Source organism: Vombatus ursinus, unplaced genomic scaffold, assembly GCF_900497805.2.
Source record: "Vombatus ursinus unplaced genomic scaffold, bare-nosed wombat genome assembly UNPS02014818.1, whole genome shotgun sequence".
NCBI lineage: Eukaryota > Metazoa > Chordata > Mammalia > Diprotodontia > Vombatidae > Vombatus > Vombatus ursinus.
In genome coordinates, this window is record NW_020954596.1 from 47,490,779 (window position 1) to 47,562,087 (window position 71,309).

Below are 71,309 nucleotides of genomic sequence, written 5' to 3' on the forward strand. Positions count from 1 at the left end.
GTAATGAAATGAAAAAATACAGTTTACATTTGCATGTGGTCTTTGGTTTCTCCTCTTAACTCACTATAATGATTTCTGGGCATCATTACGGAGTCCTCCCATCCTCCCTTTAATCCTGGTTGCTCAAGTCCTTTACAGCTTCTTGTGACGTGACACAGCCCCACCTAAATGCAGAAGTTAAGTGATGGAGTTGGATTTAGTGATGAGGCTCATTGACTTAATCTTTAATTGGCAAAGTAACCACAGCCACAGTGAAATTGAACAAAAAAACAAGAAGTCAAGAGAGGGAAGCTGGGCATGGGATAATGGGACTTTATCCTCTACTCAACCCAGGAAATCTGTTTATGAGGTATGAGGGGTTAACAGATATTTCTTAAGAGCCCATCTAATATCAGCATAACAGCAGGCTGAAGGCTGAAAGATCTTTTTCTACTATATTCATACATGCCCCTCTACTGGAATTCTTATGTGAGTTTAAAAAGGGTGGAAAAAAAAATCACTAGATTTCTTTTTCTAAACAGTTGAGTTTCCCCTATTGAACACACAAATATTTTTGTAATATTTTGTATTATCCATTCATTGCAGGCCATAAAATTCACTTTGTGCCAGGATTTTGAAAACTGTGTAGATAATACCATCTTTGTTTATATGATGCTTGGGGATTAAGAAAAGGCTCATGATTTATGTGGGATCACAGAGACTGTGATACTACTTAACAGGAAGTTCCCCCCACCCCCACTCTCAATCCCCAACCTCTAGGAGCTTAGGAGGCAGCGGGGAGGAAGAAGAGGAACAAGTCTTTAAGGATCCTAAAGTGTCTGCTCTGGCATTTTCTGAGAAGCCACAGATACTCTGCAAAGGGATCTTCATTGTCACTGCTATTAAAACCAAGGTAAAAATGGATTGCAATTGTCGTTTCAGGGCTCTGTTCACAAATGTCTAGTATTATCTGGCTGCTTATCATATTACATAGAACCCCTCACTTTGGGGCTCCAGTGAACCTGTCTTCACTGAATAATATAACCTTTCCCCTCTCCAAGCTACCAATCCTAAAAAATGTAATGCAAGTATCATTATCCCCATTTTAAGGGTGAGTAAACTGAGACTGAAAAATTTAAGCAACTTGCTCATGGTCTCACAGCCAGTAAAAGTGGGTACAGAATATGAACCCAGGTCTTTTGACTCTAAATCATTACTCTCTGTGTACATCCTAACCTGGGTGTGGCACCCTGCTGTCTAATAAACTAATTCTGATTAGTGTACCTATTTAAATCAATATGATAAATATATTTTTTCAATGTTTACTTTTGCTACTTTTTTGTCTTTCCATTTGCATCATTTTTTTCTTAATAATATTTTATTTTTTCCAATTACAAGTAAAGATAGCTTTCAACATTTGTTTTTTGTAAGATTTTGAGTTCCAAATTTTTCTCCCTCCCTCCCTTTATTCCTTTCTTCCCCACCCCTCCCCAAGAGAGTAAGCAATCTGATATTGGTTATACACATACAATATGATAAATATTTATTAAGCTGCAATTATGTGCATGGCATTGAGCCAGGTGAAGCAGGAGATGCTAAGATGAATAAGACAGGTGGCAGTGAAAGGCACACTGGATAAAAAGTAAGCAGATGGGTTGCAGTCTAGGATCTAACATGTACAAGCAGGAAATGATGCTGAGCTTCATTTGTAAAATGAGGGGATTGGACTAGATGATCTTTAAGATTCCTAAAAGTTTTAACATCCTATGTTCCTATCCCTTCCATAGATTAATTTTCACAAGAACATTTAATCCAGGTTTATTTATGAAACTATGTACAGGTATTAATTTAATGGGAATTTCTTAAGCTTCTACTCTATGCCAGCCATTATGCTAAGTGCTGAGGATAAAAAGATAGCCTACACAGTGGCTAGAGAGCTGGCCTCCGAGCCAGGAAGATTTGGGTTCAAGTCCCACCTTTGAGACATACTGGTCATATGACTCTGGCCTTGGGACTATGGGCAGGTTATTTAATGTCTCAGCATACGGGGCAATTCTCTAAGACTTAGAGTTGCAAAACAGTTGCAAATCATCTTTGGTAGGGGAACTTTCTTCACCAGTAGTTCTATATACTAATAAAATTGCAGGTCTGGTCCCAAAAAATATGTGCCGTTCATTATGCTAGTCACTGAGATTACAAAGACAAGTCCAATTCAACAAGCACTTAGTAAGCACTTACTGCATGCCAAGTTTGTTGTTCAGTTGTTTTCAGTTGTGTCTAACTTTTTATGACACCATTTGGAGTTTTCTTGGCAAAGATACTGAAGTGGTTTGCCCTTTCTTTCCTCAACTCATTTTACAAATGAGGAAACTGAGGCAAACAGGGTGAAATGACTTGCCCAGGGTCACATGGCTAGTGTCTGAGGCCAGATTTAAACTCAGGAAGATGAGTCTTCCTGATTTCAGGTCTGGCACTCTATACATTGCATCACCTAGCTGCCCTGTATGCCAGGTACTGTGTTAAGTATCAGGGATACAAAAAAAGGTGAAAAACATTCCCTGCCCCCAAGGAGATTACAGTCTACTGGAGGAAACATGTATAAACACAAGTACATATAAATGATATATGCAGCAAATCCATAACATTCCATTTCCTCTTTCCAAGCTTTTGCACAGGCTTTCCCCTCCCAATCCCTCCACCATGCCTGTAATGCTCTCCCCTCTCACCTTTATCTCTTGAATACCCAGATCCCTTCAAGACTCAGCTCAAGTGGCCAAGAAGCCATTCCTGATGCCCACAGTTGATAGTACTCTTTCACATCCAAATTACTTTATATTTGCTTCCTCCATATTTTGTATTTACTTATCTGTGTATATCTTGTTTCCCACCCAAAGAATGCCTGCCATCTGAGGAGGACTGTTTTGTTTTTCTGTCTCTAGCACCTTGGGCAGTTCCTGACACATAGTAGGCATTTAATAAACAGTTGCCATGGTTTGAATTTAAAATGATTTATAGACTATCAGAACTGGATCTGAGCAGAAGTCCCCTCTGCATTATTCCTGACAAATAGCCATCCAGTCTCTGCTTGAAGGCCTCTGATGGTGGGGAAGGAATTCAGTGCCTCTCAAGGCAGCCCAATCCAAATTCGGACACCTCTTTGAGGAAATTGTTCCTTGTTTTGCACTGAAATCTGTGTCTTAGCAACTTCCATCGTTTCTAGTTTTGCCAGCAAGGGCCAAGAAAAAACAAACCTTATAGGGTAGTCCTTTGAAGAAGCCTATCTTGTGTTTCCCCCTGTTCTGGAGGCCCCTCCCCAATATCTTCTCTTCCCCAGGCGGAACACCCCTAGTTCTTATATGGTATGATTTCGAGTTTTCCTGTCATCCTAGCAATGCTCCTTTGGACAGAGTCGAGATTGTCCCTCTTCTTCCTAAAATGTATTGCCCTAAACTGAACTATATTCCTGTGTGATCGAGTACAGCAGAGCTTTCATCTCTCTTGTTCTGAACAAGAACGATACTGTAGTGTGCTCTCTGGGCTATTCCCAATTTCCAACTCACACTAAAAGATTGGGTCCCTGTCAGGGAACTATCCAAAGTTCAAGGTACTCTTTGAGTACACACTTGTAAAACTACGGCTCATAAGCCCCCACCAGGGCACTTATTTTTAATGGTCACTCAGAAGATGCAATTAGCCCAAAAGCAAAGGCATTTACAAAGATGATATATCAACAATAGTAACAATAGTTCCCAAACCAGGGTATCTCACTTACAAATATATACATCGTCAGTTGGAAGAGTGGACACACACAGAATAAAAAGGCATACACTTAAAAAACACATGCAGGGCAGCCCAGTGTCCTTTTCCTTCTCATGGTGTCTTCATGCTACTCCCCCTGGGCACAGCATCTCTGGAGGCCAGGTCACTCATCTGGGTTGCCTTGGTTCATTCCTCTCCACAGTTCATCTCCTGACTACCAGGCCTGGCTGTTTTTCTTCCCTACCAGAGGTCACACTCCTCAGATCTTTCTCTTGCCTCTCTGGAGAATGTGTCTCATTTTTTAAAGCACCAGTAGAGATTTGACTGATCATTCCAGCCAGTGAAAAGATTTATTTTGATAAAAAAAATTCCTTTGCACTTTGTAAATAAAAAAGAGTGTAGACAAATATGTGTACTTCACGTAAAAACTTAATACCCTATTGTCTCTTTTACCTGTGATTTAGTGATTAGGGCTGGAAAGGGAAAGAATTGATCACGGTTGCCCTAATCAACTCTCTTACTCCACTACATTGCTTTAAATTGTAGGCCAAGACCATATTAACTTTTGGGGGGGGCTTCTATGTCACACTTTTGATTAATAATGAGCTTGTAGGCCACTAAAATTTCTAGATACTTGTTTTGTGAACCATTGTCTATCCATGCCTCCCCTATTCTGTACTTATTCAGTTGATTTTTTAAACCCAAGCACTTGGGTTTCTAAGTGTAAGGCTTTACATTTCTATATCTATGTATCTATGATTCCAACAGTGTGGCAAATATTTTGTTTAGGAGCCCTTTACACCAGCCAGATCACAATCATCAGTAGCTTCGTCGTTAAGTGCTTGGGAGTTACCTAGAGCATATATATATTAAGCGAGTTGTCCATGTTGACATAACTAGTAAGATGGTTCTCATGACTAAGCTCACAACTCTTCCTACCATTCCACATTGCCCCTATCCCTATTACATTTCTTTTCATTAGATTCAACTAATTGTTCTGGACTATTGAGGTCTTTTTGGAAACTTAGATAGCCAAAGAGGAAAAAAAAAGCAAAATAGGAGTTGAGTAGTTGGAGTTAAAACTCCACTCTGTTATTTCTAAATCACCATTCCATTTACCCTAAGAAATCGTCCAATCACTTCTTTATCTTCTTGTTCCAGTTAGATGTCACAGTGGATAGGGCCTAGAGTCAGGAAGACCTGAGTTCAAATCTGGTCTCAGATACTTACTAGTTGTGTGATCCAGGGCAAATGATTTAACCTCTGCCTCAGTTACCTCAACTGCAAAATGAAGATAATAATAGCACCTACCTCCTGGGGCTGTTGTAAGGATGGAATGAGATAACATTTGTAAAGCACTTACTGTAGTGCCCCTTTCTCCAGCTCAGTCTTCTTTACCATCAAAAATTCCTACCTTCAAATAACGGCTGAAATGAAGACACCACCTGTGTCCCTAAGGTCTTGAGTTTTCTGACTCAACAGTTCCTACAGATGTTCTCTGGGTTCTTTCCAGATTTAAAGTAACTAAATGAAGACTTGCTTTTTTAAATGTGGGTTTTCCCACTTTGTTACCCAAGTGAACTTGATCTGCACTTAGTAAATTCCTGCCAACCCCCTCTTGCAAATATTTTTTCCTTCCTCTGTGCTATCTGAAGACTTACTGAAGAAATCCAACTTCCAAAATACTACTATTATTACTACTGCCACTACTTCTTCTTCTTCTCCTTCTCCTCCTCCTCCTTCTCCTTCTTCTGTCAAGGTCTTATCTCTTTAATACACCACCATAAACCTTATGATTTATGAATACATCTGTTACTAAAAAATTTTTTACTGAATAGAGTTCATTGTAGTCCCATTAAAAACAAACAAACAAACAAAAAAAACAAAACCAGAATGTAATTAGATCTGGAACATGGAAATGGTCTTGCTATGTAGAAATGAGCAATCATCATAGTATCTGTGATAATGCATAAGATTCTACCTGTACATCACCAATAGCCAGGAGTATATTGGAGTTAGCTCAAACCAGCTCGTGAGAGCTGATTGTTAAATTTTCAGTGTAAGAATTTACACCATGGAAATTCGCAACTGCTACAAATCAGAATTTGATTTACTGTTTTGTTGGTCATCCTCCAGACTTCAGAAAGTTATGGAGGACGTGTTAGTAATTCACATTAAACTTAAAAGTATGATTTTTTTTCAGAGAACTTGCTGTCAAACATTTACTAGCATACTCCTTGCCATACTGTGCAAGTGGAAAGGCTTTCTCTGATTTAAGCTTGCTTTCCCTATTGCAGAGCCTGTTTTTCTGCTTGATTCTACCTCTGAAACATACATTGTTCAGAAAAACTCCTTTTTTTTTCCCTTGGTGACTAAACAGTGAAAAGAATATTGGATTTGGCTTGAATCCCATCTCTGTCATTTACTAGCTGACCCTGAGCAAGCTCAGTCAACTGGTGGGTTTGGACTTGCTGACTTCAAAGGGACTTTATAGCTTTAATGCTGTGATGCTGTGACTGAAAATCAAGCTAGTTGACTTTGGGCTATTGTGACTCCAGAGTCCACCTCAATCAGACATTTAGAATTGTGGTTCAATGTGTGTCGTGTATATTCTTTCTGCCCATCCTGTCCCATGTCCATTCAACTTCAGTATACCATAAAACTGTTCTACGTGTAGAGTTGAATCTCATCTAGGAGCAAGCATGGTATTTAGGCAGCAGCCTGGAAGCTTTTGAGGACCTTGTTTTCAGCGATTCTATCATCCAATACTAAATGCAACTTTGATGTTAAGGAAATCAAGAAATTGGACATCATATCTATATCACATCCAACTTTCAAGGCTATGAAGGATAAACACAATTACCTTTATAGACTGTCACTCTCCAAGACTGCAAGAACGGCACCTGTTTCAGAAAACTTTTCCAGATTCACTTATTTCTACCATCTTACTCTGAATGCTCTCAGCATGGATGTCTTAAGTTTGTAGCATGGCATTTTGTACTTGATTGTAGAATCATGGTCTTCAAACTCAAAGATACACTACCTCCATTGAGTCTAGGCCTCCCATTAATAGGTATAAAAGAGATTGGACCAGATAACCTCTAAAATGCTTTCCTGGTCTATGAGCCTATGAAGTTCTGGCTCTGACACTTGTTAGCTGTGCAATGATGGACAAGTCATGTAACTTTTCTGATCCCCAGTTTCTTCTTCTGTAAGTTGGGGATAATTATGCTACCTACCTCACAAGCCTTATAGTATGATGCAAATATGAATTATTATTGTTAACTATGATACTGGTGTTGTTCAATTGTGTCAGTTGTGTCTGACTCTTTGTGACCCCATTTTGGGGTTTTCTTGGCAGAGATACTGGAGTGGTTTGCCATTTCCTTCTCCAGCTCATTTTACAAATGAGAAAACTGAGGTAAATAGGGTTAAGTGACTTGCCCAGGGGCACACCTGGATTTGAATTCAGGAAGATGAGTCTACCTGACTCCAGGCTGGGCACTCTATCCACTGCACCACCTATCTGTCCCTTAACTATGATAATGGACATTATTAATAGCATTTATATAGTCCTTCTCAAGGTTTGCAAAGCCCTACAAATTTTATCTCATCTGATCATTCCAGCAACACTGGGAGGTAGATGCTATTATTATTCCCATTTTAGAGATGAGGAAACTGAGGCAGATGGCGGTTAATTGACTTGTCCAGGGTCACACTGCTATTAAGTGTGAGAGGCTGGATTTGAACTCAACAATTTCTGATTCCAGGTCCATTGCTATATCCACTATATCACCTGGCCTTTAGAAATGATCTAGGCCAATTCCCTTTGTTTATACATGAGGAAACAGGCCCATAAAATTGACATGACTTGTCTAAAGTCACGCCAATAGTATATTGCAGAAATGGGATTAGAAACCTGGTTCTCTGTCCCTAAGTCCAATGCTTTCTCCATTATCCAATGCTAGAATTTAAATAGAGCTTCTTAAAGGTTTGCAAATCAGTTAATGTATACTATCCCATTTGATCCTCTCAACAGCCCTGGGAACTAGGTACATTTATAGATGTGGAAACTGAGGCTGAGGGAATTACACAGTAACTACATAAGGCAAGAATCTTGCTCAGTCCTTCCTAATTCAAAGCCCAGCATTCTACCCACTGTGCCAGCTAGCTATCTAATACTACTAATAATAATAACAGCAGTAACCAACAGTTGACATTTTTGTTGTTGTTATTCAGTTGTTTTAATTATGTCCAACTGGGGTTTTCTTGGTAAAGATACCAGAGTAGTTTGTCATTTCCTTCTCCAGCTCATTTTACAGATGAGGAAACTGAGGCAAACTGGTTTAAGTGCCTTGCCCAAGTTCACACAGCTAGTAAGTGTCTGAGGTCGGATTTGAACTCATGAAGATGAGTCTTCTTGACTCCAGACCTGGCAATCTATCCACTATGGCACCACCTAGCTGCCCCAAATTGGCAATTACATAGTGCTTTAAATACATTTTCATTTGACTTTTACAACAAACCGTGTGAAACCAGTACTATCTTATTTTATAGATGAGGAAACAGACTGAGAACAACCAAGCACCTTCCCTTGCTGCCTCCCTTGTGATGAAAAGGATGAGAGAGAAGTAAGAATGTCCCATGGGGCAGCTAGGTGGTGCAATGTATAGAGCACCGGCCTTGGAGTTAGGAGGACTTGAGTTCAAATATGACCTCAGACACATTACACTCACTAGCTGTGTGACTTTGGGCAAGTCACTTAACCCCGATTGCCTCACCAAAAAAAAAAAAAAAAAGAATGTCCCATGACAGAAGGTGGGGGATGGAAACTGGGTGAGTAGAAAAGTAGGTCATAAAAGGCGAGAACTGAATGAGAGGGAATTTGGGGAGGAAAGAGCCTCCCTAAAGTAATACAAGATGCCAGCTCAAATACAGTTAACTTCATTGTCTTTGACAAAACTGAATTCCCTGGAATTGTGTATTGTATTTGCCAATGAATAGATTCTCCTCTGGGAATGGCAGCACAGTGTGGCTGGACTTGGAGTCTGAGGGCCCAAGTTCAAATCTCATGGAGCTCTGTCCCTTACTACCTGTGTGACCTTGGGTAAGTTACTAGATCTTCTGGGCCTCAGTCTCCACCTATGTAAAATGAGAAGGTTGGACTAGAAGATCCTCTCTAAGGTTCCTTCTACTTTGATGATCGATGATCCTATGACTTGAATTAAAATCCTGGCTCACTCCCAGAGTGACTTTGGGCAAATCATTTCACTTTTCTATGCCATAGTTTCCTTCTGTTTAAAATGAGGAACTTGGGCCAGCCGATCTCTAAGGGACTTTTCAACTCGGGATCCGTGATCTTCTGATCCCAGGATCTCCTCACAAGAATATTAGGGTAGAGAAAATATTTACCTAGAAGTGAACTTTTCTGAATACATCCTTGCAAGGGAAAGTCTCATTTCCCAGAAAATTGTCACAAACCCTCTCCTCCACCCTATCCCACTTCCTGTCTGATTCAGAGAGCAAGCTTTTGTTCACATGAACTTTGCCCGCATTTCCTTCTCCATGATCACAGTTATCCTCTCCAAAGCAGAGCTAATTATCATTATCATTATTATTATTATCCATAGCTTTGATTAGTATAAGGAATTCCTTATGTGGAAATTCTCTCTACCAGTTCAGACCAGCCATTCATCTGTAAATTATAGTCTTAGAGGGTTGCCCAGTGCATTGAGAAATTAAGAATCTTGCTCAGGGTCACCCAGCCAGGCAGAATTGGAACCCCGTTCTTCCTGACCCAAAGGCTAAGCATCTAACAGCTATGCCAGACTGTAGTTTTGTATCACTCGAAAATCTTTCCAGATGAATGATGAAGCTTAAAAAGACCCTCAGGGCATGGATGTGTCAATATTGTTGCTGGGAAGTATTTTCCTCTCGATGTCTGGTATAGCAAATTCTTTGTCCTGAGTGTGAGCACTCAGGTAATAACAGCCTTTAATTGAATTCTTGCTATGCTTCAATATCTCCAATTTTATACTATTTCTCCATCACCACTGGTGCTCACAATTTCAAGTTGTTGTTGTTTTCATATGAATGTGATTAATGAAGCAGTTATATATAACTGGAGCCTAACAGCAATTACTGGGGTATTCAGTGAGTCACCTACTCTCTCTCCTTAATTACACACAACCATTGAACAACACAGTTTGTTTTTTAACTCAGTTTTCTTTTTTTTCTGGGATAGGATGTGTGGGGGGAAGGGAGGGTGGAAGACAGAAGGATGTGAATATGTTGGCAGGGCAATTTTTTTTTTACCGACTTTGATAATATTCTAAAAAGAAACTCATTAGAAGCTTTGTTAAGGGGATAGAGAAATATACATTTTTTTCTAAATAAAAATGTTCATGATTGCGTTTATACTTATAAAATCAAGCATTAATTACATGATGATTTTCCCTTCAATCCCCTTGTATATATTTTGCATTTACTTCTCTGTGAATATATTGTTTTTATCTAGTAGAATAAAAGCTCCCTGAGGTCAGGGTCATGTTACTTGTTTTTATAACACCATCATGTAGTACAGTGGTTGGCATATTGGTAGATATTTATTAAAGGCCTGATCAATTGGATGGTTATTGCTGTCCTGGAGAAATTTAAAAAACAGGGTAAGGACAAGCAATCCTAGTCTCATTCTTCACCACATATAGGCCATTTACTCCCCTAGTTTTGTTGATTTTTTTTTTTAATTTTAGTTAGCATGATTCATGTTGCCATTCGTTTACTTCCAGTCCTTTTGTATTTCTAAATTGTATTTCTTTTGTATTTCTAAAGGGGACATGTAGACTCATGCTATCACACAGGCACAATAATTTGAGAGACTTGAATAGCTAAGACACTTTCATATGGAAAATGTTGCCTCAACTGTGGTCATCATGGCATGGGTTTGGGAATAAGACATTTTCTTTCCACAAGCTCTAGGATGGGAGAGTGTAACTGAGTCAGTGGGGTGGGGGTGCAGGGAAATATGAGACATGTTCCAGTTCCCCAGACACCTTGGAGTAGGCCGTATTTACCTGTGGGTAAGTCTTGTTTCTCTGCTGGGGAGAGGGCTGTGCCGGCTCCAGAGTGAGATCAATAAAAAAAGAATGCTTTTTTTTTTCCACTTTACCTCTTTCCAATTTCTTCAGCTTCCTCTGTGATTTATGGGGAAAGCATTTTGAAAGAACAATTTGATGAAGCTTTGCCTTAATGACTTTTTACTTTGAGCTTCATGGAGACGTAGATTTATAGCCGGGAGGGGCCTTAGAGGTCATTTAGTCCAACTGCCTTATTTTACAGATGAAGAAACTGAGTCCCTTCAAGGACTCAAACAAGGAATGAAACAGCTGGTATTTGAACTTAGGTCCTCTGACTTCTGCTGCAGAGTATTTTCTGCTGCAACATGCTGTCTCTTTATACTTATTTTTTATTTTAAAGTGGTTTTGAAAAAAGTTGATCATCAATTTTACATTCTCCAGCCATAAACTCCCCCTAGACACATACTCACACCACAACCTCAACCCCTCCCCCCTCCCCCCTACGCTTTTTAAGTTGATGATATAGATTGCAAACACCAGGTAGTACAGTGGGACTGAAACGATATTGTATGTGAAGATAGGAGATCTGGGTTTGAATCCTACCTCCAAACACTGACTAGAGCTATGTGATAGGGTAAGGCACTTCACCTCAGTTTCCTTACCTTAAGTTGGGAAAAGATATCCTATACTACCTCTCTCCCAGGTGATTGTGAGGAAAAACACTCTGTAAAACTTAAAATGCTCCAGAAATGGGAATTGAATGAGTATTGATAATTATCATCCTTTGTGGATGATCCTACCCTCAGCACAGAGCCTTGTACATAGTACATGTTTTTGACAAATGTTTGTTTTGTGGAATCAATCAGTCAACAAACAATTATCAAGCACCTACAATGTGCTAAGCACTATGCTAGGTGCTTGGGATACAAAGATAAAAAGAAGGAACAATTCCTACTCTCAAAAAGCTTATATTGTAATGAGAGAGTTATGTAAGTATACACAATACAAGAATAAACACAAATAAATACAAAGTAGTTAAATACAAGTGAGCTTGGGTGGGAGGACACTAGAAGTTGGGGGAAGGGGAATCAGGAAAGACCACGTGGAAGGGAATGTTTGAGCTGCGTCTTTAAGTGAGATGTTCTGGGAGGCTGAGGTGATGAGTGATAGCCTTTTGGGGATGGGGGATGAGGAGGTGGGGAGGAGTGGTCAGTCCAAAGGCACAGACATGAGAGAGGTGGAGTGCCACATGTGAGAAACAGACACGGCCAGTTTGACTGGACTGAAGAATGCTGAGGAGGAGGGGGAGAGTAAAGTATAATGAGGCTGAAAAGATAAACAGAGCCAGGTTGTAAAGGGTTTTAAAAGCTAAACAGAGGAGTTTACATTTTATCCTACAAGCAATAAAAACCACTGGAGTTTCTTGAATAGGGAAGTGACACGGTCAGACCTAGCTTAAGGAAGATCACTTTGATGGCTCTGTGGAGGACAGGCTGGAGTGAGGATAGATTTGACACAGAGAGATCAATTAAGAGGCTATTGGAATAATCTAGAAGTGATGAGGTGATGAGGGGTAACTGATGATATAGTGGGTGGTTGTGTGAGGAGAGAACAGATCAGATTCAAGAGATGTGCAGGCTGAAACAGAAAGATCTGACAATAGGTTGGATATGTGGGCTGAAGGAGACAGAGGACATCTCAGTCTCAACATGTCCAGAAAAGAACTTATCTATACACACTTCCCACCCTGTTCAAAATTTGCCTATTTCTGTTATGAGTACGGGAGACTGGAAGGGTGATAGTATTTTAATAAAGATTGGCAAATTTTGAATATAGGGAAATGCAGGGGTGTGTGTGTGTAAACAATTTCCTTTTTTGGACATGTTGAGTTTGAGATGTCTATGGGACACCCAGATAGAAATATCCCATAGGTAGTTGGCAATGCTGGACTGAAACTCAGGAGAGAGAATAAGCCTGGATATACAGTTCTCTGAATGCTATGTGTGAAGATGATAATTCATGGGATAGATAATTCATGGAAGCTGAGGTTACCAACAAAGAGAGATTAGAGGGCTCAGGACACTGCACACTTGAATGGGATGGTTGGCCACTTTTTGGTTTCCATTTGTGTTACCTGAAGTTCTGCTATTAACTCTCCTTTCTGATGGTGACTAATCTGCATATAGTACGGGCAGGTCCCAGGTTCATCTTTATTCTCTGGGAACAGTTTGATGTCTTCAGGGTCATCAGAGGTGGCACATGTCAGCTTGATGCCACCTGTCAGAACCCATGGGACATATGGATTGAATTCTGCCTTTTCTATAAGAGTGCGGCTACTTTGCTGGCTCCTGTCTTCTCCCGATTTGGGGCCCAGAGCTCCCTGGGTGCTTAACTGCCCTGGAGCCTCCTTGCTAGGGCATTCTGGTCTTCTGGCCTCTGGTCCACGACACACTTGACTGCCCTGTGGCTTTCTGCTTAGAAAGCTGGAAAGCTCTGAGACTTTCAGAGCGTTAAGGCTTTGAGAGCTGTACTTGGCTTGCCCAAGCTCATCTGGCTGGGGCCCCTCCTTAGTACCTGCAGGCTTCTAGATGCCCCCTCTTGCTAACCCAAGCTGGTCTCTTTATTTCTTAATCATTGTTTGATCTGACAGCTTTTCTTTCATCTTTTCTAGAGAACATGTGTAGGAATTGAGTTGTTCTGCTCCTATTCATTCCACCAGCATGACTAGAGGTCTGATGATATGGTCTTAAAGGACCTTGGCAAATGTGGAAAGTGTCAGGTAAGAGAAAATAAAACCAAGGGATTCTAAGAAACTCCCCTAAAACAAAGTCTTTACTGTAACAAAAAGTCATAGAATCATAGCTGAAAGGCATTGTAGAGGTCACCTACCCCATCTTTTTCCTTTTTATGGAAAAGAAACTGAGGTCTAGAGAGGTTAAGCAATTTGCCCAGTCACATAGGCTGGATGGATGCAACAAAACGAGGATGGGAACTCAAGTCCTCTGACTCAAAAGTTTACCCCTTTCCCACTGCTCGGGTTATGTAGTAGGGAAAGAAAGAATGAGGGTAGTAATAGGAAGATAAGTGATAGGTAGGAAAAGGATTTCTAAGTCAGATGTGATAAATTCAATCCAACATAATTCGTAAGTGTTGGGTTGTCAGAGATATGAGCAAAATCCATGCAACTTTAACCCTGAAAGATGACTGGTGGTGAGAAAGCTGGAAGGCTAGTTAAGAAAAGGTCGTACTAGATCTGTTAGGACATGACCATGGTTTGTTTACTGGAGAGTGGAGGCCTTGACAGGGCAGTAGGCTTAGGCAGGAAGGAAATGCCAGTAGGACAAGAGTCAGAGGCCCCAAACATTGTCTCTAGATGACTTTGTGGTGACAAAGAAGTTGGTTAATGGAGAGGCCTCCAAAAAGCTCAGTTTTGATGCTATGAAGTTCTGAGCATTGTCCGATCAAACAACGAACCTTGATCTTCTTTCTAGTGGCATCTCTTGATGATGGCTACAGTTTAATTGACACCTGCCCAGCAACCACAACTGCTTTGATACCACCATAGCAATTAATTAAGAGACATTTATTAAGCACCTGCTATGTGCCGGGCACTGTGCACAGGTGATACAAAAAGAGGCAAAAGACAGACCCTGCCCTCAAGGAGCTTCCAGTCTAATGGGGGAGACAACATGCATACAAATATGTACAAAGTGAACTACCAAATAGCAGACCTCCAGACCCTTGCAAAAGGTCACAAAAAAAGGCCAAAAGGTCAAAGCTCACAAGATGCCTTACTAAAGATGTGAAGATGTATGTTCACAGAGTGACTCTAATAGCATCTCTGTAAGTGGAGAGGCTGAGGAGCCTGCTCCAGGGGGCATCATGAAAGTGCCTTGGGGAGGCCTTGGACTGTGTGTAGATTTTCTGTAACTGGTTCTAATCTGCCAGCTACATGGTTAGGAGAAGCCTTCCTCACCTGGTCATATAGCTGGAACTTGAGGGGACTTCACAAGGTCTTAGGAGGCTGCCTCATTCATTCCTGGCTCTTGGTTTGACCCCTTTACTGTCAGTATCTGGTGAGAGATAATGGTGCAAGTGGAGAGGCCATGGGAAATGAAAAGGCCTTAACCTCTATTTGTTTTTTTTTTTGTTTGTTTGTTTTTCTTCTGTTCTAGGTGAGGTAATTGCAGATGCTGATTGTCAAGTTTTGAGAGGTCAGCAGAGGGGACTCCAGGAATCTCAGTATTCTGGGGTCCCAGCTTCCCAATATCCAGGCTACTGGGTTTATCAACCAATTGAAAGAGGCTGGTCTTAGCCACGAGGCTGGCAGACTAGACAGAACCAGTTATGGAGCGTCTATTCAAGGCACTTGTATTCCATATCATCAAGTCTCCCCCAAAGCAGGCTCCTTAGCCTCTCCAGATAGAGAAACATAATCAGAGGCACTCTGTACTCCGCACATGTGCCAATCCCTGATACAAAAGAAAGGAAACACAGGAAAGATAAGCAAGGTAGTCAGCTTCCCTCCTCTCCTTCCTCCCTTCTCTCCCACCCGCTTCTCCCCCACCCGCTTCTCCCGCTAGCCTGGTTAACCTGGGACCAGCCACCACGTGGATAGCCGCGACGCCAGCATAGAGAAAGGACCTTGTCCTTCTCCACCTATTGCTGGTGTCACATCTTGCTGCTTAGAGAGCCTCAGCCAGAAATCCATGGGGAAACTACCTCCTCTTTAAAAGGTTCTGTGACTCCTTAGACCTTCCGGATTAACAGCCCATCTAGGAAGTCTCAGCAGTTAGTCATTCATGTCCTCCAAAGTTTCCCTGTGATTGTCTAGGAGCAGCTATCTGCTCATGCTCCAAGAAATGGCCATGGGGAGCATGGGTGGGGAGGAGGAAGGGGGCTAGAGTATTCCATGCAGCTTGGGGGAAAGGAAAGGAGATCCATTACCTATTTGTCAGAAGGCTGAAGCATTCTGGTGTTCTTGCTCCCCCGTTCCTGGCAAATTTTCTGTTTTGGCCAGCATTATTCCACCCACCCCTTCATCACGATCGGATAGTTGGATTTGGAAATAGTGGAAGCCCCTTGAGCAGAAAAGCGACATTACTGCACAAGGGAAAAGGGAGGAAAAAAAAAAAACCTGGAAGAGAATGTTTGTTTGCTATTCTCTCTAGAGCAAAAGCATCCCATCCCAGGTCTGCAGGAAGAGTACATCTTCGCTTGTAATTACATGTATGTTTGGGTTATTTAATGTAGTTGCTTTAAGTGAAATCGTGTAGCTCGGGGTTGGTAATGATGCTAATGAAGTTATACAGTGGGAGAAGATTATGCTCTGTAGCATGGAAAATAAACATCTTGGGCTTTGCCTCAATGTTTATCTTCAATAAATACTTCAGCTTTGCCTCAGTAATTATCTCCCCACTGCAAACTGTTACCCAGTCACAACGGTTAATTCCATTAACATTACTGCTTAAATACATCCTCTTGGTGCTGAAGAGATCACTGTGTTGTTGGGTAAACCTTCAGGGTCTCAAGTAGTTTTGGAATTAAAAAGAGAAAGTAAATTATTCAGACATATATGTGTGTATACATATATATACACATACATACATATGTATGTATATATACACACACAGAGCCGGGGGGGGGGAGGGAGAGAGAGAGAGAGAGAGAGAGAGAGAGAGAGAGAATGGTATTGTTGTTATTAGTTGTTTTAGTTAAGTCTGACTCACGGTGAACCCATCTGAGGTTTTCTTGGCAAAGACACTGGTCTGGTTTGCCATTTCCTCCTCCAGTTCGTTTTACAGGTGGGGAACTGAGGCAAACAAGGTTAAGTGACTTGTCCAGGGTCATACTGAGCAAAAATATATATATAATATATATTTACTGAATAATCCTCTGATTAATCTTTGCAGAGATAAATGTGGAATTAAAAAATAGCTCGAGAGGCTAGGAAAGAAATCCTGCCAAGTACCATTTGTAGCTGTTCTATGTGGGCTGCATCAGCCTTGTAGATACAGGTGACAGTCAAAGAGAGTTAATGCTTTTCTGCTCGAGTGAGTTCATTTCAAGCAGACTGAGACCTCATAAATAGGTAGGTGTTGGTTTTCTCATCTTTGTAAGAAAAATGCACGAGTTCTGTGGCAGTTGCTAACTTGGAAATGCAGTATGTGCATTCCGTCATCAATTAAATCAGAATCAGGATATAAGGATTGGACAGTAAAAATCCGTTTCCTCCACCAAAGTCCTGCTCCAGGCTCCCACTGCAATATGGGGGTGAGACTGGGTTCGTGAAGCCTAGACCAGCAGAGGGATCTGGGGGATCCTCCCAACCTGAAAAGTTTTGTAATGGGACAGTGATGGTGGACCACATAAAGACCCATCAACAGAAGGTTGACCAGAGATGAAGGTTTGGTTTGTTTGTTTGTTTTTTCCTCTACAGCACCTCCTGAAGACTATAGTCTGAGGCATGATTGGATTCCAATGTGAGTGGAAGCAGTCCCTATGTGGAGAAAGAAAATAATTGATCTCTGGAAATTTTTGGCATAAAAATCAATTTAGAGATCATCTTGGGATCAGTAGTCAGGTGGGGGAAAAGTGCATAGTCAACTCTGTAAATGTTTGTAGGATGGTGTCCTCCCTTTAAAAGAAGTTTCTCAGCACCAAATGAAGGAAAGGCGAATTGCTAAATGTAACCTGTGGCTCAAAGCACATTGGCATTCTTCATTGGTGGAAACTGATTACTCAATGCTTCACCCTTGCATGGAGTGGGGAAGAACTGGTGAGAACTTGAGGGAGGAGCGATCCTGGTCTTCTGGCTTACAGCTTTGAGAAAGAAGTCATTGGATCCTGACTGGTTCCTGAAGGGAGAGAAAGACTGTGGAAAGAAGCCGACATTTAGAGGAGCTGGTATCTCTATCATGTCCCTGTCTCTAGCTTACTATTCTAGAAACTTTGGGGAATTTCCCCTTAGGTGAGACACAGGACTCTCTTGTTTGTTTCAGCTGAGATCTCTCACTTCCAAAAGAAGAGTTTGTTCACTCCATGTATTGTCTGGTATATTTTCATCTACGTGACTTCTTTGATTTCTGCTTGCCGTCGGCTTAGATAAATGGGTTAATTGGCTATTCACTCCCTGTATTCTTTGTGGAAAGGACATTTGGTGGGAAGGGAGTCAGGCCTTTGATATATAGTTTGGGTCACTCCACTGTTTGAATAGAGCAATTGGAGCTCATCTTGATCCTAGAAATTATTTCTCTTAGGCGAACACTATTTAGGGGGGCAGATGCATAGAATTCTATCCTAATATCTCCCTTTTAGAGAGCTGAGTAGTTAGCCTCTGTTGTATATCTCCTGCTTCCCTTCCTGGAAGGAGAAAAAGGTGGGCAGAGGAGACTGTACAGAAATCTATTTATATTTGCCTGCGAGATGCATCTACATAATGCACACGAACAACATGTGTGACATACCTCTTATTATTTGTGATTTCACAGAGTCATACACTTAGAGCTAGAAAGGACCTTGGGGGCCATTGAATTCAATTCACCCATTTTATAGATCAGGAGACTGAGATTCAGAAGGGTTAAGTGACATCCAGGGTCAGAAAGAATCTGAGAAAGGAAGTGAAGGAGGGATGGAATAGGAATTTATCTAGTGCCTACTATGTGCCTGGCACCGTTAAGTGCTTTTTTAAAAAACAAATATTATCTTACTTGATCCTCATAACAACCTTGTGAGATAGGAGCTGTTATTACCCACATGGAACTGAGGAAACGGAGGCAAACAAAAGTTAAGGCATTTGCCCAGGATCATATAGCTAATATGTCTGAGGCCAAATTTGAACTAGGGTCTTCTTGATTTAAGGCTCAGTGCTCTATCCATTTTTCCATCTCACTGCCTCAAGGAAGGATTTGAACTCATGTCCTCCTTACTTCAATTCTAGCACTCAATCTACTATGCCACTTAGCTACCATTTCAAATGGTTGTTGATAACTTTAATTTCTTTTGTTGAGAAGTGTCTTTTCCTATCCTTTGACCATTTATCTATTAGGGAATTGTACAATTGCCTACTTGGCCTTAAGTCAAAAAGACTTGAGTTCAAATATGGCCTCAGACACTAGTTACATGATCCTGGACAAGTCATATATCTATATCTATATCTATAACTAGATATTCCTATCTAGATATAGATATATATGCATGCATGTATATGTGTATGTGTGTATATACACATACATACACATACATATGGATTTGTTTCCTATATATGTCTTGGATATCAGACCTTATCAGAGAATTTTGCCACAAAGATCCTTTCTCAGTTAACTGTTTCACTTCTAATATTAACTACACTAATTTTGTTGGTGTAAATGACTTCCAATTTTATATAATCAAAATTTTTCTTCTGATCTCTTTTGATCTTATCTTTCATTTGGTGAAGTTATCTCTATCCATAGTTAAGAAAGATATTTCCTTCCCTACTCATCTAACTTGTTTATGATGTGACATTTTATATCTAGATCGTGTTTCCATCTGAAGTTTATCATGGTATATGGTAAGATGTATTTATTCCAATCTATTTTCTGCCAGACTTTTCTCCAGTGTTCCCAGTAGCTGCTGTTGTTATTGTTGTTGCTGAGTAGTGATTCCTTACCCTACTAGTTGGAGCCTTTGGGTTTATTGAACACAGTAACACTACGTTAATTTGATTTTGGATAATCTATAAGCAAACTCTTTCACAGACCAACTTTTCTATTTAAAAAATTTCTTTTAACCACAATCAAATAGTTTTGATGAATGCTGCTTCGTAGTACAGATTGAGAAGTGATGCTTCTAGGCCCCCTTTCTTCCCACGTTTTTGTATTATTTCACTTGAGGTTTTTGACTATTCCCTATGCCAGATGTATTTCTAAAAGTATTTTTTCTAGATCTGTAAAGTAACCCTTTGGTAATTTGATTGGCACAGTGTATCATAACTACATTAATTTAAGCATTATTGTTACTTTTATTTGCATTGCACAATAACAAGTAACATCTTTACAATTATTTTATATGTCTTTATTTCTATAATGGGTATTTTGTAGTTTTATTCACAGAACTCCTACAAGTCTCTTTGTGAGTGAACTCCCAAATATTTTATATATTCAGTAGTTATTTAGTAGAATTAGTAGAATTTCTCTTTCTATCTCTTCTTGATTAAAGTTTTATTAGTAATACATAGAAAGTTGATAATTTGTGTGGGTTACCTCTTTTGTTGATGAAGGTATATAGAGACACAGTTCCCTAAGGGCTGCTATGGCTGCATCCGAAAAGTTTTTGTATGTTGTAATTTTCTTTGATGAAACTTTCTGTCATTTCTATAATCTGTTCTTTGACTCACCATTCTTTAGGCTTAAATTATTTATTTTCCATTTAAATTTGAATCCATTTTTCAAATTCCCTTTATTTATTATAATTATTATTGCTCTATAGTCAGTAGAATATGTTTAATACTTCTCATTTTCTTCTTTTGTTCATAAGTGTTTTATGCCCTAACACATGGTCCATTTTTGTAAAGAAATGTGTTATTTCTTTTTGTTTTCAATTAATTTCCAGGCCTTTATCATATCTAACCATTCTAAAATCCTATTCAGGTCCTGATTTCTTTTTTGCTTAAGTGTTTGGTAGATTTGTCTAGACCTGAAAAGGGGCACATTGAGGTCCCAACTATTATAAGTTTGTTGTCTATTCTTTTCAGTAATTTGATTAGTTTCTCCTTTAGCTATTTTGATGCTATGATATTTGGTGCACATATATTAAGTAATGATATTATTCATTGTCTGTGATGCCTTTAAACATAAAATAGTTTCCCCTTTTGACCATTTCTACTTTTACTGTTACTTTGTCTGAGATCATGATTGCTACCTCTACTTTTTTTAGTTCACCTAAAGCATAGTAAATTCTGCTCCAGCCCCTCATTTTACCTCTATGTGAATGTTTGTTTCAAGTGTGTTCCTTCTAAATAATATGTTTTTGGAATCTATTTCTCTAATCCACTTATTATCTTCTTCCATTATGTGGGTGACTTAGCCATTCACGTTCATAGCTATGATTGTTAATTTCTTACTATCATATTGTTATACTTTTTTCTCTTTTCTTCCCACTCAATTTTTTCAAAGAAGAAAGTAATGAGAGAGAAAAAAACAATTCACACACTAGTTATTTACAATTGAAGCATTTTCCTTCCACTCTATTTCCCTTCCTCTTTTTGTCTAGCCCAGACCCCAATCATTGGTATTTCTACTTTCTTTTTTAATACTCCTCTTTATGATCTACTATCTAAAGTGGAAGTTTCTTTTCCTTGGGACTTCTCCCTCCTGCTACTGTTGAGTTTAATGTGTTTATATATCAAGCTCTTTTTATGTTTATATGTGTATTCAACTATCCCTTGTTTGTACGAGATAAGGGTCAAAGTTATGTGATACTAACTTTACCCTATTCCATCCTCCATGTTTGTATACTCTTCTTGAATATCCCAATTATGAGAAATTTTAAGTTCCTCCTCCTTCCTCATTTCTTTCCTAGGATATTATTTTTTCCATTTTTTTCTTTCTTCTCATAAGACCTTAGAAACAAAAAAGACAATCCCCGCGGACCTGTGTTTGTCTTATTTTATTCTCTTCGTGGCCCCTGAAAATATTAGGAATGTAAAGGGATACTTATCATTTCTCCCTCTGGCCACCTATTAAAGGTAAATTCACCAAGGGGGCTCATGAACTGTCATTTTATTAGTATGTACCCAAAAAGTACTTTTAAAATAACCAACCTGGAAATACAAGTTGGTAGAATAGATAGATACATTGAAGAGGATGCTATATTAGAAACTGACAAGTTTTTTGGCTAAAATTATCGTTACCTATCTATTATCTGAAGGTTGGTTATTTAGATTATCAATATCCAGATTCTTATTTTGTCTGCTTTCAATATTTATTAGATTTTGATATTTTGTCAATATTAAACAAAATATTTTTCAATATTAGATTTCAATAGATTTCAATATTTTGTCTGGTTTCAATATTTATTAGAAACTCACCCAGAGGATCTTCAGGGTAAACTCAAATTGGTATATTTTCCTTATCATTTAATGATTAGGGGAGGATGGTAAGGGAGGGGTATGAAGATGCTGATTAAAATTAAGCTTGGTGGTTAGCTAAATTTTAATCATCTATATTCTTTTCATCTCCTCCTCTAGTTATGAATAATGTAGGGCTGGCTGAAGTATGTTGAGATATGAACCCTTGTGAACTGCAAGTTTTGGAATGAAGATTTGTGAGCTCTCTAAAGAAGTCTTCTTAAATGAAATAAGGTTTCCCAACTGGGAAACATGCCTGTGATTGAGCTCAATGCCAGACTGCTGCTTATATAGTCTGTCTAGAGGAATTCAGCACAGAAATATATCTGGTGCTTATAAATCTCGAAACCTACTCACTATCTCAGCATCACCCTGGCAGTGCCTTCTGCTTAATGACAAGATGATCCCATATGAATAAGTTGTCCATTTGAGGCAGAGAGAAGGGCTGTGAGCAGTTTGGATCTCAGCCTTAAAGAAACACTGCTCTTTGAAGACATAGATCACAAGAAAAAGGGGAAAAGAAAAATAACACATCAGAGACTTTTTGAAGTTTGAATGGAGAGAGACTTCCCACTTTATCAGGTATGGTCTCATTCATCTTATATGGATTCCTTCCCCGCTTTCTTTTCAAAATTCAAAGGAGAATTGTAATCAATACTTTCCTACTTTGAAAGCTGGAAAGGTCTTTGTGGGTCATTTGGATCAACTCTCTCATTCTACAGATGAGAAAACTGAGACAGAGGGAAGTTAAATGACTTGTCCAGGGTCACACAGGTAGACACAAATCTAGGATTAAAACCCACATCCCTATCAATCACTCTTTCAAAGGTGCCATTTTGCTGTTCATAGAGAAGTGATTGATTTAGAACTCTAGGACCCACTTTGCCAAAGCAGTGCCAGTAACAAATTTATCTCACTAAAACAATCCTTGAAGCTAGTCTATCAGATTGAAAATATCTTAGATGGATTTTTTTTTAAACTGACTTCTCAATAACATTTTTATCCATGTCCAAAATGCCACCAATCCTTACCACATTTGTGAATGTCCTAGTAATGTTTCTTCTAAGTTCAGTGAATGCCAGAAGTCCCAGAAAAGAAAATGTTGGCACTATATTTCCATTTTTATTAGAATTCAACTTTACAGGCTAATTCCTTTTATACTAAGTCTTTTTCAAAGTTCGAGATCTCTGGGACCTGCGCTAATTTGCATGGATTACTTAAATGGAAGAGTCAAGATATCGCTAAGGTACCTTTCTCCAGCCTGGCCAAGTCGTATAATTAACTCTGAAACATTCAATCTGTGTTGTGATAGTAGTCCCATTTATATGGTTTAATGCCTCATCTGTCCCTATGCAGTAGACTGGTTCCTTCCAATAAAACATATGATTTGACATATGGTTCTTCATACTCACAAAATGAGCCCAAACTTGAAAGGATTCCACACTATAACCACTTTTATTATTTTTAAAGTATTACCTCATCATTTTGATGAATTTGCTTGGAATGCGTGTGTGTGTGTGTGTGTGTGTGTGTGTGTTTGCAGTAGCCCCCAAAGGAGAGATGAGGAAGGAGGGGATGGTGAAAACATTAATTTTCTCTGGTAATGGGTTCACATCTGTTTAAAAGCGTAACATGGCAAATCTTGTGAAATCTCCTAGAATAGTGTCTCTTCCTCCATGCCAAATAAGCCCCAAAGCACATAAAGAAATCATTGAAAGACCCTGGAGGCATGCCAGGAGGACCCGGCTAATGTTTCACCTAATCTCTCTCCGTGTCCCTCCTCCTCCGGCCCTATCCTCTGACGTGGACTTGAAGGCTTCTTCAGGCCACTGCTTCATGACCATTGCACGGCCGACTTGAGAACGAGTCTGGGGCCAAAAACAGAAAACTAAGGAAGATCAGGAAAGCGTGAGGGTGGGTGGGGGAGGGGTGGAATTAAAAGTGCACAGTCAGCAGGCTGGGGCTCCCCTTCTACCAAAAGGATTGAGTGAATTTTCCCAGTGAAGCCCAGTGGGGCAGGCAGGGCCTATGTCACAGTGGCCAAGAGCATTGGCTCTGGCCAAGGTTGGAAACTTCTCTCATACTCACTATGTGACCTCGGGTAAGTCACTTAACCTCCTGCTCAGTTTCCATGCCTGTAAGATGAAGGGTTTGGATAAGATAATTTTGGAGGTTTCTTCCAGTCCTAGGTCTATGATCTTCCCCTGTCTCTGGTCTAGGAGAGGCACAAGATGAGAACAGTGGTGTTTAAGTATCCCTCGACCTAGAGGGAGATACAGAAGGACTGACGTAGAGATACGCCTGGCCTGGGAGCAAAAGCCAAAAAAAAAATGATTTGTAAAATACCGTTTTTTGCTTCTTTTCATTTCAAGTTGATCATATACATGGCCAACTCTGGGACATAAGGAGCACAGGGAAATGGGGAGATTGCTTTACCATTTTTAAAAGGTGGGGGAGGGATATGAAAAGTGTCCTGGAACGCTAAAATTCTGTCTAAACAATTACCATATAAATCATTGAAACCAGTCATCACGAATCCCTTTGCAAGTTATGTCTTTATTTCTCTCAAGCTGGATTTTGTTTAAATGGTTTTGATGTTTAAGAACAAAAAGGATTTTTCCTGCTGACCGTGTAGGAATTCGGACCTGCAAGATGTGCCCGGTGTTAATTATTGATGATTTTAGCTTGTCCAGCTCAGGTGAAGTTTTTAGGACTGACCTTTAACACCGGCTGCACTTCTAACCCGAGCTGGTTGCTTTATAATGTCTATCAGGCTACAGCTATTTTTGAAGGGCAATGCCTTCAAATCTGATTCCCGATTGCTGAAAAAAGGCAAACACATTATAACTTTGTACAAGTTACAGATCCAAACAGCTGACTTTTCAATTTTACTTTAAAAAAAATCATTTTAAAGATAATAATAACAACAACAATAATAGCTAAAATTGTATAGTGCTTGAAGGTTTGCGAAGCACTTTACAAATATTATCTCATTTTATCCTCATAACAACCCCAGGAAATAAAGTGCTATTATTATCCCCATTTTACAGATGATGAAACTGAGACCGAGATTAAGTGACTTGCCCAGGGTCACAGAGTTGATTAAGCGTCTGAGGCCAGATCTGAAGTCAGATTTTCCTAATTCCAGGTTCAGCACTCCACCCAGTACAACATCTAGCCGTCTATGTTACAATAATAACAGCTAGCTTTTATACAGAATTTTGAGGTTTGTAAAGTGCTTTCCACAAGTTATTTCAATTGATCCTCACAAGGTAAATGCCCTTTTTGTAGATGAAACAGGTAAGAGAGGGTAAGAGACTTCCGCAGGGCACACAGCTAGTCAGTCAGTGTCTGAGGCAGGATTTAATCTCAGGACTCCCAGATTCTAAGACTCGATTCTATCCCCTGTACCACCTAGCCATAATAAAGTTGTCTCTTTGTTAAATGCATCTGTGATTTCACTCATCTTTTCATGGGTACTCTTTTCACCTGTGAAGATTGTGGTTCCTCTGTGCCTTCCCATTCTAGCTTATTCTTATCCATATCCTTTTGTAAATTCTCCATTGAAAGATTCACTTCTAAAGAATCTTATTGTTTATTGCTCAGTCATTTTTCAGTCGTGTCCAACTCTCTGTGACCCCATTTGGGGTTTCCTTTGCCAGCTCATTTTACAGGTGAGGAAATTGAGGCAAACAGGGTTAAGTGACTTGCCCAGGGTCACACAGCTAACAAGTAGCTAAGGCCAGATTTAAACTCAGAAAGATGAGTCTTCCTGACTCCAGGTCTATCTAGCATTCTATCCACTGTGCCTAAAAGAAGCTAAGTTCTTTAAAATAGAAGTTCTTGCTTTTTTGGGGGGGGGGACTCCATTCCTGTGATTTAATGTCTAGGGTAAAAATTCCCTGCTCTGATGTAGACAAGCGGCTTCCATCAGTTACTTAGAAAGTAAGTAAGGTTCTTGGAGAGTTGTCTGGGGCCCATGAGAAATGGGGTGACTCTTCCAAGGGTCGTGCAGTTAGCATTTGTCAGACACAAGACTTGAACCAGAGACTTCCGGACTCCCTGTTTCTACTATCAGTCCTGCTACTCTTACTGCTTTGAAAATCGGGTTCAACTTGCATGCAACTTTTCAGGAATCCATCTACCGCATAAAGTGAGGTATGTTCATGGAGACAAAAAGGGAGGAGCATAGCAACGCCATTGCAGGGCTGCAGGGGAGAAGAGATATGGCAGCCTACAAAAAAAAACAAAAAAAAAATAACAAACTCCACCTTGGAGTCAGTGGAAGTCAAAACAACACAATGAATTTTCTTCCTTATTCACTGTAGTCATGGGAATCATAGATTAGACCTGAAAGTCCCCTGATAAGTCATCTAATCCCCCCCCCCCCATTTTATAGATGGGGAAACTGAGACACAGAGAGATGAAATGATCCCAAGGCCCTTTAGTGGCAGAACTGGGATTTAAATCTAGTTCCCCTGTCTCCAAATCCAACACCTCTTCTACTGCCCCAGGCAGTCTTATACATGGAAAACCTTGCTGGGACCCAGTCCAACTTGTGAAATGTCATGACCGGTTCTGTACAATGAGTGTATGCAGTAACATGGGCTTTTCCCTACTTGACGGGAAGCACTGAAGTAGACCACGTTTCTTTGGGTGAGGCTCTGTGGCCAGTAATGCAGAGCACAAAGACCCAGCTTAGGGTGAATGAACAAGTGGACAAACAGCAGACCTTTGGCATTTGACCATTCTCTCTGTTCCGACACTCAGGGCAAAGCTTCTGCTTCCAGCTCCTAGGAGTACCTTCACTTCTCTTGTTCTCCTAGCATGGCTAATGTGAACTTTGTGGCTGCAAAACAGGGCCCTGGTGAGAGTTAAAATAAACCAAAATGAATCTGGAAAACTAACCTGACAAAGACACCCTTCTAGGAACTTACATTCTAATAGAGGGAGTTAACATATAAATAATATGTAGAGTGATTAAGAAGCTATATTTTGATTTGAAAATGTATAAGGCTGATAACTAGAAGGGGACTGGCACACCCTTTCCAGATATAGTGGATCCGACATGAAAGGATTAAGTCTTCTAGGACCTGGTGTCTGGTCTGGGTGGCAAGGTACTTATATAAGCTGATAAAGTAGAGCCAGCCAAACAACATAGACAGTGATTACAACAGTGTAAAAGGAAAGGACAAAAACAGTAAAAAACAGCAGAATGGAAGGGAGAGCTGGGTAGTTATGACTAAGGTTAGGTTGGTCCTGAAGGACAAAGGAGAAAATGAGCCTCCATCCCTTCTTTGCAGAATTAGCGGACTATGGATGGAGAACAAAGCACAACCCAGCCTATCAGGAAAATATTGTTGGTGTATTGATTTTTTTTTGCTGAATTGCTTTTTTCCCCCTTTCTAAAAAAGGGGGAATTCTTTTTTATAAGAGTTGGCTCACTGGGTAGGGGCGTTGCTGTTCAATCGTTTCCGACTCTCCATGATTCCATTTGGGTTTTCTGGGCAAAGATACTTGGAGTAATTTGCCATTTCCTTCTCCAGCTCATTTTCCAGATTAGCCTGTTTCCAGGCAAACAGTGTTAAGTAACTTGCCCAGGGCCACCCAGCTGGTAAGTGTCTGCGGCTAGATTTGAACTCAGGTCTTCCTGAGTCCAAGCTCGGCACTTTTTCCACTGGGTCACCTAACTGCTCTGGGTAGGGGTGAAGAAGGGATGCATTCACATATAAAGGTGATGTCAAATCAAGAGATTGTAAAATAAAAAGTTGGATGCCTTTAATTTTTCTTTTTTTAAAGAAAACTAACCTGAACCTGTGTATGTACTTACTTTAAACCCTAAAGAAAGAAGGTTGAAATGAAAAGAAATCAGAGTGGCACATATCACTCAGATCTTTCCTTTGGGTGTTTATCACTTAGGTTCTGTAAGACCTTCCTTCATCATGCCCTAGAAACCTCTTCAGCTGGGAAGATCACGGCAGCCCTGAGCTCACACCTTGGAAGTTTCCTCTGCCCCTGGTACTCCTTCCTCCCTCTGATTAAAGGGTGATCTGGATGCCTGCTCCCCGAACCTCCATTTAAGGAGGGCACTCAGGTCAGCCGTCTCATCTTCTCATCATCTCCCACCAGGCAGCACTCCTTGGGAGTTCTGCTTTCTCTCTCCTTGACTCCTTTTCGGCTTCCTCTTACACTTATTTTCCCCATTAGAAGGTAAGCTCCCCGAGGGTGGAGATTGTCTTTCTTTTGCTTGTATTTGTATTCCTGTAGCACTTAGCACAGTGCCTGGCACAAAGTAAACTCTTAATAAATGTTTATTGACTGATTGACTGACTGCTCAGTGACGTCAGAGGGCATATTGCAGTATCCTCACTGGTTAACATTCTTTGAGCTATTAAAAATGGTGATGGCTGGATTTTTAAAAATATCCATCTACAAAACTGCACTGATCAGCTTCAGGACTTTTCCATCTTAGTGCTGGCACTGCCCTTGAATCACTGCAGGAAGTGACATCTGCCTACTTATTTCTCCCTTTAGCCCCCAAAACATGAATTTAAAGGAGCATGTATTTAGTGAAGCCTAAGAATCGGCCAGTAGTGCAATATATATACCCTTAAATAAACAACACAGTTGTCTCATGAAGGAGTTTTCCAGCTTAGGGGACACCAACATTTTCCAAGAAAGACTGGATTTTGATTTACCCCAAATCTGATGATCCATCATGATAAGCTCAATTTAAAAATGCTTCTGTCATCATGCCTACTTGGTTAAAGTTCTTTGTGTATTAAACCATTCAGGAATAAGAGGAAGGAGACAGATCTTTTGGGGGGAGGGGAAAGAGGAGAATTATAAAGGGATGAGAGGGAAAAGGACAGGAAGAGAGACCAAATCGGGGCCCCTTTCTTCACATCCTCCTTGCCTTCCCAAATTCCCAGGGCATCCAAGCTCAACCTTCAACAATTATGAATTGTTTTTAATGCCATTTTTAAAAATGGCTACATGAGCTCTTTTCTGGTGGCAAAGAATTGAGGGGATGCCCATCAATTGAGGAATGGCTGAACAAGTGGTGGTATCATTCTGAATGTAATGGAATACTATTGTGCTATAAGAAATGGTGAGCATGCAGATTTCAGAAAAACCTAGAAAGACTTACATGAACTGATGCAAATTTAAATGACCAGAACCAGGAGAACACTGCACATAGCAACAACAATACCGTACAGTGATCAACTGTGAATGACTTAGGTATTCCCAGCAATACAATGATCCAAGATAATTCTGAAGAACTTAAGGTGAAAAATGCTGTCCATCTCCAGAGAAAGAACTAATGGAGTCTGAACACAGATTGAAACATACCTTTTTTTACTGTCTTTACTTTCCTTGGGTTCCTTTTTTTTTTTTTTGGTCTCTTTTTTCTTTCACAACATGATTAATATATTTTGCATGACTATAATGTATATCCTATATCAAATTGCTTGCCTTCTCAATGAGGGGGGAGACAAGTGAGAGAGAGAATTTGGAACTCAAAATTTTAAAAAAGTGAATGTTTAAAATGTAATTGGGGAAAAATAAAATACTAAATAATTTTTTTTAAAAAATGGCTGCATGATGATATTTAAATGATCTACATAGTAAAGCTTGAAGATAGGTGAAAATGATGATGAGTAGCAGTGAGAATCCTTGCTATATTTCATACATTCATTCATTGAAAATACTTTGCACAATTCATTACATTAGCTATTGTGGAAAATAGAATTTAAAAAATAAGAGTTCTATCCTATTCAGAGGAGAAAGTGGTAGGAAGACCAGTGTTTCTTATTTAAGGGGGAGGGAAAGGAATAAGCATTTATATAAGGCGTACTATGTGCCAGGCACTATGCTAAGCACTTTACAAGTATTATCTCATTTGATCTTCATAACAACTCTGCAAGGCAGATGCTATTGTTATCTCAATTCAACAGTTGGGGAAACTGAGTTAGACAGAAACTAAGTGACTTGCCCAAGGTTACACAGCTGGATTTGAACTCAGGTCTTCCTGACTACAAGCCCAGCACTCTTTCCATTGTGCTGCCTACCTGCTGATGCAAAGAAGAGGAGAGTCTTGTGGCCTAAAATGGCCAGGGGTAGCCAGGATCCAGGACAGACATGGCCAAGCTGTCACGTTTCACTCTTCTATCTCTTAGAGGAGTTTTGGACTAGAATTATGTCTATCTACCACACTTTAAATCTAGGGCAAGGGAAGCTATGGCTTTCCTTTCAAATCCAACTGCTGCCTATTGCAACCCAAGATAGTTTTTATACTTTTAAATACAATAGATCTTTATTTTAAAATATAAAAACCATTTTTAGCTCACATAAAAAGAGATAGAGGCCATAGTTTGCCAATCCTTGGTCTAGGGTGCAACACTTTCTTTTGAGGGCTCAGAATAAAAGCTACTTTCCCTGGTTACTTGAAAGGGGAGAACAACAGCTCACTCTCACCAGCTTAACTTCTTCCCACCAAACACTTGGTACACAGAAAAGAATCTCAGTTAATGAGTAAACCCATTTTTCTATGCAAATAGTAAACAGAAGTTGGGTAAGTATTTAGATTAGAGTAGACAAATGAATACATAAGAGTAAATAACCTCTTCATGACTGAGATAAAATCTCTGGGGGTAATCTCCCTGGGGGAGTTCATTCTTTGTCTCTGGGATACAGGTGCTGAAAACCAAGGGGCTTACTGGGGGAACCTGCTTCCCCACGTATCTACAGCTTCAGGAGACCTCCCATCCCTCACATCCACCATTCAAAAGCTCATGGCTTGTCTCTTGCCTGTGTCTCTGGAGCGCCACTTCTCTTACTGATGAAGGAACAGATCTTCTAATACCAAAACCAAGCGCTCTTCTCACTAACCAGCTGGCCCTGGGTTCCAATCTCAGCTCTGCCGCTAGCCTGATTTATAATCTTGTGACTTGCAAATCGCTGAATTAATCTCTCTAGATCCCAATTTCCACAGTGATATTAATGAGAGATTGGACCAGATGAACTCTAAGCTCTCGCTCAGCTCTAATTCAGTAATAATTCAGTGAAAAAATATTTACATAGATTGGGGGTAGGAGGACGGGAGGAGATATCTCAGGACTTTCATGAGATAACTTGGTTTGACAGGAACTTTGGTTGTTCAATGAGTCTTTTGAGGCATGTCCAAATATTCCAAACACCACTGTAAAATAAGGTCCTCATGAAAAGAAAAAATTGGCCAAAGGATTAAAATAAATAGTTAAAAACGGTAGTCTCAAAGTCTTTTCAAAAACATCCTGAATTTCAATGACATTTTGGAAGTAGCTTAGCTCAGCAGGATAAGCCAGAAAATTCATTTTAATTTCACCGCTTCTAATAGTTTAATTGTACCGCTTCTAATAGTTTAATTGTGTGATCTTAAGTCATTTAACCTTTTTATGCCCACATCTATAAAATGCAGATAATAAGGCTAACTTCAGAACACTGGTATGAAGAATAACTCATAAGATGTGATGGTAACACACTCAATGTAAATGCAAACTGCTATAAAAATACAAAAGCATATTCAAAGATTTCTACTGGTAAGAAGCAAACAATAGGTTTTTTTGTTCAAACACTGCATTAAATTTCCCACTAATTTATACTTTTTCCCCTTTTTCTTTAATTTATGTAAATTGGTAATATACATTCAATTGATTAGGTCAGTGACTTGGAAATCCACGGTATGGCCTGTTCTCCTCTATTCAAAAAAACCATGGAAACCTCATTAGAAAATTTTCTAAATGACAGCATTAATTGAGCTAATTAATTAATTGCCAACTATCTGCTATGTACACAGCAATGTCTCGACTGCTTTGGTAGATGCAATCACAGTAGGAAAACAAGACATACTTACAGGACAATTTAAATAACTCTCTGAAACAGTATATGAATAATGCTAAAAGAGGAGTTGATTTTCTCCTTTTTGTTTCTTTAGTCACTAATAATGCTAATTCCCTTCTCATTTCACCATTATTTTACCACGTCAATTTCTTCCATAATCTTCACCTACTCATTCTTTCACAAGCTTCTCCAAGTCACTCTCATGATAGGTGTAAAGCTTCTGTTATTTCTCCAACAGTTTATAAAAATATGTCCTTATTGCTGCAATTTTTTTTCAATTTTCCTTTCTGATACTTTTGTGTCTCTCCTTTTAAAGATTCTTTGATCTGATCTTTGTTTCAAAGCATGCCTTACCCTCTAAGTCCAAAGAGTACTGACTCATTAGCTGCTTCAGAACAACTTTTCCATAGTTTCATGAGCTTAAGGTGTTTTCTCCCTCCCTGTTCCCCTTTTTTTAACTTCCACTGCCATCTTTGGACTTATTACAGGGATAGGTATATATATCTGTATATCTATCTATCTATCTATCTATATATATATATATATATATATATATTTTTTTTTTTTTGCTTAGGCAGTTGGGGTTAAGTGACTTGCCCAGGGTTACACAGCTAGTAAGTGTCAAGTGTTTGGTCTGAGGCCAGATTTGAACTCAGGTCCTCCTGACTTCAGGGCTGGTGCTCTATCCACTGTGCCACCTAGCTGCCCAAAGGGATAGTTATATTTAACCACCATTTTCCCCTCTAAGTGCTAATGTTAAAACAAAATACTTGCTTCTTTTCATATTGAATTAATTAAATGTTTTATAGATAAGGTGATTATCAAGTCTAGAAGTATTTCCATTACAACTAGATTCCATTCTTTTTTTATAGCTCCCATATCTTCCTTCAACTCAAAATCTTAATATTTTTAAGATAGACTCAGAACACTGTTAAGTTAAAATGTCACCATTATTTCCTCATTAGACACTTCCATAAAAAATTAGAATTATGGTATGTGAGAATTATGGAGATCTAATATACTTTAATTTCCTTTTCTCATACTCTACTATCATACAACATATGAGACAATATTGTATTCCATATGCTTTGTTTACTAATTTTCTCTCACCAAATATGGTGTTAACCTTTTATGAAAGAGTTCCATTAATTTCTGCCCCCATGGATTAGTATTTCCTCCTTCCTATTCCCCCATTAAAATACAGTTTAAAGTAGTCAGAGCAGCCACTAGTGTTATGTGCAAGGGGCAAAAATTAAAACATTAATAAATGACTAAATAAATGGAGCCTAAATGAAGCAAAAGTAAAAAGGCAGCAATGAAAAACAAAGAAAAAACTGTTTCAGACTGATTCAGAGCAGAATTACAGAATCACCAAGTGGAAAGCGACCTTAATGATCCTCTACTCCAGTTTAGCTTATACTTGAACAAGAATCCTCCCTGTATTTTGCCTAACAGGTTGTCATCTATCCAGAGTTGTCTGCAGGTTCTCTCATCCATCAGTCTCCGAGTTCCCGTTTTTTTGCCTTTCTTTGTGTCCCCAGCACTTAGCATGGTGCCTGGCACATAGCTGGCATTTAAGAGGCACTAGTGGATTGACTAAAGACCTCCAATGTGAGGGGACCCATTACCTCCTAAGGTGGCCCATTCCTTAGTCAGTTATCTCTAATTTCTAGAAAGTTCTTCCTCACATCAAGCCTAAATTTGACTCTTGGTGACTTTTACCAATTTTTCCTAGTTCTGGGTAAGAAGGATCTTTATAGCTAGGATCCCAACCTTTTCAGTGGATGTTTCCCTCCTTTCCTTTGCCTGGTATTCTCTGCAATCTGATTTCCTACTGAAAACAAATCAGGGAGAATGCAGTTATCAGAGGGAGAGAGAGAGAGATGATGAGAGAATTGTGGCTGATGAAAAAATATGGAGTGATTGGGAGGGAGCAGAGAGCTGTGAAAGAACAGAGCAGCCCCAAGGCAGACAGTCAGAGCTCCACCTCAGAAATCAGACAGGCTCAGCACCAGTAGGTAAGAGATTAATGAATCTAGATTAAAGTTCAACAAATGTATTTTCAAAAGCCCTATCAGCTCATCAGTTAATTAATAATTCCATAATGACTATCTCTAGCTGATCAGGATTCTAAAATCACTCTCCAAAATCAGCTGGTCTGGAATGTAAGATTTATGAGGGGAGAAGGGAGAAGAAGAAAAAGAAAAAAAAAAGGACAAAGAAGCTCTTTTTCCAAACTTAAAAACAAGTGAAATTATCATACTTTAATGACTGAAAGTGACATGGTATGGAAAGACAGCCTGTCCCCTTTCATTTCAGTCACCACTTATCTCTCACCCCACTGTGTGTTCAGACAGACGAGAGCATCACTAATAATGGATTCCTGGACAGCTGGGCTGTGTTTGCAGAACTGCCATCCTGCTTTAGATACAAGAAAGCATGTTGTTACAAAATAAATATGAGACTGAATTTTATTATGGTTCAGTCACCTTCTGAAGCATTGCTTGCTCACCAGGGGTAATTAGCCAACCTCATTGCTATAGGGATCTCCTGACAGGGTGAGGAAGAAAGGATTCAAGAATTCTGGCACCATTATCAATTTAATTCAATTTAAGCATTTATTAAGCCCCAACGCTGACTGCCCACTTCATGCCCTCGACACTTCTACACCCTTGCCTGTGTTTGATGGGTTTACGGTCATATTTATTCTTGCAGGCTTGGTTTTGAGTTCCTAGGAATTAAAAATGAAATCAGTAAGTGCAAGACTACCTACTCAGAGGCCAAAGATGATCAGAGCAAAAGCACCTCTATCCTTACCAAGATACAACCCTATTCTTAAAAGTGCCCCTGCCAACTAATAAGTAGGTTACTTGGCATCTGTTCGTGGAGCCCAGAAGCCCCTAATTCCAAGTGCACAAAAGACAACGCCATCCAAACCCAAGCACCAGAGCCTGACACTTATGAAGCATAAAACTGACCTTGGAATAGTATTAATTACAGTCTTGATTTAGGAGACAGACACTCGTAGATACACGTAGGACTGGGAGCTCCAGGAGCCTTTCCTACTTCCTCTGTCTCTCTGCTCTTTCTTTCTGTTCCTGCCAGGATTTCTCTGAAGAAAAGCCATTCAAGAGAAAGAAAACAGTATGTGAGGAAAGGAGTGAATGCTCCAGCTTTCTCTTTCCACTCTATTTTGGCACATATGGAAGAGAAAGGAATGGATTTCATAGATTATACAATTTATCAGCGTTTATTAAGCTCTTACTATGTGCCAAGCACTGTTATGGTAGAAAGGACCATCATATTCTTGCACAGGATATAGCTTGTTGTCCAGAATGCATTTCTTTCTCAAACTCACGTAACAGGTGGGGTATCTGCTTTCACAAGTATTCCCCACCCCAACACACAAGCTTATCCCAGATTTTGGCACTCTTTGGGTCAGTAATCACTCAAAACCATAGGGCCCTTGCCAAAGTATTTATTTTTACCAAGCAACCAGAGGACACATTAATTCAAAGCAAAAGATATTTAATCAAATAGCAGAACAAAAGACAAGAAAGGACTCCCTTACATTGCTCCTCGTGCACTCATGGAATACACTCTTTCACCATTGTGGGAGGGCACTCACACACAATAAACATAACTAGGGAACCCATATGTATAGGGCGCAGGTGGGGCAAACTCATGTATAGGAAAATATGCCACTGAAGTATACAATCGGCCAGGGAAATTCACACCTTCAATGCTGTAGGTCTGCCATTGTCTACCTGTGATATCACTGCACTGCTTTCTGCTGCTCTCTGGTGAGCTCAGGTCTCTGCTCTCCACTGGGTACATCATCCCAGCTTGATGTTGTCTTTGCAGGGTCCTCCAGCTCTGCACTGGGCACTATTTCTACTTGATTTCATGGTTGCTGATTCTCTTTCTGTTTCTACCTCTGAACTTCAGCTTTTCATGGCCATATGCTAGGTTTCCAGCTCCTGTCTGGGACAAGCTCTTTAGTCTATACTGAAGGTTATTAGCCACTTCATCTAAGGGCAGCTGAAAAAAGCCTTTCAAAACTAGGTTATGATTGCATTTTTTTTCTTTTGATTCCTGTTTATATTTGGTACCAATTTTAAGTTTGTAGACCCAGACAACTGTGTGACTTAGAGTTAGAAATTCCATTTAATTTCTATTTAATCACTTAATGGAATCTTATGCTCCCTCAATCCATTTTGAGGACTCTGCCAAAAAGAATTCCATGGGGCAATGTGAATGGTGGAGCTGATACACTCAACTCTGCTTCCAAGGTTCTCTCTAATTTGCATGTACAGTACATTGAACAAGAAGAAAATCTAAGTGCAATAGGCAAGGTCATTGCCATCCTCTCTCCTGCCTCACATTCTTGCCTTTATCATATATATATATACATATACATATATATACACAAATATATACATACACACATATACACATACATATATACACATGCATATGTATATACACATATACATATGTATGTATATAGTGTATATACATAAACATAGTACACACATATACATATACACACATAGACACACACACATATACCAACAACAAAGCTTTAGACTTACACATTGCATTCTGTCAGACACGAACTGGTGACCTTCCTACACTTGCCTCTTAGGATCCTTAGTCTCTTTCAAGGGTCATCTCTTGCATTCTCTCCTTCCCCATCTTCTTAGTTTTAATGTTTCCTAACTCTGTATATTATCATTTATCTACTTAACTATCCACATATTATATCCCTCTAAGTCAAGAGTTCTTAACCAGAGGTCTGTGAACTTAAGAAAATTTGACAACTGTATTCCAATATAATTTTGTAATTCTATATATTTTATACTATGCATTTGAAAACATTATTCTGAGAAGAGATCATAGGTTTCCCCAGACTGCCAAAGGAGTCCATGACCTTTAACAGTCACAAAAAAAGGTTAAGAACCTCTGCTCCAATCGAACAAAACTCCTTGAAGACAGGGAGTGTTTTTTCATTTTGTGTTTGTACATTTTTTTTTATCCAGACTTCTAATTTCAGGGGTATGGGGAACACCTAATGTAGAAACTCCCTCCATTGATACAGACCATCAGACTGGTAATATATGGTCTTAGGAATTTGCTTGGGACAGGACTTAGGTTATTTTCTCATGGTCATTCAGCTAGTATGTATTAAAGGCAAGGCTTGAATTCAGGTCTTCCTGATGCCAAGGCTGGCCTTTTATCCACTACATCACATCCCTTTTCTCCTTGCACATATCAGGAACTTAACAAATCCTTGTTTGACTGAACTGGGTTGGATTCAATAACATTTAGCCAACCCATCCCTTTTTAGATGACGAAACTCAGGCTCAGAGATTAGATAACTTGCCCACGGTCTTCAGTAGATCCTGAAAGAGTCAAGGCCAGGACGTATCTATTTGTTCCCATGCTGCCACCAGCACTGCAAAACATTTTTCTTTTCTTCTGAAACATTTTTATCAACACTTTTTATTGTTACATCCCTTTAATTTCCAAATATGTTATTCTCCAGTTCCTACTCAGTAAACCATCTCTTACAGCAAAAAAAAATTTAAAGTGAGTAGGGAAAAAAAGCATATTAGTGAAACTAAGCATACATCAACTATATCTGATGGCAATGCATACCTTTTTTTTTTTAAGACACCATGGTATAGCAATTACTGAGCTATTGTCCCAGACCTATATTTTGCTTCCTCCTTCCATCCCTGGGGCTCTATTCTCTTCCTGAAGTAACTGTACTACTGTGTATAGATGACTCTACAATAATACAGGAAATCAGCTGCTACTGAAAAATATTTAAAGTCTATGATATTTTTATACACATAGCTCATAAATTTCACCATACAAACAAGAGAGGGGTGGACATGCAATAGAAAGGGTATTATTCTTGGAGTTGGGAGCCAAGGATTCAAATGCCTGCTTTGGTGTAGGCATACCACTTTAATCTCTCTGAACTCCAAATCCCATCTGTAAAATGGGGATAATAATACTTCCTGCTTCACAAGGCTGTTGCTTAGGTGGTATTTTGTAACACTAAAAGGTTCTATCGATATAAATTCTTATTATTACCCCTTCCAAACATCCTTGACTTTGTCCTCTTATGGCTTATTTTCCCCCTTCCACTGTAGTAGAGTCCACAGTTTGATTTATCTGGTTCTTTTCCTTCCTAGGGAGAGCCCGCCTTCTCAGATTCTCCAGGGCTACAACGCTTGCTTTACCAATTTATCAAGCCTTTACCAAGGCTTCCATTACCAATTTTGGTCCTTTGCGGGGTTACGGTGGTAGCCCACCTCCTTCTTCCCTTGTTCCTAATCTCCCTGATAGCAAAGAATCAGAATATTCTTAGTGTTGGAAAGGACTTTAGAGGTTATCTAGTCCAACCCCTAGGCTAGAAGACATGACTCAGAGATGGCAGCTCCCCAGGAGCCTCCGCGTTTTCCCCATGGCAAAGCCAATCTCCCTCCCATGTTGTTGGCTCTCAAAGAGTCATTTCAAAGCAGAAAGGTCTGAGCAGTTGTGTTCAGCAGCCAAGTTGAGACAGTTGCTCTTCAGCCCCAATGTAGTCAGTTGGAACATAGCCTATTCTGTTTTGGCCAGGAGCATCATTGCCAGCATAGTTCATATTACAGAATCATAGCATTTCAAGAGTAGAAAGAAGCCTCAGAGATCATCCAGTCCGACCTAGACTTAAGTAGCTTTCCACAGTCCCAGAAAAGTGGTCGTCTAACTTCTGCTGCCCCATCTCCAGTGATAGGGAACCCACTAGCAGCTCATTCCACTTTGGAATACCTCCAGCTGTTAGGAAGTCTTTCGAGCCCCAGTCAGACTCTATGAAAGTTCCACCTATTTTCCCTAGTTCTGCCATCTAGGGTCAATTAGAACAAATCTAATCTCTCTTCCACATAACAACCCTTCAAATACTTGAAGATAGCTGTCATGTCTCCCTTAAATTTTCTTTATTCAAGGCTGAATATCCTCAGTTACTTCAAACGATTTTTGTGTAACATGATGTCCAGTCTTCTTACCATTCTGGTCATGAATGATGAGTATAAGTCTGTTGGTCAATGTCTTTCTTAAATATGGCACCCAGTACTGCACACAGTATACTTCAAATGTAGTCTGAGCAGAGCAAGAGTCTAAATTGACTATCACCTCCCATATTATGGTTCTTCCAGATATTGCATTTACCTTCTTCCCTTGAGGGATATCCTTATTAAGGCACTACCTGTGTGGAATTTCCCCATTGACTAAATTGAACATTAAAATGTTAAAATTACCTCAGCAGCAGAATTTATAAGTATTAAGTATGTTGTAGACCCAATTAGTTTATCTCCCCATATTCTCAACAATCTTGAGTTTCAAATCCCTATTAATCATTCTTGTTCACTCTTTTACAGCCTAAAGACCCCAACTCTCACTGATAGAGGAGACAGATGGAAAATGACAGAAAGAGCTGAGCAGTGTTACCACCTCTTCATATTCCATTATCATTGTCCTTTCTACCTCAAGAATTAGTACTATCTTTTTTTTAAATCTTCTGTTTTCCCTCAACATAGCTTTGGGAAAGAAATTATCTTTTGTTGTCCTTAGCATCCATTGCCAGCCTCAGATCTTCTGTTCCTGACATTATTCTCACAGAACCATATCACAATTTTGTATCCATCTTCAGTTACCTGCCCTTGCTTCTGTCTTTCATTTACATACTTTAAAAATCTAAGTTGATTAGTGAGTTTCTTATGCATCCACATTGGTTCCTTTAGGACCTTCTCCCTTTTCTTCCTCAATTTTTGTCTTTTGCCATCAGAATTTGATTTTTAAGAGCTTTACATCCATGTTGGATTTACTTCTTATGAAAAACAGTAGTCAATAGAAGCTGGTGTATCCTTTCTCTATCATCTTTGAAATCCACTCTCCCATCACTAGATTACACCCAGATTTCTTGGCCTCAATCATGATATCTAAGGTGGAGTATTTAATTCTTCCCCAAATTGCTGTCATTTCTAATTCATCAATAAGTTTCTCCTTATCGGTAATAATCAGGTCCAGAGTAGAAGTTCCTTTTGTTGGTCCTCCCATTCTGGAGAAATTATATGATTGTCAAGGCAAGTCAAGAATTTCTCAGCTGCCTTTCTTTTAGCTAAGAAAAGAGTCCCAGTAGATGCTTGGAGTGTTAAATTTTTCTATCACTATTATATTATACCACCATTCCAGGCTTGGGTCTATTTCTTGAACTTATGATCCATTTATAATTACATTGGGATTTTTCCATGATGTTTTGAAACAAAATTCATCAAGCCATTGCCCAAAAGATAAATGATCAAAGCATATGAAGAAATCCAAGCTATCAATAACCATATAAAAAGTTTTAAATCACTAATAATTAGAGAAATGCAAATTAAGAGAACTCTGAGGTTTAACTTCACTCTCATTGGCAAAGATGGTTTTAAAAAATGACAATTATTGCAGGAGCTGTGGGAAAACAGACTCACTGTGTATTTAATGTATTGTTGGTGCATTAAATGGTGCAAGTATGAATTGCTCCAACCATTCTGGAAAGCAATTTAGAATTATACCCAGAAAGTCACTAAACCTTGTGTATCTGTAACCCAGAGATACCACTCCTAGGATGATATACCAAAGGGATTTTTAACAACTGGAAAAGGACCCAGATGTACAAAAATTTTATATTAGCCCTTTTTGAAATATTGAAAACCAGAAATGAAGAGAGTATCCATTAATTGGGAAATGGTTGAATAAATTATGGTACAATAATATAATGGAATATTATTGGGCTGTAAGAAATGATTAAAAGGATGGTTTCAGAGAAACCTAGGAAGGTTTGCATAAACTGATGCAGAGTAAAGTGAAAAGAATCAAAAGAATTTTTACAATAACCAAAATATTGCAAAGTAAAGCAACTTTGAAATAATTAATAATTTTAATCAATGCAATGAATAATCACAAATCCAGAGGACCAGTGATGAATCATGCACCCCACCTCCTGATACAGAGACAATATACTTAAAGGACAGAATGAGGCATACATTTTTGTACATGGCTAATGTAGAAAGTTGTTTTGTTAACTGTGTATATTTGTTAAAAATGAGTTTGTTTTTCTTTTTATTCAATGAGAGTATGGAGTTAGGAGGGAAAAGGAGTTCATAATAGGGTTGCCACCAATTCCCCCCCCTCCAAAAAAAAGAAAAAATGAGGATAATTGGAACATTTTTAGAATGCACCTAGGAGAACTGAAGCAAGGCCAGAAGAAAACACAGACAAGTAGGACAGCTTTGAAAATTAGATATTGAATTCATTAAATACTTAAAAGAAAAGAAAACCTGTATGTAATAGAGATTCACATTTTCATGCACAGACTCCCTTTTTTCCTTCTAGTGTGTATTTGGAAATACTTATTTGGTGTTTGTTTAGCATAAAATTTTCTTTAAAAATAGTTGAAAACAGGAAAAAATGAAAAAATTCATCAATAAAGTTTTTTTTAAAGAAAGCTTATTTAAGGCCAAAAAATCCACTCTGAGGGTTTAATAACATAATTAAGATATTCATCAGAAGAATGAAGTCACAGAGTTCAAAGAGAAAAAGGGTTCCCTGTCAATAAGGTTCTCCAGATGCTTCTATTTACATGTAACTATGCTGTGGGGTTCTCTAAATGTTCCTGTCTATACATAACATTGCACTGATTGCACAAAGCTCTTAGAATACTACAAAACCTCTTCAGTGAAATCCATAGTTTTTTTGTGGGGGAGGGGAATGGTATAACCATCTACACTGGGGTAAAAAGTGAAGAAAACTATAGTCTAGAATACAACATACAGGTAGATGGAAAAATTCACTTGGAGTTAGGAGATAGATAGGCAGGTAGATAGAGGATAGATAGATAGATAGATAGTCTGAATCATAGGTTGTAAAACTTCACAGGGTTTTTAATGATTCCCAAAGTCCAAATTTTAAAAAGCACTGTTATCTCAGAGCATCCCAGTGATGCTCTAGAGATAAAGATAATGGAAATCCAACATCTCAGGAGAATCAAAATTGCAGGGGACTGAGATGACAATTGGGAAAGGCATGGAGGTATTAATGACTTACAGTATGTTGCTGCTGATAATTTGTGCATAAGAAGTAAAATAAAAGATATTTTCAAAGGTATGTATAAGATGGTTTGGCTATGGAATAAGAGGGAAGGATAATAGATGGACAGCCCACGTGCTATATTGGTACCCCTAAGATATGAAAAGAACCAAAGGAAGGCCTTCAGTGTATTAGACAAATCCTCTGTATGGGACTTATAAAAAGGCTTGGTGAAGGAACACATCAAATGAGATAGTGTGAAAGGCTGAAACCTGTTCCAACTGGAGAGAAGATCCACATTGATAGGATTGTGAATCTATCAAAGGAAGATATATTGGGGGGAAAAGCATGGATTTCTTTACAAAAACATATCGTATTCTTCTACAAAATTACTTACTGAGTTTACCACATGCTTTCCTCATTTGGCTTAAAGACTCTTTAAAAATAAGTATTTTAAAAAGTATCACATTTGTGACCTTTGCAATTATAGACATTAAAGTCCATAATCCTCATATTATTCTTGATTTTACAGAAAAATAGCAAAAACAAAAACAGGAAAGAAATAAAAGACCTGCTTCAGGAACTCTTTGAAGGCAACAGATGGATGAATAGGATAAGTCTTCAACTCCCTATGGGCCTTAATGGAAATCTACTACCATGTTTAGCATTACTATGTATACTATACAACAACTTACCACACCACACCACACCATACCATATTATTACTATACCATGTTGTAATATAGTGTAATACAGTACAGTATTTTTATACTACAGTACTGTGTACTACAGTACTCTAAACTTGCCCTCTCCTCTTCCTTGTCAAATCAACAAGCATTTGTGCACTTATTATGTACCAGGCATGAGGCTAAGTGCTGGGAATACAAATATGAACAGAAAGAAAGAAAGACGGTCTCTGACTTTGAGGAGCTCACATGTGCCCACTTATCCCACTCTTATCACACAAGCTTTCTCTCAGTTTCATTCCTCCCCAGGCATCATTTCATTTTTGTCTTTATATCCCAAGTGCCCTACACAGAGGGAGCAATGCCTGGCATATAGCAGTCCAAATCAAATGCAACACATGAAAAAATATATTTTTTAAAAGTCTCAACTCCAGGTTATTTATATTTTTCATGTAGTCTTATAGTCTAAATTCCCAGAGGGCAGGCATAGTGTCTCTGATGTGCTCTGTAGAGGGTCCAGCATATTCTCTGTGTCCAATGATGGCTAAGTAATCAATCTCAATATCTTTTGTCATTTCCTCTACTCATCCTTAATCCCTGGCATCATTAGACATTTTGAAGGAATAAATCAGAGAGCTAAGTAAGCAGGGATATTCCAAAATACTCTAGGGTGTCTTTCTAGTCGCCACTTAAGGAACTCCATTAGTTTCAGAGTGTACTTCATGGGAAGCGCTTGCCATAAAAAAAGATCAAGGGACCCCTTTTCCCTGCACAGTGTATTACTTCCTGCAATTCATCAGAATTCTTTTCATGTGTAAAGGTCACCTTTCAGTTATGTAGCACGTCTGTTTGTGTTGCTGAAGAGGGAGTGGCCCCAGATACATAAATCAGACAGGGTTCACCAAAGAAAAGCATAATGGAGAAGCTGCGAGAGGAAAGTGATATGAATAATATGGTGGGTATAGCCACAAAAACCACCAAGCTTCCCAGAATGAATGAGTCTATCCCACCAACCTGTACTATTCTTGATAAAGGTACAGTTGAATAAATCCTTAGATTTTATATCAAGGATGATAATTCTTTTAAGTCTATACCTGGATTTGATTCCTGATTATTTGTGTAACTTAGGAGGTAGCCTGATACAGTGGAAAGAACACTGTCTCTGGAGTTTATAATTCTGGGTTCAAATCCCAACTCTGACACCAAATTCACCTGTGTAGACCTGGACCAGTTGGGGCTCAATTTCCTCATCTCTAAAATGAAGGAGTTGAACTGGATGACCTCTGAGATCCCTTCCAGTCCTAAATCTATAATCCTGTGATCTGTAGCTTCATGTTTACAAAGCATTTTGGTAAAAAGATACTCTTTTTCAAAAGAGCTCCTGGCTGTGCTGAGGGTGGAGATAAGAACTTTCCCTGAAAAGGGCAATTGATGCTGACGCCCCAGTGGGAATACTAGGAGCAACAATTGAACTAAGCCAACCAGTGGGAGATTCTAGGATCCTAGGTGGAGGTCTGGAAAGGACCTTGGATGCCATCAACTCCAACCGTCTCATTTTACAGACAAGGGAATCCAGGCTCAGCGAGGTTGACTGACTTGCCCAGGTTCACACAGCTAGTGTCTATGAGACAGGCTTAAAATTCAGTTTTTACTGACTTCGAATCCAGGACTCTATTATACCATCTAGCTTCTGCTAGATGTGATAAACAGTGAACCAATGGCGTTTTGTGATTCACAAAACATTAAGCCAAATAGTCCTCTTAAAATTCCAAGAAAGGACTAGAAACTACCAACTTGTTTAATGTTTAAACAAAAGCACTGCAGAGCAAATTCAAAAATCAGATGCCTAAAAAGATGCAGCGGAAGAGGTCTTTGGTTCCACCAACTCATTCGTGCAAGGCCACAGAGCCCTGTGCCATCTACCTCATTCCCCAAATGATGACTCACTTTAAAAAGGGTATAAATACTCTATCTAAATGACAAGGTAAGAAAGAAAATAAAATGTGTGGAAAAAAAAATAACAGACCCACTTGAGATGCTGTAGTACAGGCAGAGCTAAATGACCACCCAGGGGAAACTTAAACATGAGAGGGCAGAATGGGATAAAGGACAAAAGCATGGGAAGCATGAATGTACCAAACACAATGTGGGAAAGAACAATGAAAATACATATGGGCTAAATTTTCAAAAGCTTTCTTTCAGACCTGACCCATAAAACTTAATGCTTGTCTATGCAAAAGTTATTAGATGCCCAATCATAAACTGTCAAATTAATAAGCAACCCAGGAGATGTGCCCATTTGTGTAAGGCACCAATTATTGTCTTAAAGATCTAAGAAATATATTGCACTGTGGGATTTGCTCATTTGAAAAAATAGAAAAGGAATTACTGAAAATTACCCCAAAATGAGTACCCTTTGTTCTTTTCCTAGAAATTGAATTAGAGAGAAATTATGTTTATATATTTAAGAAATATTGAGATTTTTAAAAAATGTATATCCTTTGTTTTGGAGTGATATTTGCATTGGAAAGGTTGACCCAAACTAGTAGTGACTTTATGCATAAAGCTGAAGCCAGAAACCAGGAAATCATATGGAAAATCAAGTATATGGATCACAAACTGAGCCCACTAGCTTGAAGGTGTCTGATTCAAAGGGTTGCATGTGACTTAAAGTGAGGCCCATAATTTCTGGTTAAAGCTATCTATCTAATCATACAGGAAGTCACCTCTGATGTCAGTGGGAGCTTTGTGAAAGAGAGAGAGGGAACATACAGCCTTTGGCCATATGGGAACCACTTAAATTTCTTAAGCTGAATTCAGATTATGTCTACATGTGGAGCTGCCATTGAAGGCAGCAGCAGCCTGAGGTATGGATTGGCCACCTCATATGACTTCCTAGAAGTTCAGTTCAATTCCGTATTCAGTATCACGAGAAACCTGACTGTTTGGTATGTTGCTGGTTTAACTTTCCATTTCTCTTCTTCCTCTTTCATTATTCATTCACCTTTTCAAATTCCCCATTTTTTTCTCTTGACTTGATAAATAAATAGAGCATTTATGAAATCAGGGATTTTTAACCTTCTCTGAATAATATTTTTAAATGCAAAAAATAAAACTCACAGGATTGCAAAGGAACTCAATTATATTGAAATATAGTTATTAAAATATTTTTAAAAGAAATTCATGGACTCCAGGTTAAGAACCCTATATAAATGCTCACTATACGCTACGCACTCATTTCAATAAACATTTTAAAATATCTAGTATGTCCAAGGTTTCCACAGATGCTTCACTGCAGTGTGGAAGTGAGCCTCTGGCTCTCAAAGGCTATGACAATGAAGGGAAAACTCTAGAAAGTTCTGTCACACTAATAAGGCTTTGAGTATAATTCTGGCAATAAACCACATCTGCCTTCCAAGGACCCTAAATATAAAAACATTCATCACCAGTAGGCTGGTCACCCAGTGATGAAGTCTTTGGCCATGGTTACCCATGAAACAAAGGAAAACAGAAAATAATCTTCAAGTATTTTACATATGACGTCTCTGTCCAGTGATCACCAAACAAACATTATAGATGGAACTGAGCCATGTCAATCTTACTCTATGTAAATGAAAACAGAAACAAAAAGGAGTTGCTCCTGTGTGGGAGAATAGTTTATAGTTCCGATTGGAAAGAGAACAAATCAACAACAGAAATAGGGGAGGATACAAAATGCTTGGAAAAAGTCATAGATAGTATTACTACCTGCTAAAAGGTAATCAAGAAAACATTAGTGACTACTGAATCATATGCCTACTTTCCCATCTCTATGAAATCTTTGAATATAATCTACATATTTGTAAAGAATCTTTGATGAAGGTATGAGTAAGTGATATTCAATAGTACACCATGTATTTATGTCTACCTAACTGAATGAAAGAAGTAGAGAATATAAAAACCCACTGTGTTTATTGATATCTAATTAATATTTGTTGATTTGTTTAATTTAATTAAAACAAAATTTAATATTTCATCAATAACAATTTAATCATTAATCAAAAACAATTTTTAAAAACCCCACCATTTTGTTTAAAAGAGCAAAATGTTGCCTTAAATGGTCTCATCCAACAAGGTGCCTTCAATGCCTTATAGAGCATTGCCTGGGTTCACTCCCCACAATCCCACTGACATTGGCAGGTTGGGTCCCCAGAGGGTAGTTGACTACTTCTTCCATAAGGATTCTCAAGGAAACCCTAAAGGTTTGACATAACTCTCCATATAGGAAAAAAATAAGTAGGTGAAGAATGGCTAAAGTTTAGGCTATGATATCCAGTTGATTATGCAGCCCATGGATACAGTCCATAAATATTTATATCCTGGGCAGACATGACAGATGGACAATGGATTGGGGCCCAGAATTGAATAGGATGTAAGCAGGCTGGATTCCATTTGAGAAACTGCATAGTATTTATAATGAGCCCAAACTTCTCCCTGAAACAAAGGCCCATCTTTTTTTTTTTTTTAAACATCAGTGGTTTTCTGGTGAAGCTGTATGGCTGCCAACCATCAACCATCACATCCTCTGAAGCGGTAAGAACTCTGAACAATACAATGACAATTCATAATTCCAGAGGACTGATGATGAAACATACTTACTCTCCATGACAGATATGGGATAAATTTAGGGTGCAGAGAAGATGTCTGTATTTATATCTTCAACTCTATATATCTATATTTCTATCTAGATATGTGTGTGTGTATATGCACACATGTATTTGTGTATAATCATAGAGAGAATTTGTTTTATTTGACTATACATATTTATTAGAAATTTGTTTATTTTTCCTTTTCTTTTTTCCCCCGATGGGATGAGGGAGGGGAGAGACAGAAATGAGATTTTTATTTTCTTTTTTTCTATAATTTTTTTTTAATAGAGAAGTGGGATATGCTACAGATGTGAAATGTATGTACTTTCAAATGAGGTCACTGCATTATTAGTTTTATTTAACTGTTTACTTTGTTATAAGAGACCTCTTATGCAGTGGGGATAATCTATAAATGTATGTAATATAAAAACAAAACACATCAAATAAGCTAAAAGTGACAAAGGATTGAAGTTGTGGGTCATCTGCAGAATAATGAAGAGACAGATGGTGGGCATGAGTAGACTTCATTAGCAATGAAGATTGGAGGAACTATCACGTGGAAAAGGGTTTAGACTTGTTTTGCTTGGTCCCAGAGGGAAGAACTAGGAATAATGGGTGGAAATTGCAAAGAGGAAAGTTTAGGCTTGATGTCAAGGGAAAATGTACTAATGATTAGAATTCCTTCCTCAAGAAGTCCTGGGTCCCCACCTCACCTGAGGTCTTCAAGCAAAGGCCGGATGGCTATTCATCAGGTATGTTAGAGAGTGCATCTTTTTTCTGGTCTGAGTTGGACTAGATGGCTTCCGAAGACCTCCAAATTTGAAATTCTGAGATTCTATAATTATGCTGGTGAAGTGACATAAAGATTTTCCCCAGAGAGAAATTTGAATGGAAAAGGAGATGGGCCATTCCTGCAGATAAGTGAGGGATAATGGATGGATAGCCACGTGTTTTGTTGCTACCCACACAATACCAAGAGCTCTAGAGGAAAGTCCCCGAGTTATGGAAGATTTGGGAGTAGGGGACATGAATCAGATTCACAAAAGATGAAAAGGCATAGATATATTGCAATCTGCACCACTAACAACCTAGATCCATTGAAATATCAGGTAAATGTCAAGCACTGTGTTTGGTGCTAGGAATACAAAGACAAAAACAAAACTGCCCCTGCCCTCAAGAAGCTTATGTTCTATGTCCTTTGTTATTTCTCTCTAGCAGCTTTTGGGACTTTTTTTTTTCTTAGCAAACTCTAAGAGATCATTCAGCTATTAATAGCTAATGGTAGATGTTGCAACAGAACTCAGGTCTCCCAAATCCTTCTGGTGCTCTATCCATGTGGGTCTCTCCTGTTGTTTCTCTCAGTTTTCCCACATTTATTCCCCACAACTTCCAATCTTGTTTTTGTATTTCTATCCTATTCAGTACTTCTCCTTTCTCAGTCTCCAATTTTCTTCTCACATCATTCTTGTTTCCTCTTCCCATGCTCTGCTCATCCTTCTTCAAATATTGTTTTTAGACGAAAACAGAAATCATTCCCAGCTAACAAACCACAACCCTTGGTAAGATGTACTTTATGAAACATTTGTAAAAGGAAACATAGTCAACAGACTTGTATAACTTATATTCTATTCCCTTTGAAATCAGGGGAATGGACCAGATGACCCTTAGTTGCCCCCTTACAGCCCTATGATTCTGTAAAAAATGACCTTGGTTGCAGAGGTAATACCCTGGTAATATTATGCTTGACATTTAATCAAGTGATGTGAATGAGTCATTGCAGTTTCTCAGAAGAGCTGCTGCAGTGTGGCTGAAATGAAATCAGGATAAGGGGCTAACATGGGTAGACACTGACCCCAACCCCCACCCCCCAAAAAAGTCTGCTTTGAGTATAGACCATTCTCTAGACTTTCTTCATCAGAAATCAGAAATCTAAAAAAAAAAGCTATAAATTGAATAAAATCTTTTGTTGGTGAAGCTGGATTTTCTCTAAGCTTGAGAGACGTTATTTTAAATGGATCACTCCTTGCAAGGGAAATGGTGCTGTGTTTATAGAAGAAACCACTGATTCGCAAGGGTTTTCATTATAATCCATTCAATTTATTCATGGGGGGAGCTACAGAGGCTACCACAGGTCAGGTTTTTTGTTTGTTTGACTATACCAAAGTACAATAGAATAATAACTTAGATTTTATAAGTTTTCAAAATTGGATTATCAATAAGCAGCATTAGTTTAACTCTGGGGAAATATACCAAATAGTTGTCTGATGACTAGGTCATATTTTCTTGGAGAAAAAACTAGAAAAGACTAGAACTGCCAGTTCAATTCAATTAGCATTTATTTAGTGCCTACTATAGGCAAGATATTATGTTAGGTGCTAGGGATACAGAGACAAAAATAAAACCATACCATACTCTGTCATCTCTTACTCTATATCTCATGGACCTTACATAGGATGCTGACCAATTCCCAGTTCTTGGGCTGATATCATTAAATTCTGACCACAGAGCATTCATTGGCTCTGATCCTAGGAATCTGCCAGGCCTACTCACTAGATTCACTAGTCTGATTGTGACAATGGTCATATTGACTTACCCTTTGAAAAATAACTCACATTTTTATAACCCTTATATAATTATATTTTCTTCACAGCAATCATGTAAAAGAGGAAGATCATCTATTATTATCCTGGTTTTACTGTTGAGGAAACTGAGAGTCAGAGGTCAAGTGAATTGCCCATGGTCACATAATCAGGCAAATCTTTTGAATACATATCTAACACTCTTTCTTCCACACTACACTTCCATTAATCTGTTTTGCAATAGGGCAACTATGCATACTGGCATATCCTTAAATAATTAAGGCTATGAGTTTTTAAAAAATCATAAGCTCTGCCTCTCCTTTTATTTTTATGACAGGTTTTCATTAAATCCGTAACTGTGTCTAATATAATGACTAAATCACTTAATTTGGGCAATCAAGTTTTTAAAAATCAGTTAATTCTGTTTTTAGAACATCAGTCAAAATGATTATTTGACATCTTGGGTCTGCATAGATGAAGCAACAATATTTTTTCACTTTTCAAATGGACTGACAATATGCTGGCATGTCCTGGGTCTTTTATATTCCTATCTATGTTGTTAGTTAACAGGCATTTACTGAGTATCAAAGTAAGTCACTGGGAAATTTTATACCCCTTCAGGTCCCCACCTGAGAATCATTTCACTATCAGGCTTAATCTTTTTTTTTTCAATCATCCAGAGTTGAAATCTATCGCTCATGAATTATTATCTCCCACCTCCTTTTCTTGGAATACATATCATTAATGTTGTCTTTTATGCAAGTTATCACATGTATAATTGTTGGTAATATACTGTAGTCAACATATATTTACCATGCCTCTTGGGCCACCTGAAATTGCAAATCCTCTCAGATTATGGTGATCAAGAACTCAAAGCCACATAGCATCTCTGGGAGAATATTGGTATTAAAAAGAAAAATAATAGATGGATAACCTGGATGTTACACTGGTATCCATGACGTATTAAAAGAAATAGAGACAAGCTTCTAGCATGTTGGATAGATTCTGTAAGGAGTCACAGAAAGACATGGACAAGAGTATTTTGTCATAAGGGGGTGTGCCTAAATTGCTACCTGCACCAGAAGAGGGAGTACACATGCCAGGGAAATCACAGATCAATTTAAACATAATTCTTAGAGTTGAATCTCAACTGGAAAAGTCCATGAAAGATGCAATGACCAATCCTAATGCCCCAGGACTAATGCTGTAGCATTCTATCCACCTCTTGACAGAGATGATGAACTCAATGTAGAATGAGTTACATTTTTAGACACAGTCAATGTGGGAATCTAGTTTGTTTGACTACACATATTTATTACAAGGGTTTTGATTTTCTCTTTTTTTAATGGAAGGAGTTGAGTAGGGACATAATAGAACTAGCATTATTGTTAACAATAGGTTTGGAGAGAGGGAGAGAGAGGGAAAGAGAAAAGGAGAGAGAAGAAGAAGATGATGAAGAAGAAGAAGAAGAAGAAATAATGTCACTGAGGTATTTTTTAAAATGCACAGAAGAGAACAGAAAGAAAACCAGAAGGAAACATAGACAAAGAGATGTATTTTGAAAGTAACATGTTGAATTTATTATATACCTAAATGAAAGGCAAGCTATCCACAATAGAGACTCATGGTTTAATGTACAATTCTACTTTTCTGTTCTACTTTATATATGAAAATGCTCAGTTTATTTAGTGTTTATTAAGCCCTAATTAAAAAAATAATAAAAGTATAATAGGGGTCTAGTACATACCTTGACCACTTCTACATAGAGGATGCTTGTTTGTTGCTTACAGGAGAATCCTGATGATATGTGAGGGAAGTGCCTTAGAGGGACCAGACTGTTTGATAACATTCTATCACTGACTCCAGTTGGCCCACCTTGTGGTTGAAAGGAGCCTTTTTCTATTGGCTGTGTAGTTGGAGTTGTTGGAGCCTTCTAAAGGGCCTGAGTCAGCTACAGCTACCTCTTTATTACATTCTGTGAAGAAAGTAACTCCTTTTGGTCTAGTGAGTGACTGCTGTAAAAGGCCTCAGGGCCCTCTTCCCCTCTAAGGCCATATAGTTCCCAAGAAACAAGGCTTCCTTGGTCCTTTCATTTTTTCTTTTCCATCCTGGGGGTGAGGAGTGGAGTATCCAATCTGGGTCGGGACAGGAGTTAGCAGAATCCAAGAATCATAATCTAGGCCAGGTTTTACAACCAGCACATCAATTCCCTAAAGAGCAAGGTGATCTTTGGGAGTGACCTTAGGTCCCTGAGGCCAGCTGAAGATTCATCCACAGATGCTTTTTCTAAGTGAACTTGATGGGACCAGTGCAATTCCTGCCCCTACTCATCTCACAAAGACTGAAGTCCTAAGTGTATGGGGAAGTGGAAATTATACACCCCAATATTGGAGAAAATACTTGTAGGTTTGTTCCTGTCATACTCCTTTGTAAAAGCCAACTGGTCCAAAATCATTAAATGGAACTGGAGTGCTAGTTACTGGTTCCCTAAATTGGGGAAACACTTCAGGCTAGGGTTTAAGTCAATGGCAATAAAGGAAAGTAACTTGGGCCCTTGAGGAGGAGATCTAGCAGGCCTGGATCTCAGATAGCCAGAGTACACATTCCCCTTCCTGCCTCAGCCACTTCACCCAAACAAAAGCCAGTGAAAGAAAAAACAAATCATGAAAGATCTGAATCCAGTAAGCCCACCCCAAACTGAAGGGCTCAGAGGTCAAAAGCTCCAAGGAGCTCCTATCCAAACCCTACAAATCTTCAGACTCCTCTCAAGGTATACCTCCTCGAAGGAGCCTTCTCCGACTACTTTGCCTTTCACTGATAACTTCTTTTCTCTGAACTCTTACAGCACTTACTTCTCATCTTCACTTCACAATTTAGCATCTACTCCTCTGCTTCATTCAGAATTTACCCACTGTATGTTAGACTTGTCTCTTTCAACTAAACTGTCATGTTCTCCAGATCAGAAGGCACTTCCTCCCTTTTCCTTACAACTTGTCTAGCACAGAGCATAGTCAAGAAATGCTTGTTTATTGACTGTTTGAAAAAAGAAAAAGTTATTTCCTTCATTCTTCAAAACAGGTAGAAAATAGAGGCTGTGGTAAGGAAGACAGTGGGAGTGCAATGATTAAGAAGTATTTTCATCACAAAAGTCTATGATTCTAAGAACGTGGCTTAGCCCAAAGCACATTTTGGGGAGTTAAGGGCATTTTTGGAGGACCCCAGAAATTTTTCTTAGCCAGACTACAAAGTAGCAATAGTTTAGAGAATCATTTAAAAATGAACATAATTGTCTGGGAGCCCTCATCTTCATCATTTAAATGTTTACAAAAATGAAAGCACTCAGGGCTAAAATAAAAATAAAAATAAAAACTATCTGAGCACACCAGAGACAATTATATCGAGACCTTTGATAGGAGAGGGTGAGATAGAACAGAAAGGCAATTTATAGAGGCCAGTCAGTGACAGCAGCAGGGAATGAATGCAGCCTTCAAGGAACAGTGAAAAGTGTGATAAAAGAAAAGAAAGAAAGGCGATGACTGAGTGACCAGAAAAGAAAAGAAAATCAGTGTGCATGGGAGTCCAAATCACTTGCCTGGAATTATCAGGCACCTGAAACAACAAGGTCAAGAATGTGACCTGAATGGTGGTATGAAAAATTTGTTTCAGAAGCCACATGCTGAGAGAGACCAAAAGAGTTAAATTGGAAAGCCAACTTTCTTGATGCTGGATTAGACCAAATACCAAGGTGAAGATTCAAATCAGGCAAAGCCAGTGGGAGTTCTGGAAAATAAGGGAGAAAATAGGAAACTGGTGTAGGATGGAAAAGAAAAAAACCCCACATACACACACACACACACACACACACACACACACACACACACACACACAGAGGAGTGGGAGAACCAGTGGTACCTTTAAGAAAAATGGTAGGCTCAAATAAAAGGACACAGAGGCTCACAGGATGCCCTTTAGTATGAGAACCTAGTGATGAAAAGAAAGGCTTAGTAAAGGAACCCTTTCTGCCCCTCCCCCCCGCCTGCTTCCGCCCTCTTCCCAGCTCAACTCCATGCAGCAAAGACATCCGGATTCCAGGCAGCCGAAGGACAAAGGGCTCTTTTCCCTGGTATGCTTTCCTGTTCAGTTGGGATTGTTGGCTCCAACTCTGATCAAATTAATGGTATTGTGTGCTTGGACAACCAGGGGCTTTGGTGACCAGGAGCACAAGGCTGTTTCCCTGTCTCCTTATGAGTACCTTTGGTCTCATCCTCTCAAGATTACCCTTTCACTAGGAGGAAAACTTCCCTAGGTCTATAAATGCTGCTGGTGTCACCATGACATGCTGACACTGGCCCAAAGGGAGGAAGGTAGCGTCTGTAAATGGGCATGTTGCTTCTGGCCTGGCTCCCCCTCTCCGTCATTCTGATTGACATCTCCTAATTTCTTCCTCCGAAATCCCGGCAATGCAAACCAGAACCAACCTTGCTGCCCAAGGGAGTCTCTGTGAAAACTCTATTTAGAATAGAGAGAGGCAGCTCTCTAGGGGTGTTGGCAAATACCTTGGACTGGGAATCCAGAAACCTTGGTCTCAGTTCCGCCTTAGCCAGCCTGGTCATGTGAGCTTGGGTAAGACCTTCGGGGCTTCCATTTCCTCATCTATAAAATCAAATGGTAAAAGGGAGTAATCTTGAGATCTCTGTCAGGTTTGAAATTCTGATTCTCTCCTGGTTGAGGGTTCTTTAAGAAGAATAATTGTTTTGTCCCACAATACCATAAGTGTGTGCATGTATGTCACCTACAGTAAACAGTGGAAGTTGGGAAAAAGACAGAGTGAAGAATGAATTCAAGAACTAATTCATATAGCATCTTTCTCCACAATTCATCAATTCAGAAAAAAAAAAAAGTAGAGTCCTATGTTACCTGCAGAGTCTTTAGAGGATGCTTGGGGTGATACCTTCTGGTACAAGGGTGTGCTGGAGCCTGGTCTTACTGGCTGGGGAGAACTGGTTGTTAAATTTTCAGTGTGACCATTAACATCTCAGGATCTATAGGAATCCACGAATGTTACACATCAGGGTTTGATTTATTGTTTTGTTGACGATCTAGGCTTAAGAAAGTGATGGAGAAAATTTAAATAATGAAGATTAAAGTTAAAAGTATGTCCTGCTAACTTTGAAGAGCTAGTTGTTAAACATTTATTCCAAAACACCACTTTCTATAGGAGATACTTCCCTTACGCTGTACTACTGAGAGAGAGAGAGAGAGAGAGAATGTACAAAAATATGTATTTAGACCATCTCAGAATAATGCTTTTCAAATGCATTAAATAAAATATGTAGGATTAGGAAGGAAATAAATTATAGTGAAATAATTACCAAAATATTATTTAAAAATAAGTTCAGAGATCTCAGGATAGGAACCCCTAATTTTATACTATTTAGAGGATTATTATCATAACTAATAAAAAGAACTTTCATTTCCATAACCTTTCATAATTTACAAAGTTCCTTTTAAACATTCTTTTACTGAAGTCTTCCTCCAGGGCTTGATTGGGGCAGATGATTGAAAACTGACCTAACCCACTATGTCCAGTTAGGCCCAGATGATGCTTCATATCGCATCTAGCCATTCAGCTGGAAACCTGGGTCTACTTAGGCATCCTGTCATCTATCCTGCAACTACACTTGTGTTTGTTCTCCATTCCCACACCCCACATACCTACACTGTTTTTTTTACAGTAATCAGATTGATATTAAATTGCTATTGGAAAGTGTATGGGGGCAGCTAGGTGGTGCAGTGGATAGAGCACCAGCCCTGAAGTCAGGAGGACCTGAGTTCAAATCCAGCCTCAGACCAAAACACTTGACATTTACTAGCTGTGTGACCCTATGTGACCATTAACCTCAATTTCAAAAAAAAAAAAAATGAAAAGTATATGGCAATCCACTGTCTTATAATTCCACTTATAGTACCTATGACTCCCCAAATTAAAACTCCCTTCTTCTGCCACAACTCCTTTATATATACTGTACCTTTCATTAGATTGTAAGCTCCTGCAGGCAAGAACTTTTTCATTTTTATATTTGTATCACCAATACCTAGCCAATACCCGGCACATAGTAGATGTTTAATAAATGTTTTTATTCATTCATTCATTCATTCATGATGGTGAATAATTTCACCACAATGACCATCTGGAGTTGTTATCTGCTGTCAATGGAGGGAGTACCACTACTGATGAAGATATAGATCCTTAATATATTAACATACCTATTATAACCATCACTTTGTTTGATTATTATAATGTCAGTGATGGAGCCAGTCACTATTATTTTTAGCCTCATTTTACCTGAACTGAAATTCTCAGAGATTAAGTGATTTGCCCACAGTCAGCATAAGGAGTGAGTGGTAGAGACGAGTCTTCTGGCTAAATGTCTGGTGCCCTTTTCATTGTGCCACGTCTACAGCTCCATCTTCAAATGTTCATCTGCCCTTGGAACTGGATAGAACTATTTTTCCTTCTTGCTTCACGCTCTTTTAGGAAGACACGGACAAAACGGAACAGGTTCTGAAGAGGACAAGCAGAATGATGACAGACTTGAATCCATATCATGTGAGGATCGACTGAAGCAAGGAGGGCTTTATCTTAAAGAAAAGAGGGTGCTTAGAGGGCACATGACCTCGATGGAAGAGACAACAGGGATCAAGGTATACAACAGATTCAAGATAGAAGCAAGGTCGTTCCAGAGGAAGGAAGCACCAACAACTGGGGTGGGATCAGGAGAGGCTTTGGGTGGAAGGCGACACTTGAACTGAGTCTTGAAGGAAATTAGGGATTATAAAAGGTAGAGGTAAGGCAATAGTATGAGAAGAAAGAGCAGCCCCTCCTTCGCTGTATCTCTACCAGAAGTGTGCAGAAAACATTTTTTATAAGCCAACGTAGATAGAGCTGAGGCTTCTCCCCCAGCTTTCTCTGCTTTCTTGTGAGGGAAAACACTTTTCTAAATGAGATAATATTTGTAGAGCACTTAACACAATCCCTAGCACACAGCAGCCACTTGATAAATGCTTGTTGCCTTCTCTGTTTTGTTTCCCCGTTCCCCCTCCCAAGGTGCATCCTGAACACTCTTGGAAGACAACAGGACAAAAACCATGACTGAACAAGAGTCTCTGGAGATTAGCCCCCCATATTGGCAAAGGAAGAGAAATAAAAGGGCCTGTAAAACAGTCCACTTAATCACATGAATTGTTCCATATAATTTCCAGCAATGCCAAAGTCGGCCTGTTGCTGCGATTCTCATTGTGACCCTGGAGTAATTAAGCAGCTGCCAAGATTACACATATAACATGAATCAGCTCTACCTGGGATAGCTATTATAGTTATAATCACACCCTATTTGAAGTCTTGGGTTTAGAAAAATTGTTGAGAGCTCATGGATTGGGTGAAATTTAACTTGTGTTTCGTGGGAGAAAAGAAATAGCCCTGCTTGTGAAGATCTAGGCATCAATCACTGGTGGTAACAAGGCTGGCATTGTTTCAGCCTGTATTTTAAAATCTAATAAAAGTATTATCCCCTTAAAGAATCACATGGAGCTTAAAAAAAAAAGGCAGAAAACCTTGCAATAAAACACCAATGGAAATGATTTTCCATTCCCTTTACTCTTAGTTTAACTTCAGACACGCAACCTAGCACACAAAAACCCTATTTAACTGAAATATTGCTTTAAAAAAAAAAGGAAGGGTGAATTTTTGCCCTGGGAATTTCTCCTTTTTCTGTTTTTTTTTTTCCAGAAATAAGGCTTAAGAAATCATCTTGTCTACACTCTCATTACCCCTTGCTAACATTTGAACTTTTGATCATAATAATCCAATTTCAACAGAATCAGCAGGCCGTATTTCATACAATTTTATGAAACTAAATACTTGTGGTGGGAAGGTCCACTACTTGTCTCTAGTTTATATATAATAGAAAGCTAGAGCTGGAGGGGGCCTTTGAGCCAGGCCAGTTAGTACAGCCTTTTCATTGTCCTGATGAGAAGGCTGAAGCCTAAAGCAGTGAGCTTACTTACTCACACAGTCACTAAGTAACAGTCAGGATTGTTAAGTTTTCTGATCCCCTCAGTGCTGGTGTCTTCCTTTGCCCTGCCATTAGACTGTGAGCTCCTTGAAAGTGGGGACTGTTTTTTGCCTTTCTTTATAGCCCTAGCACTTAGCATGGTGCCTGGCATACAGCAAGTGCTTAATAAATGTGTTTTCTTCTGACTTCTGAGCCCAAGTTTAGTTCTCTTTCCAATACACTGCCCTTCTTCCTCTAATATTGAGCTTATCAATTCAATTCACTTCAGTGAGGACCAGGCATTGTGTGAAGTCCTGGAAATACACATAGGAGAAACGTCTTATTCTCTCACCTCCAGGAACTTACAGTCTAGTAAGAGGATGATGAGGTACATTGAAAGCAGGCCTTGAAGGATAGGCCTAAATTGGATAGGTGGAGCAGCCGAGAGGTTAGGGATGGGGCTTGGCCTTCTCATCCATAGAATCAGATAGAAATTCTGGAAGGTCATTTAGTTCCACTCCCTCATTCAACAAATGAGGATACTGAGGTGTTCAATGACTTGTTCAAGGTCACACAAGTAATTAGGTGGCAGAGTTAAGATTCAAACCCAGGTGCTTTGATTCCAAAATTATTGCTGTTTCTACCATACCACACTGTTCCAAGTGTCTTTGCAACATGCTACTTGGCAGCTGGCCAAGACCCTGTGTGACTTCAAGCAAGTCCTTTTACCTGCTTGGGCGTCAGTTTTGTTATTCTTAGAACAAGGAGGTTGGATTAGATGACTTCTACGGTCCCTTTCAATTCTAAATCTATAATCCTGGCCATGATGGATTAGTTAGTTGCCTACAAGGGCCCTTAGGGATAGGATCTGTAAGAGTTATTTGTTCATTTGTTTGTTCGCTTGCTTATTTATTTGTTTCTAATGGGATCAAAAAAGATACCGAGGATGAGGCCTGATCAGGCACACAGGTCAGATGTTTTATAGCTTAGCAGTAGGGTCTGCACCATTTTAACATGACTTTGCTTTGGAAGGTATCTTGTTCATTCCCTAGAAAGAGAATCAGCTCACAAGGGGGAACCTCAGAGATCAGCTGAGGAGGTAGCATGTTATAATGGAAAGAGTACCATCTCTGGAGTTAGAAGACCTAGGTCCAAAGATTGGCTCCACTGATGACCTCGGGACCAAGTTATTTGACTTGGGTTATGGTTAAATGACCTTGGGCAAGTCATTTAACCTCTGCTTCCTCATCAGTAAAATGAAGAAAGATCTGTTTTAGATCCATGTGCCCTCATTTTATAGATGAGAAGACTTGAGTCCCAGAGAGGGTAAGGGACTTAGCCAAGGGTGCAGAGGTAGCAAGCTGCAGAATTGAGAAATGAACTCAAGTCCTCTGACTCCAAACCCAGCACTCATCAACAGACCACATGGCCTCCCAACAATTAGATATAAAAGGCAGACTGACTGGTGAAAAGGGGGAAACAAGCAAATACCCATAGGTTGTGAGGAGAAAAACAGGAGCTAAATGGAATATTATTAGCATGACCTTTTCCCTCCCAAAGGTACCTGGGGAAGAGCTAGCTCTCTGGGCCCAAGCAAAATACGTACCAGGTGCACTGCATTATGCCCTCCTGGCAAAAATCCTCCTTTTAAGATGCAATTGGAGGAAACCATCCGTCCACCTCCCTTTGATCCCTCCCTGCTGGAAGAAGGACTCACCTTTCAGGAGATGCCCAGGTCAGTCCCCTTTCAGACCTCTGTTTCAATCTTCCTTTCCCCTCAGGCCTCCTTGTCAATTCTGGGTCAACCACCAGCAAGCTCACTGGCAGGACCTCAGTTGTTACTCACCTCTTCTCTTCCCCCAAAGTCACACCCTCTTTCTCAAGGCTCCTCTCTCATATCCTGTTCTGCTTTTCCCCTCCCACCTGCTCTGGGCTGTTTTAAGGGTGATCTGGGCAGAGCGAGTGATTCAATCGATTTCCTATTGGATATCAAGGGAAGGTGAGAGAGTTGCAGCTTTGTAAGAAAGAGTCAGGAGGAGATACAGTCCCACAGGAAGCCAGGCTTTATGGACTGGGCACTGCCTGGTGCCACCAGCACGTGTTCCACAGTCAGATTTGTGGTTGTATATGGCATAGGCTGGTCAGGGCATTGGTGGGATGGGCAGGAGGGGGAAGATTTGGGGCTAGTTTGGAAAAAAACTTACCATGGGCCTCCCTCACACGATACCTCACCATTCCCCCTGGTAATACTCTCTAAGATCCCCCTGACACCCACCTGGGGAGGAAAGGAAGAGGAAGGAAGAAGTCTGGAAAAGAACAGGAAAAGAAAGGAGTGGGTTGAAATACGAACAAATGACATGTATAGAGGGCTTCATGTATACGATCTTACTCTATCCATACAAGCGGCTCCTGCAAGTACTGCCTTCATTTTATAGACATTCAGAGAGGGGTGAAGTGAAACCCCTGACCTTCCACTCAGTTGGCTTCTAATTCCCAGGCTAGCGTTCTTTGGCCTTCTCCCGTTAGCCTGAGGAGCGCCTACAGACACTTTCTTAGAATTAGCTCAGCCGTTCTATTTTATCTCCCCTTTTAGCCCCAGCTAAGTATTAAGCATTAGGAAAGCTTCTAAGCAAGGTAATCAACATTCATTTGCTTGTTCATTAGTTTATTCACTCAGTAAGCATTGATTATGTGCAGTTCAAGACTCTGAAAGAGTGAGGGGAGACAGAACTCTTCAATTCAGTGACATTGGTGAAGAAAGTTCTCCATTGCTTAGCTCTGGGCATTTTCTCCGCCTATTTCCCAAGCCTGCAATGCTCTCTCTTTTCATTTCTTCCTCCTGGCTTCCTTCAAGTCTCAGCTAAAATCCTGCCGTCTATGGAAGCCTTCCTCAACTCCATTTAATTCTAGTGCCTTCCTCTGCTGCTAATTTCCTATCTATCCTGTAGAGATTTTCTTTATACATATCATATTGTCTTCCCTATTCAATTGTGAGCTCCTTGAAGGCAAGGACTGTCTTTTGCCTTTCTCTGTAGCCCTAGTCCTTAGTACACAGTAGGTGCTTAATAAATATTTATTGACTGACTGGTAGAGTGCAAATAGGACTGACTCTGGAATCCAAAGGTCTGAGTCCTAGATCTAAGATCATATGAACCCTAGTTTATAATCTAGTGGGTGAGAACCTACATGTAAGTAAGACGTTCCATGCTCTTCAAATTTTCTGCAATCATCTTTTTAAAAAATTCCACTCTTATAGAAATGTTAGTTTTATTTCATAAATTAAAAATAAAATTAATTTAATTTTAAAAAATATGTATACCAGGACATGGTAGGTATTTTTGGCTTGCTTTGTTTCCTACAAAGTACTCCCTCAGGAAATGATTTTTCTTTACAAGGAGAGAAGTTGGGTGGTATACACCCTTCCTAAATGTAGCATCTGGAAGAGGAAAGAAATCAATTAGGGTTTTATATACACACACACACACACACACACACTTATATATATATCATGATATTGCTTCATTTAGCAATAATTACACATATACATATATGTATTATGATGCCATCACCCCAAGATGTGTGAACAATGAAGACAAAGAACTCTACTTCTGAGGAAGTAAAGTTGCTAGAAATGCAGGCAAGGGACCTAGAGGATGGCAGCAATGAAGGCCATGCATGTTCATACGTGGCAGCAGATAGAGGCAACAGCTGCCAGGGAAGGAGGGAATGACGTGAGTTCGTTCCTTGCCCAAGCCAGGAGTTGGGGGAATTGTGACAGTCTGGTGATGCTTTGGGGAATGCCTTGGAATGTTAAGACCACAAACTGAGAAACAGGTTGCAGACTGGGGAGATGGATGCAGGATCCAATAAGGGAAACAGACAAGGAGAGGCTGAAATTTCTCTTTAACAAGATCTTAAAGCCATTCGTTCTACTTGGGCTTCAATTATTATACAAAAAAAATTTTTCAAGGAGATAGGCAGGAAATAGTATTCACTTGAAAGCAGGACATAACTATTGCTTTGATGAAGGGAGATAGGATACTGGTTCTTTGTCTTTTCTTTACATGCATGTTAGTGAACCTGATCTACGTTTCATACCTTGCTCAGTTGAGGCTCCTAGGGGAACTCATTACCTTTAGTGGAAAGCTAGACATAAGCAAACTTCAGGCATTTGATTATTGAGAATCCTTCAAGTATGAACCCAATTTATGTGAGCTCGGAGTTTCATTTAGGGGCCATGGGTTACACATTTAAACAAATAATTATAAAATGTATTTTTAAAAGGAAAGTGCATTTTCCTCCCCCCACTCTTTTTTTTTTTTTTTGGTCTAGAATTGCTGTGACCCACAGCAAGTAGGTGTGACTTGCTTTCCTATACTTCAACCCAGATGTGAAAACTTCCTCCACTTGCAAAAATCAGCAACTTATAAGTAAGGTATAGTTTTACAGTGTTGACACTGGCAGTAAGAGGTTGAGTGACTTATCCAGAATCACATAGCTAGTATCTTCTGGATTGATTCTATCCTCCATGCCATGCTGTTTCTTTAATTTCTATATTTACTTCTTAGGGCTAATTTCATTCAATGTGTTATTTCTCATAGCATCATGGCATTTCTGGGCTTATCTCTACCTGTAGAATGGAAGACTTTGCTTGTCTTAAAAGAGTATCAGGCAACTGGAATCTAATCTTTCTATATGTGTAGGAATATAGGGGGTGAGAGGGCATATGGGAAAAACCCATTTCCCTGTAGCCAAATATTTCACAGAGCCCAATATTTTAGATTTAAAGGGGCCCAGACCCGCCAAGACAAAGAATGTTCTCTGAATTCAAGAAAAATAATTTCCTAAGGAGTCCTTTGTAGGAAACAAAGAAAGCAAAAAAATACCTACAAACATTGAAAAGAGTTTAGAGATCATCAAGAATGATAAAGTGTCTAAAGAGGCTGCCTTAGTGACAGACAAGGAGGAGATGTGACAAACGGCTATAAATATTAGACAGCTCTATCTTTGACACAGAAGAGAAATGACTAAGGTGGGGAGAGAAGACAATTTAACTACTATAGTAAATGCTATTCCCCATATGTAGCATGGGGGTGTCATCGTCTGACTTGAAGCAAAATCGCTGTCTCTGGCCTGTCCTGCCCCCATTCTTCTCCAAGAGAGTCTTTAATTCCTGACAGGAGGGGAATTTCTGCAGGAAGCTGGAGTGGAAGACCAATCTGCTCTCCTCAGAGAAAGTGGATACCAGGCTAGAATTATATTTATCTACTCCCTTAAATATTATTTGTCTAGGCTAGGAGATGTGGTTTCAGGTTCAGGCTAAATTTTGATCACTGTATCATTAATGGGGGAGAGAAGGAACTCAAGCTTTATATCCAAGCCTTGAGTTCCTTCTCAACAAATACTAGTTCCACAATGAACACTCATAGCAGGTAGAAAAGAAACCCATTTACCCAAATCCATAGCAAACAGAAATCAGGAAAAGTATATATAGGAGAATATATATGAGACAATGTAGAGTGAAGGAGCTCTCCCATTGGGAGTGAGGTCACTTAACTCAGTCAATAGAGTCCTAAAACTCAATTAAGAGGAACTTCTCCAAAGTCTCTAGTATAGCAAACTGAGGATAGGAACGTGGTGGAGATGACCAGCTCCTCTCATGTTGGCTTCTTCCCAGTGTCTTCTCCTTCAGCAACCTGAAGTGGAGTTGGCATCTTCCATCTTCTCTCTCAAAAGCTGGAGGCCAGAAGTGCCCAAAACCCAGAGACTGAAGAGACTTTTGAGCTGAGGAAATGAGGAAAATGTCCTATACCAACAGGCTTTGGGACTTGGGTTATAGCAGGAAAATGGGCTAAAATTTTAGTCAGGGCAAACTATAGTCCTAAATACTGTGGGAAAAATCTAGTCAATTAAATCTAAGAAACAACCTAGTGAAAATATTGTATTATTTCTTAGGATTTTACAAAGAACAATTTCCAAAACTAGGGAAGGGGTGAAATATACTTATTAGACTAGTTCTCAGGGATATAAGACCCCTTGGGGTCCTGAAACTCTTTCAGGAAGTCTATAAGATTAAAACTATTTCAAAATACTAAAATGTTTTCAATTCTAATGTGGTAAATATAAATAAATATAACCTACTTAAACACAAACTCTGGGGTAGCGGGGGAGTTTCCATTTTTCAGACTGTAAAGGGGTCCTAAGACCAAAATGTTTGAGAAATTCTGAACTAGATTACCTGCTCAGAAATTCTACATGCAAGAGGAGTGGGCTTCATCTTCCTAAGCAAATCTTTTCTATCTCTAATTTCAGCGATCCCATCCTCTTATTGAATAGGAATTTAATCTGGAACTTCCCAAAATGTCAATAAACAAAAGAGCAAACAACTTGAGGAAAAAAAAAACATGTTAGAATCAGAAGCTAGTGAAGCAAACTCTTAAGAAACAAGTTAAACAATGAGCTTCATTTCTTCTGATTGTTATTGGTTTTGAGATTACGTTTCCTTGATTCAATTGTCATGAAACGTTGAAAACACCAAGATGAAATGCATGTGCTAAGCTGAATTGATCCAAACCCTTCAACTTTCAGGGGCAAGCTCAATGTGTCAACATTGTGATATGGCAGCCAAAAAAAAAAAAAAGAAAAAAAGCTAATTTGATCTTTGACTACCCTGGGAGAGGCATTGTGTCTAAGACTAGGGAAAGGATGGTCGTCTGCTTTGATTTTGTCAACCCACATTTGCAGTATTATGTCCAGTTCTGGATACCACATTTTAGGGAGGGTGTTGATAATCTGGGGAGCATGAAGAGGAAAGTGTCTCAGGATCATGCAATAATAAAAGCAATTGAGAGCAGAATCATGAGAGCAATCTACACAATAACAACATTATAAAGACAAACACCTTTGAGACTTAAGAGCTCTTCTCAATGCAATGATCAACCGTGATTCCAGAAGACCACTGATGAAACTTTCTGTTCATCCTAAGACAGAGATGGTGGACTCAAGATGTGGAATGAGATGTATATTTTTGGAAATAGTCAATGTGGAAATTTGCTTTACTTAACTATATAAACTCTTTTTTTTTTTTGGCTAAGCAATGGGGTTAAGTGACTTGCCCAGGGTCACACACTTAATAAGTTTTATATATATGAGGTCGAATTTGAACTCAGGTCCTCCTGACTCCAGGGTCAGTGCTCTATCCACTGCACCACCTAGCTGCCCCTATGTAAACTCTTATTACAAGAGTTTGGGTTTTTTTTTTTCCTTTTTTTTTCAATGAGGGGGATGTGATGAAGAAGACAAAAATAATGCCATTTCAATTGAAAGAAAAGCAAAATCAAATCAAAGTTTAAAAAAAAATCAAGTAAAGTCACTGAGGATGTTCAGTCAAAAGAGAAGGGCCATGACAAATATCTTCAAGGACTTGAAGGGCTATCACTTAGAAAAAGGATTTGATGTGAGTTTTGCTTGCTCCCAGAGCGCAGCATAGTACCAAAGGGTGGAAGCTGCTGAGAAATAAATTTAGTCTTACCACAAGAGAACTTTCTTTCCTTCTTTCACTTAGAATTGTGCAAAAACAGAATGGCCTCCCTTAAAGGTAGTGGGTTCCTCCTCACTACAGGCCTTCAAGGCAACACTGCATGACGCCTTGCTGAACATGCTGCAGAGAGGATACTTGTTCAGGTGTGGGGTGGGTGAGATGACTTCCGAGGGCTCCTTACAACTCTGAGATCTTTTGATTATGTGCCTCAAGTGTTGATAGAAAGGAGAATTTTTCCAGCTTATTTGTTCCATTTGATTATAACAAACAAATTCATCTCCACTGATGCAAAACCAATCCCAAACAAGGATAATAATAATATTAACAATAATAACATTTATATAGCACTTCAAGTTTTGTCAAGCACTTTGCATATTTGATGCTCACAAGAACCCTGTGAAGAAGGTGCCATTATTTTCCCCATTTTGCCGATGAAGAAACTTAGTTTGAGAAAGGTTATGACTTGCCCAGGGTCATATAACTAGTAAGTGCCTGAGGTAGGATTCAGACTCATGTCTTCCTGACTCCAAGACCAGCACTCTATCTGCTTTATTACCTAGCAGTCTCCTATCACATAGATAGATTACAGATAAATAGCTAGAGACAGACAGGTAGGTAGACAGATAGGTAGACAGATAGATAAAGAGAGAGAGAGAGAAAGAGAGAGATATCTATACATGCTATCAGTAAGGTTGATAGTGAAATAGATATCAATATAGGTATCTATCTACCCTCCTGGTAATGATTCACATAATAATATCATTTTTGTACACAAAAGACAGTATTCATGACCCTTTTGAAGTTACACATTTCCTGACTGATTTTTTTTTTTTTTTGTGGTACTTCTTATGCATAAGCTGGCAATATGTTGTACCCTCCCTGCAGTTTCTCTCCCTTGCTGATTTGGATCATTCACAATTTTATTTACTGTGTTTCATGGTTTGTAACCATAGAGAATCACTGGAAGAATATCATAAATATCACAAAATTATAGCAGGTAAATGGTTGTGTGTGCGTGTGTAATATGTGTTCTGGAGAATACTAGTCATGGTCCCCACCCAACAGTCAGACAATTTAAATATGTTGCCAGAGCTTCTGTAAACACTTTTATAAATGAGTAAAGGCATTCAAATCTAAAATCATACTAAAGGATGCTTGGGGTTGGGGAATGGGGAAGGGTGGCGCCGAACAGATGGAAATTGAGAAAAGATAAAAAAGAGAAGCTAGAACTTTAAAAGTGACTTAAAAGCAATTGTGCATGGAGGGTTCAGCTTCCCATCTTCAAGAACATTTCTGTAGTATGGTATTAATTTTTTTCTTTCCACGATTAATTTTGAATAACATCCTTTTGCAACCAGCTTTGAAGTCCTGTGCACACCTGTGTAGATTATAAAGAAGAGAAGGCAGGTCTTCCACACCCAAACCCTGGATTCACAATGCAACATGTCAGGTAAGATATGCCCTCCAGCATCTTGTTTTAATGCTAAAGCCATGGTTGATATAATCTTGTGAAATTGTTAACCCTTGCCCAGATTTAGCACCTACTCCCTGTATTGGAGAAACAGAAGGCACTAGTCCTTGGAAACCATGGCTCTGATGCTTCGGAAATGCCAATGTGATAATCAAATGGTGGAGGGCTCTCTCAGGAAGAAGTTCTCAGCACACCCAGATGGATTACTGTTGAAATGGCCCTTCCCCACTCTCTCCAGTGCAAGGTATGATGGTGAGGTGGAATTACTTCACTCTGGTTGCTCTCCATCTCATCTCCTGCTGCCTCTCTTCAAATGACTTTTTTGTTAGGATCATCTGAGGATAGGAAATGGGGAAGGGAAGATTTCTCCTTCCAAAGCCAAGCTGCTGAGCCATTTCTTGGCTCTCTTCAGTAGAATCACTTACCCTCACCTTGTTCTGTACATTAATTCGGTTTAGGTGTACCACCCAACTTTACTTCTGTGTCAGAGAACATGGGGAACAAGATCTTCGGAACTGAGGTCAGCCGTAATATATAGCCATATTACACAGTTGGCTCTGACCATTAAAATATAAAGCTGTTCCTTCTAGGTATTCCCTTCTTGTTTCTTCGTTTAGTTGCCAGACTTTAGACCCAAGGTTCTTAATCTTTTTTTGTGTCTCGGACCTCCTTGATAGTCTGGTGAAGCCTATGGACCACTTCTCAGAATAATGGTTTTTTAATTTACATAAAATAAAACATTCCAAAGGAAAACAATTATATTGAAATACAATAATCAAATTTTTCAAACTTTCATGGATCCCTAGTTAAGAACCTGTGCTCTAAAATGTGTGGATTTAATTATTCATAGGCTTTTTGAGTTGGACACAACTTTATAGATTATGGCTCCTTTGTCTAGGCCACCCTACATCTACCTTCTGCACCAAGGCTAAGTTATCTTTAGGTTGGGTTACCTCCAGTTCCATAATTACCACTCCAAGCAGGATAACCAATTTTCCATCCCACTAAAATGGTTTACCTACTCTCACCTCCAAGCTTCAGTCTGGCCATAGGTTTAACTCCAAAATACATACCAGAATTTCTCTCTGAAGTGTTACCTTGGTTTCAAAGTTTCTTTGTGTGTTATGTCTAGATTCTTGACAACCAGCATTGTCACATACATTCTTGCCTTCTAGTACCTGCAGATTCTTGGTTTTGTTTTTTTTTCTTTTTATCCCTTACTCTGCTTTAGCCTCAGCTACCTTTGTGTTCCTGGGAAGACAGAGCATAAGGGACATGGAAAGAGACTGGGATCTATACAAAGTCAGGAAAGCTGGATGAGAGCAATAAATATTGAATTAGAAACTCAGGTAAGCGGTAGTCCAGAAAACTAAGTGGTACAGTGGATAGAGTGATGGGTCTGGAGTCAGGAAGAACTGAGTCTAATCTGACTTCAGACACTTAGTAGCTGTATGACCCTGGGCAAGTCACTTAATCTTTGCTTCAGTCTGCCTCAACTTCCTCATCTGTAAAATGGGGATCATAATAATACCTTCTTTCCAGGGTTGTTATGAGGATCAAATGAGACATTTGTAATATTTTCTCATCTAATAATATTTGTAAACCTTAAAGTGCTACATAGCTACTGGCTATCATTCACCAAGGGTCAGCAAAGTAATCTAGGTAGGAAACACAGAATGCCAACCACAGGGAAACAGCGATTCTGAGCCAAACTGCTGTCCTGGCCAGGAAGCCTCTTAAACAAATCCAAATGTTTAGTCAACCTAGAGCCTGAAGGGAGAAACCAGAAAGTGGTTGTATCTGGCTAGGAGTGTGTAGGTGGGGAACAAGGAAAGATACCTGCTTCCCAACTGATTGGCTTTTGAATGTCTGTCTCACCTTGGTGTCTACAACTTGTGAATCCCCCTATTGTGACTGCTTGCTGTTTTTTATTTTAATGAGCCCCTCACCTTTATCCACGTCTCAGGACAATTATCTGATTTCTGACTCTTTTCTCTCTTTTCTGTGGGCATTCCAGGGCTTCTAGCATCTACTTTGTGTTCCCAGCCTTGTCTTGGTTTTATTGGGTCTACCCTCACCCACGCTCTATAATAGGAAAAATCTATTTTGAGCTGAAAGGAATATTAGAAGTCATTAAGTCCACTCCTCTAACTTTATAGATAAAGAAATTCAGGCACAGAGGGGTCACATAGCTAATAAGTATTTTGGGTGGGACTTGAACCCAGGTCTTCCTGACTTCAAGACCAGAGCTCTATCTACCACAACACAACACACCACCTCTCAAGAAAGCGGTCAACTAGCACAACTTTGGAGTATTATAGAAGAGGAAACCAAAGTCCAACAAGATCAAAGGACTTGTCCAAAGTCACACAACTAATTAGTGGGAAAGCTGAAATTTGGAACCAAGGCTCCTAACTCTTTCCTACGCCTTTCCATAGCTAAGACTTGTATCTGCATAAGCATCTGGAATAATGGAAAGTACATTGGACCGGAAGTCAGGCATCCTGGCTCTGCCATGAACTAATCCTATGATCTTGGCACATCTCTCAGCCCTCTGGGCCATAACAACTTCCATAAAGCGAGGGACATGGACTAGCTCAGGGGTTCCTAAGCTTTTTTGTGTGTCATGGAGCCCTCTGGCATCCTGGAGAAGTCTATAAACCCCTTCTCAGAGTCATGTTCTTAAATATATAAAACAAAAGACATAAGATCACAAAGGAAATCAACTCTTTTTTCCCGTGTTCTAGTAAATGGACCCATCCAGGGTCCATAGACTTCAGGTTAAGAACCTTTGGATGAGATTATCCTTAGGGTCCCTTCCACCACTAAAATGCTTTATCAATAGTGCTCCTGGACTGAAAAATTCTATTCTCTCTCTCTCTCTCTCTCTCTCTCTCTCTCTCTCTCTCTTCTCTCTCCCTCTTTCTCTCCTCTCTCTCTCTCTCTTTCTCCCCCTGTCTTTCTCTCTTCTCTCTCTGTCTTTCTTTCTCTCTCTCTCTGTCTCTTTCTTTCTCTCTCTATCTCTTTCTCTCTCTCTGTCTTTCTTTCTCTCTCTCTGTCTCTTTCTCTCTCTCTCTCTCTTTCTCTCCTTGCTCTCTCTCTGTCTCTTTCTCTCTTCTCTCTCTGTCTCTTTCTCTCTCTCTCTCTCTCTCTGTCTCTCTGTCTCTCTCTCTTTCTCTCGCCTTTCTCACATGCTACTTTCCTGTTCAGCCTATCCCTCTCTGGGTTTCTTCTTTTCTCCCTTTTTGGTCCTTAAAAAATTTCTTTCATTATTTTATTTTATTTTTTGAAGACACTCTCTTTGCTCTTTATAAATCTGCCTCCCAGCTAGTCCCAGTATCCTTTGACCCTTTTCAGAGGAGCATTAGCATGTTAAAGGCAATCCCCAGTGGCTCTGCTTGGAGGTCCTCTACTTAGATTCACAACTAGTTTGAGGGTATGGGAAGGGGGTGAGGGATTTGTACCACACAAGGCTATGAGCACCAGTAGCTTCATGTGCTAAGAATTAGGGCACTTACTGTAGAGTTCAGTAGGAGCCGATTGTTATTTTTAATTAGATTTAAAGAAAGACAATATTCTGGAGAATTGTATTGAAAGTTTCATCACTTGATTAAGCAGACCCTCTTGGACTAAAACCCTTACCAGACATGCTCTCTCATTCCTTAACCCGCTGTCACAGAAATAAAAAAAGGATGAGACAATAAGTCTGAGACAGTGGTATCTATTTTCGTTTTAAAAAGAGGACAGGCAAGTCAACAGGAAGGTTGAATTGCTTGTGATATCTCCCGACAGAATGATCCTATTTTCCAAATTCCTTGGTATTCTTTCCTTAGTGTTACACAGAGGTCAATTCCCCATTGATCTATTCATTTATTCAATATGTATTTGAGTATCAACAATATACATATAGCTGGGGTGGAAAAAGAGGTCTTACAACACACTACTGACTTCAAGGATCTTAGAGAGGTCCTTCAATATAATGATACTGCTAGACCTCAAATTATGTTATAAAGCAGGAATCAACAAAACCATTTTATACTGGTTAAAAAAGAAATGGAAAAGTAGATCAGTGGAATAGACTAGATAAAGAAGAAACAGAAATAATTGAACTCAATAACCCAGTGTTTGATAAATCTGAAAACATAAATTATTTAAGAAAGAATTCCCCATTTGATAAAAAACTGCTGGGAAAAATAGAAAGCAGTCTGGAAAAAATTAGGCTTAGACCAACATCTTATACCACATCTTACAATAAATTCAGAATGTATATGTGACCTGAATATTAAAGACAATACCATAAAAATATTAGAAGAAAAGCAGATCACATACCTTTCACAGTTGTGGTTAGGAGGTGCATTCTAAGCCCCCAAAAAAGGCAAAAGGCATTTACAAAAGATGAAATAAATCATTTCGATTACATAAAACT

General features: G+C 39.2%; 2 long non-coding RNA genes across 7 annotated transcripts; one reads left to right on the plus strand and one right to left on the minus strand.

Annotated features, from left to right (window-relative positions):
- Positions 1-25,715: 25,715 nt before the first annotated feature.
- LOC114023396 lies at positions 25,716-59,742 on the minus strand. Of its 6 annotated transcripts, none has more exons than XR_003566784.1 (6): positions 59,590-59,742; positions 56,165-56,383; positions 54,736-54,922; positions 54,375-54,471; positions 34,782-34,915; positions 25,716-26,155 (listed from the first exon to the last, which is right to left on the minus strand). It is a non-coding gene; the product is annotated as an uncharacterized LOC114023396 (long non-coding RNA). The 6 variants fall into 6 exon arrangements; XR_003566783.1 differs by lacking the exon at positions 25,716-26,155 and adding an exon at positions 34,128-34,221; XR_003566782.1 differs by lacking the exon at positions 25,716-26,155 and adding an exon at positions 34,128-34,224.
- On the plus strand, positions 56,379-57,057 carry LOC114023397. The gene is made up of 2 exons (XR_003566786.1): positions 56,379-56,523; positions 56,927-57,057. It is a non-coding gene; the product is annotated as an uncharacterized LOC114023397 (long non-coding RNA).
- Positions 59,743-71,309: the final 11,567 nt, after the last annotated feature.